This window comes from Chelonoidis abingdonii, chromosome 21 (genome assembly GCF_003597395.2).
Source record: "Chelonoidis abingdonii isolate Lonesome George chromosome 21, CheloAbing_2.0, whole genome shotgun sequence".
Classification (NCBI taxonomy): domain Eukaryota; kingdom Metazoa; phylum Chordata; order Testudines; family Testudinidae; genus Chelonoidis; species Chelonoidis abingdonii.
Genome location: NC_133789.1, coordinates 8,504,998 through 8,570,862, shown reverse-complemented (window position 1 = coordinate 8,570,862; position 65,865 = coordinate 8,504,998). Strand labels below are relative to the sequence as shown.

General features: G+C 41.4%; 1 protein-coding gene across 1 annotated transcript; it reads left to right on the top strand.

Annotated features, from left to right (window-relative positions):
- Window positions 1-9,731: 9,731 nt before the first annotated feature.
- Window positions 9,732-59,783, top strand: CDC27 (cell division cycle 27). The gene is made up of 19 exons (XM_075059698.1): window positions 9,732-9,934; window positions 19,165-19,240; window positions 23,868-24,015; window positions 27,005-27,130; window positions 30,129-30,226; window positions 31,322-31,476; window positions 31,584-31,798; window positions 32,623-32,737; window positions 35,328-35,443; window positions 36,510-36,609; window positions 38,330-38,537; window positions 39,853-40,025; window positions 42,389-42,541; window positions 44,081-44,289; window positions 48,530-48,647; window positions 49,881-50,009; window positions 51,662-51,736; window positions 53,482-53,662; window positions 56,364-59,783. The coding sequence occupies exons 6-19, from the start codon at window positions 31,453-31,455 to the stop codon at window positions 56,444-56,446; spliced, it is 1,899 nt and encodes a 632-aa protein (XP_074915799.1). The 5' UTR covers window positions 9,732-9,934; window positions 19,165-19,240; window positions 23,868-24,015; window positions 27,005-27,130; window positions 30,129-30,226; window positions 31,322-31,452; the 3' UTR covers window positions 56,447-59,783.
- Window positions 59,784-65,865: the final 6,082 nt, after the last annotated feature.

Sequence of the window (65,865 nt, the reverse complement as noted above, 5' to 3'; positions counted from 1 at the left end):
GTGTTTGTTTCCAGCACAGCCATTGTTCCTGGGACACTAGCATGTGATGACTCCCCATGATATTCTGTAAGAGAGTCCCACAGGTCTGTGTTCAGAGGTAACTTGAATGTCTATTTAACTCTCTGCTTCTGGAGATGTCATCTTGGGTGGTAGGAGGGATGTCCCACCTTGGAGCTAGGGGAGTGCAGGAGTAAATGGAGGGGTCTTGTTTCAGAGTAGGGGGAACAGGAGGGGTATCCTGTGAGGAGGGAGTAGAAAGATCCCATCTATAGCTACTGCACAATGACTCCTGTAAACAGATGCTCAAATGTGCTTAGACTCAGAAAATGTTTCTGAAATAGTGACATTGGAGCCCTGTCTGTACTAGGAAAACAGGCATGTTTTTAAATAGGGCAAGTTGTAGTTTTAGCTTGATTTATCTCACCCAGCTAACATGTTAAAATGAAATGTGATCTGCCTACCCTAGGATTTAAAAATGTTAGTGATCATGTTTTAAAAACATACCTTTTCTCCTAGCGTAGACAGGGTCACAATGTCAGTATCCCAGAGCCTTTCCAGACTGATTCATGCACAGTTATTCCAGATTGGATTGGCTCCATTTGCAATTCAAAGGGCTATTCCACCACTAAATGCCACCTGAGACCTGAAGTTCCAATCATGGAGACAGAGCTCTCCTCACAATCCTAGAATTGTCCCTCCATAGCAGTGAAATCTAGTGCAGTGGCTCTCAACCAGGGGCATGCATACCCCTGGGGGTACGCAGAGGTCTTCCAAGGGGTCCATCAACTCATCTAGATATTTGTCTAGTTTTACAACAGGCTACATAAAAAGTATTAACGAAGTCAGTACAAACTAAAATTTTATACAGACAAAATGAGAAAGTCAGCAATTTTCCAGTACTAGTGTGCTGTGACACTTTTGTATTTTATGTCAGATTTTGTAATCAAGTAGTTTTTAAGTGAGGTATCAGGGGGTAGCCATTTTAGTCTGTATCCACAAAAACAACAAGGAGTCCGGTGGTACCTTAAAGACTAACAGATTTATTTGGGCATAAGCTTTCATGGGTAAAAAATCCTTGCTATTTGGATTATGCAGACTTGGCTGTGAGTGATCCATCATTGCCCTTGAAAGTCAAAGAAGGTGGTAGATCTCTTCTATCAAGGCAAAGTGAAGTTTCAAAGGAACTTAGTAACTTCCTAATCAATAGAAATAGAATAACTAACACAAGTGGAAATACATTATACCAGAAGACTTCACAGCCAGTAATAGAGGAAGAAGGAAGTCTTCCTAAGTAGTGGGTTTTTTACCCACAAAAGCATCAGAAGAAGTGGGTTTTTTTACCCTTGAAAGCTTATGTCCAAATAAATCTGTTAGTCTTTAACAGGGGCGGCTCTAGACATTTTGCCGTCCCAAGTAGGGCGGCATGCCACGGGGGTCGCTCTGCCGGTCGCCAGGAGGGCAGCAGGAGGCTCCAGTGGATCTCCCACAGGCATGCCTGCGGAGGGTCCTCTGGTTCACTGCTTTGGTGCGCCTGCGGCAGGTCCACCAGAGCCACCTGCCGCCATCTCAGCGACCGGCAAAGTGCCCCGCGCAGCATGCCACCCCAAGCACACGCTTGGCATGCTGGAGCCTGGAGCCACCTCTGGTCTTCAAGGTGCCACCAGACTCCTTGTTGTTTTTAAGGGAGGTGAAACTTTGGGTATGCAAGACAAATCAGACTCTTTAAACGGGTACAGTAGTCTGGGAAGGTTGAGAACCACTGGTCTAGGGGTGTGGCGGTGTAAAAGGAAACCATTCTGTCATAGGAAAACAGCATATTTTTAGAAGAGTATATTGCAAAATATGGAATACAACCGAAGAAATCAAATGTGTTGCATTATTGATCAATAACTGTCTCTGAGTAAGGGCTGACAGAACACAAATGTATTGAATATGTTAATTTCAGTTTGGAATATTGAATTCATACACTGTATGCAGATTGCATACATTTTTCAGATTTGGAAAGAAAGGGTTTCTGTATAAAAGAACATTTCCCAGCCCAAAGCAAGAAGGAAAATATTTTACAAAATACAAAGGGGCGGTGGGTGTTTGAAAGAAGCAATGACAAACATCCTTCAAATTAAAGAGCATCTAAGTCAAGCCTGTCAGACTGAGAAGCCCTGAAAAAGGAAACTAGTGAAAAATGACTCATTGAAGACTAAAATAACATAGTGAGAAAAACGAATGTTCTTTCTCTATAGCTTTGAAAGTTAAAAAAAAAATAATCTCATTTCAAGTTTTATTTTTCTGGGAACTGAATGCTGACGTTAGCATGTGGCTATGGTATTCTAGCTCCAGGACAACCGTGTCCCGGAAGTGGAGTGACGGATGTGTGATACATTTCCAGACCTGATGATCCTTTTTCTTCTGCCTCTCCCTTGGATTGTGCCTCGACATTCACTGCAAGGACAGATGGGTCTCGGGGGAGAGAGTTGCTGTGCTTGCTTAGATTTGCTTATTCCTTCTGTAGTCTCCAGAAGTTCTCCAGCAAATCCTCAAACATTCTCTCACACAGCCTTCCCCGTTCGTTCTCCCATGTGCATTTGTGGGCAGGCTGGTTACAAGGATAGAAGCTGTTGGGAAAGAATTTCACTCATGCTCTGTTTAAAGTTTGATGTGGCTCCACCCCCTGCTTGGGGTGGTACAAAGAGAGGCCCATCCACATAACTACTCTCAGCTCACCTGGCACTGGCAGGGGCCCACTGTAGGCAGGCTAGGGGCTTCCCTCTCCCCAAACCATTATGTCCCGTAGTCAGGCAGGCTGGGGTTCATCCCAGAGAAAGAAGAACTCAGCCTTCACCCACCTGTGTAGGGGATTTGGAGTGAGAGCTGTGATCAGGCATACACACCTATTTAAATCCAGCTTTGCCAAGTACGCGCAGAGTGAAATTAACAAGACTGGCTGGGTCAGTGCTGCTATTCAGGACACTGGGCAGTGGTGAAACTGTCAAGAATCATTTAGTTTCACTCTGCTGATGCATCTTGGGAAAGCTCTGACAGCAGGGAACTGGATTAGGAGCCTGGACCTTGTTCCTGGCCCTCTATAGAATAGTAGATATGGCAACCACATGCTAACCCCCTTCTGCCTGTTCCTATACCCTGAAAGGGAGGAGAATCTCTTCTCTTTCCGCTCTCCCCCGTTTTGCCAGCCATCTTCAGGATTCATAGTTTTCTTCCTTTGCTGTTGAATGGACTGAGAGTAATTTAATTGCCACCTGCAAGAAACAAAAATGAAGATGAATGACCTGTCAGACCAAGCTGAAAGAGGCAGCTTCAGTTTAAAAGCAGGGGCTCACTGTGAACTAATTCGAATGAGCAGAATGAGGAGACTGCCTGATAATGTTAGGGGTGGCCATTGGCTGTCATGGTTGTATTTACATTTCTCCTGGGATGGGTAATTGTCAGGGTAGCAGCTGAGTGGGTGGGAGTATCTGGAGGAAGCTGGGCAGTTGGGGAGATTCTGAAGGGGAAGCTGAGGACGCTGGAGGTGCTGGGATAGCTAGGAAGGATGGGTTTCCTGGGAGGCTGGATAATGTCCCTTGAGCTCTGGAGCAGAACCTAGCCAGGACTGTGTTTCCTATAGGAGACAGCCATCCATTCAACATCATTCCCTTCTAATGTCTGTTCAGCAGCCTATATGAATTAAGTTGGTAGCTACCTAGCTACCTTTCCATATGCCAAGCATCACCATGATAGAGCTGATGAATAATTCATAATGAACAATCGATTTGACTAATTTCACTTCTGTTCGCAAAATACACAGAGAAGATGGCAATATTCTCAATGTCATTCCTTATTCAACAGCACTTCTTGCAAGTTTCCTTTGCTCCCGGGCTAGCTACTTGGAATTAAAGCTGAGTTGCTTAGATGTGATTGGCTATGGAAGTCACCTGGCACGTGTCTGATCGCTGATTGAATAAGTGTTGCTTTTGTCCTCAGGTGTCTGGTGCAAATGCTTGTAAAAAGCAAGTTTAAAATGAGATTCTTGTGAGCACAAGATTAGAATTTGCTCTTTTGTCTGCTGTGGTATCTGAGTGCCTCACGTTAATGTATTTATCCTCACTGTGAGGCAGGGCAGTGCTATTATCCCCATTTTACAGATTGGATGCTGAGGCACAGAGAGGTTAAGTGACTTGCCCAAGGTCACATGTGAAGACTGTGGCACAGCAAGGAATTAAACACAGGTCTCCCAAGTCCTAGGTTGGGCCCTAGCCATAGGCGGCAACTTTCCCTGGCACCAGTGGGTGCTCGCGTCCCCCCGCCCCGACTCCACCCTTTCCCTGCCCCTGCCCTGCCCCCATTCCAACCGCTTCCCCAAAGTCTCCACCCCAACGCTGCCCCCTCCCTGACCCATTGAACCCCTTTCCCCAAATCCCTGCCCTGGGCCCGCCTCTTCCCCAAACGCGCTGCTGGGAGCTGGGCGAAAAAGCGGGCATGCGGCACACTCAGGGGAGGAAGCAGAGGTGAGCTGGGGTAGGGGGGCAGGGTGGGGAGCTGCCTGTGAGTGCTGAGCACCCACCAATTTTTTCCCGTGGGTGCTCCAACCCCAGAGCACCCCCGGAGTCAGCACCTATGGCCCTAGCCACTGCCTTAGCCTTCCTTACTGTGAGCCTCCAAGCCAGTACAACCTGAGAGCAAATTCAAAAGGGGTGCAGACATGGCCAAAGCAAATTTGTTTAAAAAATTTAAATGTTCATTTGTGGGAAAATTCTCAGGAATTTGCCCAGCTCTAGTGAATGTCAGGCCAGAAGGCCCTGCTGGCTGTGATGTCCGACTCCTGCACTGAGAAACTCAGAGGCTTCTCTATCAACCTTTTCTGTGAAGTAAACTTTGAAACTCAGTCTACTCTAGGGACTGAAATCACACTGCAGAGAAAGAAATAGACACCGGGCAGAAAGAGAGCGAGATAAAGATGACAGCAATGGAGAGAGTAAGAGTGAGGTACGGGAGAGAAATAATTATTACAAACTCCAGGCTTTCAAAACCACTCAGGATTATGGAGGGTCACCATTAGACTCATGGGGCTCTATTCTGTTTCTGCGAGACACATAACTATCATTGACTTAGGACATAGGGGCTGCTACTGATTAATCTTCACCTGGTTGGTCTTTGGGAAGGTCCTGATGGGCAAAACAGCATTGCAAAGTGAGACTATCGTGATAATGTCAATTGCCAACTGTTTGTGCAGCTGCCCCCAGTCCCAGGTCCCTGTAACTCCATTCCACCACCTGTCCCCGCGACTGCTGATGCTGAGGCTCCCAGAGGATGGGTGGTCTTAAGGCCAGGAACATTTATAGAAAGGATCTGTCAACATCGGCCGGCGTCCCTCATGCAGAATTGCACTTCACAGCTGGAGGAGGCTATAAAAATCATCACTGCATCTTAGTGAGTCCCAGGACAATAGCTGATGCTGTGCCCTTTTATAGCTTGGCTGCTCTGCTCACGTCCTGAGGGCTCTGAGGAGAGGTAAAAATAGGTTCCCATTCTAAGGAGAGCCTGTTGCGGTATCTCTTTCTGTCCGAGATAAGAGAGCATTTCATACCAAAGATGGTTTGGATGTTAGGAGACTCAGAACCATTCCCTATGGAATGGAAGAGGCAGATGGAGCTGGCTTTCGTTTTGAGGAGTCACGTGCACTTGGTGCAGGGATAAGACTGAGATGAAGCTGGAGGAATTAACCCACATTCTGCTTCTTAAGACACCTCTCTTCTCTCACACTTAGCAGCAGAGGACAAAGGTTTCTTGGGTCTTCAGATGCTTCCCTGTATCACACAGTTTGAAGCAATGCCCAGTTGTTCAGTGGTCTGTGTGCAATGAGTTGAAGAGTCTCATTCCATCTGCCAGTAAAAAGGTGTCCACTATACAAACACCACTGTTATATTGGGCATCTTCTTGGCAGGTGCAGCAGAGAGCGCAAGGCTTGAAAAGACTGTACCATCCCTAAGCCTTTATATGCATACCAGCCAGGATTCTCAAAGCAAGCACCTATAGATTTAGTCAAATGATTGCAAATTTGCAAAATCACATATATGTAAATAAATTTGCATAAATTGCTTCCAGCTGGAGAGAGAGACAAAAGAAAGAGAGACACAGAAAGATGAAAGGATGGAAAGTGGGAGGGAGAGGGAGAAAAGAGGGGGGAAAAGTGCCTCAGCATTTAATTCCCTTCCCCCTGCCTTTCCTCTCAGCATCAGCATTTCAAACTTTCCCTCCTGCACTGCCCTTGCATTGCCCACCACCAAGGCACTGCAGAGTAATTCCTCCCTATTCCATGGCACCACCACACACACTCCCCAAAGGAATTTCAATGAGAGTTGAAGGTCTCAGAACTTTGCAGGATGGTTCCCCAGAAAGACAACTTTTGTGATGATTATTATGAGTCACATGACACTTGGTATTTCTCTTAAAGTCTCAGCTTTCAGAATCAGATTATTATCCTAGAAGCTCAGCTTTCTTTGAAAAGGTAAGTTTCTAGCCTTCACGGTTGCAAAGACAAGCTTGAAAATAAGAACCTGAAATGCTTCATCCCTAGAAGACAAATAAAAATGACCTTAAAATTATTAATTTTTAAATCGCATTATTTTAAGCCAATCTCATGAGTTTGGGGTTTGGCAAAACTGGGACCCTGTAAATGTAAAATCAGTATCATAATTTGATGCAGTCAGATTTACAGTGTGGGCTCCCTGGTAAATGAAATGTGTTCTGTTGTATTTAATATTTAATCAATAGAAGGGGTGTCAAGCGATTAAAAAATTAATCACAATTAATCACTTGATAAAAAATTAATTGGGGTTAACTGCACAATTAATCACACTGTTAAACAATAATAGAATACCATTTTTTAAAATATTTATGGATATTTTCTATATTTTCAAATATCTTGATTTTGATTACAACACAGAATACAAAGTGTACGGTGTTCACTTTATATTTATTTTTTATTTCAAATATTTGCACTGTAAAAAAACAAAAGAAATAGTATTTTTCAATTCACCTAATAGAAATACTGTAGTGCAATCTCTTTATCATGAAAGTTGAACTTACACATTTAGCATTATGTACAAAAAAGCTGCATTCAAAAATAAAACAATGTAAAACTTTAGAGCCTGCACGTCCACTCAGTCCTACTTCTTGTTCAGCCAATCGCTCAGACAAACAAGTTTGTTTACATTTTCAGGAGATAATGCTGCCCACTTCTTGTTTACAATGTCACCTGAAAGAGAGAACAGGCATTCGCATGGCACTGTTGTAGCCAGTGAGGCTAAGATATTTACATGCCAGAAGCACTAAAGATTCATATATTCCTTCATGCTTCAACCACCATTCCAGAGGACATGCGTCCATGCTGATGATGGGTTCTGCTCGATAATGATCCAAAGCAGTGCAGACCGAAACATGTTCATTTTCATCATATGATCAAATACCACGAGCAGAAGGTTGATTTTCTTTTTTGGTGTTTTGGGTTTTGTAGTTTCTGCATCGGAGTGTTGCTTTTTTAAGACTTCTGAAAGCATGCTCTATACCTCGCCCCCTCAGATTTTGGAAGGCATTTCAGATTCTTAAACCTTGGGTCAAATGCTGTACCTATCTTTAAAAATCTCACAAATAAAAATCACAAATAAGAAGTGGACAGTATTAGCTTCTGTCAATGTAAAAAAACTTGTTTCTCTTGGAGATTTCTGAACAAGAAATAGGATTGAGCAGATTTGTAGGCTCTGAAGTTTTTACATTGTTTTGTTTTTCAGTGCAGTTATGTAACCAAAAAAATCGACATTTGTAAGTTGTGCTTTCATGATAAAGAGATTGCACTACAGTATTTGCTGTTGTCAGACCTCACCCATGTGGTGCTCTGCTCTATTCAATGTTACACTTGTCTGCAGTGAATTGAAAAACACTATTTCTTTCGTTTATCATTGTTACAGTGCAAATATTTGTAATCAAAATAATAATAAAGTGAGCACTGTGCACTTTGTATTCTGTGTTGTGTTGTAATCAATATATTTGAAAATGTAGAAAAACATCCACAAATATTTAGTAAATTTCAATTGGTATTCTATTGCTTAATAGTGCTATTAAAACTACAATTAATTGTGATTAATTTTTTTAATTGTGATTCCTTTTTTGAGTTAATTGTGTGAGTCAACTGCGATTAATCTACAGCCCTAATCTATAGGCTAAGGGAACAGGTAAAGCTAAATGAGACCACATATTGGAGAAAGAAAAACTAAGATGAACCTGTTTTTCAAATGAATGAACAGTGTCCTCGCATTTTCTCACTGCTGAGTGCTTGCATTTACAACAGTAATAAAATATTCTTTTATTGCAATTCTCTTTGTCTGTAACAGAAAAAGAATCCGCCTCTGAACTAAAGAGACATTCCTGCCATGCAAGAACCTGAACTTTTTAGCACTTCAACACTGACAGCTTCCCTCCCCCTTCCTAAAGGCTTGTCTACATGGGGAAATTATTCCAGGTTAAGGTAGGTGTGAATCTATTCTGGTCCACACTGGGAATTATTCCAGAACAGCTATAGTAGGATAGTTATTCTGGAATAACCATGCTTTTCAATTTCCCCGTGTAGACAAGTTTGCAGTAATAGCAGAAGCTCCTCACTCTGCTGGGCTGTGCCTATGCTGCTGAAAGAGCAAGCTTTTCAGTTCTGGGGCCTGCCAGCTCGAGGGCAGGACCAGGGGGAATGAGACATTTTCAGACTCGAGAGCATTCAGTAATGGACCAGGTTCCAATGGCCACCAGAGGCCGCTGCTGCTGCATAGAAAAAGGTCATGCTGCTACCTACATTCCTTAGAAAGAAAAAGAGGGAAGGAGAGGAGGAAGAGGTGGAGGAAGCAGAGGAGGAGGGGAGGAAGAGGGGGAGGGTAAAGAGAGAAGAAGGGAGGAAGAAGAGGAAAGGAGAGGAGAAGGGAGGAGGAAGAGGGGGAGGGGAAGAAGAGGAGGAGGAGAGTGAAGAACGTGAGGGGAAGGAGAGGAGGAAGAGGAAGGAGAGGAGGAGGAGAGGGAGAGGAGAAGAAGGAAGAAGAGGAGGAAGAGGGGGAGGGGAAGGGGAGAGTGAATGGGAAAGAGAGGAAGGAGAAGGAAGGGGGAAGGAGAGGAGAAGGAAGGAGAAACAGAGGAGGAGAGTGAAAGGGAAAGAGAGGAAGGAAAGGGGGAGGAGAAGGGAGGAGGAAGAGGGGGAGAAGGAGGAAGAGGAGGAGGAGGAGAGTGAAGAGTGGGAGGGGAAGGAGAGGAGGAGAGGGAAGGAGAGGAGAAAGAGGGGGAGGGGAAGGAGAGGAGGAGGAAGAAGAAGAGGGGAAGGAGAGGAGAAAGAGGGGGAGGGGAGGAGGAAGAAGAGAAGGGGAGAGTGAAAGGGAAAGAGAGGAAGGAAAGGGGAAGCAGAGGAAGAGGAAGGGAAGCAGAGGAGGAGAGATCGGGCCGGGAGAGGCAAACCGGCAGGGATGGGCAGAGAAGCCCCAGCCACCCGAGGCCCTGGCTGTCTTCACAGCTCTGCCTGTGCCGCAGGGAGCGCTCGGGTCTCGCTCGGCTATCTCCGTCAGCTCGGGCCCCAAGGCGGCTACTCGGGTGTTTCCTATCCGTTGGGCTCTCTGAATCTCCGCTCAGGCGGCTCCGCCCTCGGGTATTATCCGCTCCCTTCGACTTATTTCCCGCCTCCCTCGGTGTCCTCCGTCCCGCTCGGCGGGAACTCGGCGCCTGGCGGCGCCCTTCCCTCTTCCTTCTCCTCCTGTCCTGCCCCGGTAAACGTCGTGTGAGTTTAATGAGCAGGGCCGGCCGAGCCGCCCGCCGCGGGACCCGGCGACACGGAGTAAGGCGAGCCTGGGCCGCCCGCTGCGGGCGCTGGGTGGACAGGATGACGGTGTGACGCGGAACCCGTCCCCGCCAGGTAACCTGCCGCAGCCAGCCTGATCCAGCCGCAGCAGCCTCGGACCGGCCTAGCGGGCTCCGGTCTTCTCCGCGGGCACGGCCCGGGGCAGGGGGCTGACCCCCCCGCGCCAGGCCGGGCCACCTCCGCAGCGGCTGCCGGCCCGGCTCGTGTTTCCCCCGGGCGGTGCCCCCAGCCCGCTCGGAGGGACCCGCAGCGCCCGCCGGAGGTGGGACCCCCGGGGCCCCTCCTGGAAGGCAGGAGCCCGGTGGGGCCCTCGCCCCCTGCGGCGGGGGCCACCTGCCCCGACCCCTGCCCTAGAGTGGGACCCTATCGCCTCCCCCCCGCGATTCGAGACCATCCCGTCCCCTGAGATGGGCCCCTACTGATCCAGGTAGACCCCTCCCCTCGGTGTCCACACCCTGCCCAGAGAGCCCCCCCGACACTCCCCACTTCCAGGGCAGGCTCCCCTCAGATCTCGAGAGACACCCCCTTCTCTATCTGCTTCCCTTCCAGGGGGACCCACCGCTGCCAGTGACTGGTCCCCATCCCAGGGGACTCTCCTTCTCCCATCGCAGCCCTGTTATTGTTACTGTTTGTATTGCCCGTGTGAGCCCTAAGCGGGAATCGGGACCCTCCCGCTGTGCTAGGTGCTGTACATACGCAGGACAAAAAGATAATCCCTGCCCCAACAGATTTACAATCTAAGCGTAAGATGATAGACAACAGATGGATACAGACAGATGGGCAGGGGGTGCACAAGGAAACAGGGAGTTGGTATTGGCCAGCATAATAGTGACTAGTCCACTTCCAAGAGGGACCTCTCCCTTCTCCACTGTTCTGCCCTGACCCCTTATGAAACCCCTTGATTCCTCCTTTCCTGTTTCAGCCATCCTCCACATCTGATGTTTTACTATTTAAATGTTCTCCATTCTGTGAATTACACACAGATGAAGAACATTTCTTGTCCCAAGGAACTTGCAGTCTAAAAGAGATGGGATGCCTCAGAGACCCAGAGGAGGGAATAATTTAGATTTAAAAAAAACAAAAAAATTTAACTCAGTTTTTCCAGTATATTTTCTCTTCTTATCTTAGTCTATCTTTCCAGATGTGATGCCCTCTCAGAAGTTATCCATCCTTCACTCTTTACCATATCTAACTTGCCTTAGCCATCCTTTTAATGTTCCCTCCCACTTCAATCTTTCCCATGTTATCTTCTCCCCTTTCCCTTCCACCAGACCTCTAAATAAATCAGGATATAGGGTTTAAAAGGTCTTGAATAGCTGCTTGTAGAACATGTTTTTTTCCCGGTAATTTATAAACCTCTTCCAGCTCCCACACTGGGAAGATGCTTAACATACTGTACAGTTATTGATAATAACAATATTGAGCACAGCGAAAGTATCAGTAATTAATTTTATTTCCTTTTCTCACAAAAAGGAAAAAAGATATAGCTGTTTGTGGGAGACAACACCTACTCCATTGACTTGGTCTAAACAAGGTGGTAGCAATGGTGGTGCTATTCTTGTAGAAAAGGAGTTTGTGTTCTTTACACCAAATTCTTTAGGTCTGCTCTGAACAGCTCTAGACAATGTGCTAAAAACACTTCTAGCCACCTGGACCTCTTTTTCCAGTAATACTCTCCCCATTGCTGCCATCTCTGGAGCTCGACAGGTGGTAGCAACAGTTGGGAATTCTAGCAAAAACTGACTAGTGTAGGCTTCTGTGTGGAAAGGAAGCAAACACCCACTGACATAGTGGATGACAGCAAACAAGATCTAACGTTTTTACAAGTGCGTGTAATCAGCATCTTTTCTGCTGTCCTAATTATGGCTAACCAGGTGGAAAACATTTGCTATCCTGAAATTTCCATGGCAGAGATGTGGAGTATTTTATCTGAGGTATATTATTTGGTTTGTAAAATGGACAGAGACTTTTAATGCCATCTTCTCTAACTTGGGAGAGCTGTTGATGCCAGTCTGCTTTTGTTATCAGACAAACCTGCTTGGATTCTGTGTACTTCATCAAGTACCAGATTTCTTCTTTTTTGCTATCCAAAGAGGCTGATACGGTAGTGCAACATCAATCCACAGTCATTATGTCTACACTTGTACATGTCGGACTCATGATTTGCCACTATCTCAGCCCTACTGGTGGCAGCAATGACAGAGACTGTATTATAGGCTCAGTTTAAGTGTTGGATGACAAGGTTGGAAAAACATGAATTCTGATTAGTTACAGCCTCCACCGTTGCTACCACCGGCTGAGTTGCACTGGTGTGAATTGCAGATCCTAATTGTGCTATTTTCAGTGCAGCCTTTGTTTAGGTTCCTAGTTACTCTGTCCTCCATTGGTGATCTCACAGAAGTCTACTTTGGTCATCTGTAGTCACAGTTCTTAAAAGTAAACAGCAATGGTGGAGTGATTCTGACAGTTGTAATAAATGCAGTAAAACCACAGAATTATGGTGCATTCTGACACTAATGTAATAAGCCTATGACATTCAGACTCTTTTTTGCAGTTCAGATTTAAATGACGCTGTTGGATTATGTGTTCGTTGCTTGGCTGGACTCCTGGTACTTTTTCTTTCCCCAGTTATCCCATTCTTCTTGCATGTGTTCTGTAAGAGTAGGCATCATTTCTGACTCATCAACAATACAAGCGACTAGTGTATGTGTAAAAACAGATTTTTTTTCATGTACCTTTGTACAGCACATGTTGATGGTCATTCAAGAGATCTTTCACTCCCCCTAATCTATCCCTTCCTTACCTTGAAAAAGCAAATGATTATATTTTTTTTTTTATTTGAAAAACTGGTACTTTTACAATCCTCACAGCGCTTTGTAGTGGTTTCATTTTTATATGTAGCATTTTAAAAACAAATGCCTGCCTTGAAGAGCTTCCAGTTTGAGGGCCTGATCTTGACATTCTACTTGCAATGAGTAAAGGTGGCAGAATCTTGTCCTAAATAGACAAGTTACCATTTCATACCCCCAAATGATGTCAGTTAAAACTTCCAAATTTCAATTCTAAATTAAGCTATGTATTCCATGTGGTGTTGTATAACACAGGTGCATTTTAATTTTCGTCTCTAAAAACCTTTAGTTTCAGCAATGCAGCCCTTAAGTTTGCTTGGATGCTTCAGTTCCTTGTGTTTTCATCAGATTGAATAGCTGGTATTGACTGCCATGACCAGATTTAATGATGGATACTTTCCAAGGCCATGTTCATATTGTACTCCTGGGGGAATTCTGTGTCACTGCACTTGCGCAGAATTCATGGCCTCTGCAGATTTCTTTGCTTACTCGCAGAAAAATGACTTCAGACAGGGAAGGAAAGGGAAGCTGCAAGAGCAGTCATGCGCCCGCTACCTGACTGTGCAGACTGGTTGGTTTGGGCACCCAGAACAACCGGTAGAGACATAAATCATCAGGGTATTTCTGAAGAAATAGGCATGGGGCAGACTCTGTTCATTCAGGCAGAGGAGAATGTAGCAGCCTGCCTGCTTAGTGAATTGTTCCCATTGTTCATAGTGAATTCCCCCATGAGTATAAAACAGGTGTAAAAATTGTAAGGCTCCTTTCCATTCTCAGAGTGGTTTAAAGGACAGTATGGACTTATAAATGCTTGTGGTACCTTAGTGATTAGAACTGGTCTAAATTTTTGGACTGAAAAAATTTCCTATCAAAATGTGTTCCATGAACTGTTTTCTACTAACTTTATTGGAGATGGTCAATAGCCAGTATAAATTGTGGTTTGAGTCCGCAGCCCTCATTTGCCCTTCAGTTGCCTATGATGTAACATTGAGCATATGGCTGCATATATTTGTTGACTAATACTTAAAGTCAATACTAGCTACATTACTATTAGACGGGGGGGTTGGTGATTTCCTCCAATGTTCCCCACTCCCATTCTCCGTCCATTGAATTGTAGTTTAAATAAATTACCAAAATAATTGAAACTAGCTGGATTATATTGCTTTATTTTGACAAAAAATGCAGAATTCTGCAGAATTTTAAAATACTGTGCACAGAATTTTTAAATATTTGGGTGCAGAATTCCCCTAGGAGCAATATTGTGACTGATAACATGATAGGAACAACCATGTACAGTTATCGTTAGCAAAGGTTCCCTGGCCAGTAAGGCTGCTTCCCTACCTCCAAGAACCATGCTATGAAACCATGGTTTTCATTTAATTTTAGACTGATTTTCAGACTGGGGGTAGTCTATAATGGCCTTTCTTAAAAGGAAAAAAAATCCTTGTCTACACTGGTCATGGAATCAGCAATGTGGACAGGTTCTTCTTGTTGAAATGAGTACAGTGCTTTTGACATAGCCTTTAAGGTGGGTGGGGAACCTACGTCTTGCAGGCTGGATCTGGCCTGCTGCTTCATTTCATCTGATCCGCAGCAAGTCTCCACACCATCAGCTGGAAGCCCCAATCCTCAGCATCCCTCTGCAGAGTTGCAGCCAAAAGCGCTGGCTTGCTTCGCTGTGGGGGGAACCTAGGGTTGCCAGGCCATTAAAAGTCCAGTTGGTTCCCGGAAGCAATGATCAGAGAATCTCCGCACGCTGCCCCCAGCGCTGGCTCCACAGCTTCCAATGGCCAGGAACCACAGCCAATGGGAGCTGTGGGGGCGGTGCCTGCAGATGCAGGTAGCGCACATCATGCAGAGCCCCCTGGCCCCTTTGCCTAGATATTTGGTTTAGCTGTTGTGCAACATCCAGATGCTGAATAAGCTTTTCTGGGTGGAAAGGTAGGCTTGGCATGAGAAGGCTTCATATACTTTCCCCTGGATGAAAAAGCATTTGTCTTTTCCTTAAAGAAACTTTCTCACTGCACAGCAGCTGATATGATAGTTTTGGAGTTATTCTCTGAGATTTGTAACAGTTGTGAGTAAGAAGAGAGAAGAATGTGAACAAGCTCTTGGGCTCTGTCTACCCCAGCAGTTCTCAAACTGGGTCGGAACCCCAAAGTGTGTCACAACCTTGTTTTAATGGTGTCACCAGGTTGGCATTAGACTTGCTAGGGCCTGGGGCTGAAGCTGGAGCCCTACCGGCCAGGCCAGAGCCTGAGGGATTCAGGTGTGGGTGGTGGGGCTCAGATTTACAGTGACCTTCCCCAGACTGGGGCTGAAGCGCTTGGCCTTCGGCTTTGGACCCCTGCCTGAGACATTGTGGCTTGGGCTTTGGCCTTGGTCCTCCTACCTAGGGCAGCAGGGCTTGGGTGGGCTCAGGCTTCAGTCCCACTTCTTAGGGTGTGGCTACACTTACAGCCGTACAGTGCTGCCGCGGGAGCGCTCCTGCGGCAGCGCTTTGAAGTGCGAGTGTGGTCGTAGCAGCAGCACTGGGAGAGAGCTCTCCCAGCGCTGCAGGTACTCCACCTCCCCGTGGGGATTAGCCTACAGCGCTGGGAGCCATGCTCATGCTGGCGCTTTGCAGCGCTGTAACTTGCTGCACTCAAGGGTGTGGTTTTTTTCACACCTCTGAGCAAGACAGTTGCAGCACTGTAAAGCGCCAGTGTAGCCAACGCCTTAGAGTCATGCAGTAATTTTTGTTGTCAGAAAGGGGTCACGGTGCAATGAAGTTTGAGAACCCCTGGTCTACTCTATGGGAAAGTGTTACAATAAACTATTGGATGGAACACTTTGAACCTGCAACCCTTGTATCATGCCCTGTGTCCGTGCAGATCCGCTGTCTGAATCATTTAAATGTTGGTTGCAACCACAGTGGTGAGATCTCTACCTCCTGGTCTGGATGAACAGGTGCCACCTAAAAAGGCCTGTCCCCATTGTAGATGAGAAACCACAAACAGTTCAGCTGCACTAGGTCAGCCAGTTCTAAAGCAAATGGAGTAGCTCTTATTGAGTAAATACTTCAAAGCACCTGCTTCCAGCAACGGTTCTGTGCCCTGTGAATTGGTGCTTTGTATCTCTTAAAATGCACTAATACAACCACAATTGTCAGATGTGCTGCAGGGGGAAGCACCAAAATGGTTCTGTGAGGCACTGCTGCAGTTGGGGCATTCTTAATTGTTGCATTAGTCTTGGTTACAACTGCCTTAATATGTTCAATGACCATGTTACAGTTTCCTTGCTTCGTTTCTGCAAGGTGAACTAGCATCACAATTATTGCTCACTCTTGGCAGTCTGAGGCCAAAGACCAGTTAAATTTGTTTTGTAAAACCTACTGTGTTGTAGCATGGTGGTTCTTTTCCTCTCTTACACTAATCTGTAGAGCAACATGTGAGTCACCAATCTGACTGTCATCTATTAATGGATTCAGGCCATAAAACTTGCTGCTGTTTGATTACAGAATGACTGTCATTGTAGAGTATGAGCTCTACTAACACACTCTACAGGCCTGCTGTTCCAATCCTGGGCCTCTAACCAGCAGTGGCGGTTGGCTGAACTGGTTTGTGATATCAATTTTATAATGCAGATGTGACATAACTGTAACACAACCAAAAGTCACTCACTTATGGCCTATGCCAGACTCAGGCAAGGTTATAACTCTCAAACAAGAGCAGGTTACCAGAAGTATACTGACTTAAAACTCTTCTATAATCAGTTATTTAGCATCAAAGGTATGCATGCTATTTTACAAGCCCAAGGTCTAAATAGATATGACCTGTTGTCATTCAGATATAGGTATTTGATTGAATAAAGGAGAAGGCACAACAGATAACAGGAGGAAAATGGAACTCTGGTGCTGCTCTAATTTATGCAAGGGGCCACATCTGCCCCGTGCACAATCTGAAAAGTGCGGAGGTGACTTGAAGGTCTCTGAATTGGGCCTTCTGTGCTGTGCCTCCTGAAAGGTGCAAAACAAAATTTGAACTGGTTCAGGATAAAATTGAAGATGATCGCTTCAGGAAAGCTTTGTGACTAAACTTCTCTTGGATACACAACAATACTATTGTGAACTGGGCTTTTAAACTGAAAAATACTGTACTTGCAGTATATCTATCAAACCAAGAGACTCAGTCAAAAATGGCTTTCAACAATTTTTAAATACCTGTGAGTTTTAACTGTATTGGAGTCATCTACAGGTGAAAGGTTAGTGATCTTGTATAGAAATTTCCTGTATAATAATCTACAGTGTTATTCAAAACTCTGTGTAGGCTGTATATAAATTCCCTATGGTTAATAACATGACACCATAGTGGTGCCTATTAGAGTTGTAGAGTTTAAAGGCAGATGGGACCACCTGATCATTTAGTCTGGCCATTTATATAGCACAGGTCACCAACACCACCCAATACCTGCACACTAAACCCAGCAACAGAAATTAGACCAAACTATTACAATCCAGAGGCGACTCCATTTATGTGCCACAGGCAAAGAAGGTGCACAAGTGCCTGAGGCCCCTGCAATGGCAGGGAAATGATTATGTGATAAATGTCACTTGCCAGGATTATCTAGACCTGCTCCCATACACTACAGAGGAAGGCCAAAAAAAAACAAAAACCCCAGGTCAGATTGGCAGTGACCTTGGGGAGGAAATTACTTCCTGACCCCACACATGATAATCAGTTAGACCCTTAGCTTATGAGCAAGAACCAGCCAGCGAAGCACCTGAGACCAAAAATGTTTTGTGCCACCTTCGCCCTGGCCCTCCCCATCCAGTGGTAGCAATGTCAGCCCTGACTGACGTAGCTATGCCAACAAAGCTCTGAACTGTAGTCCTGGCCTACCTGTTGAGAGGACAGCTAGAGGAGCTTTCCATCTCTGGCACAGTAAATACATCATTTAAGTAGTGGCAGCAACCTGAGTAACACTATTAATGTCACATCTAAACTGCCCTTTGCATGCACATATGATGCTCCGAAATTAGAAGAGAAATCAGTTTTAACTTGGGTAAAACAAAAAATGTTTAGAACTTATTTCCAGGCTGTTCTGGCTTAGTCTCTCTCAACCAGGTTAGTGGAGACATGAAGCACAGACAAAACTGACACTGAGAGTGGCTCAAAACACAAATCTTCAAGAAAATGGCACAGATTTTCCTCCACTAAGTGTTCTAAAATTCCACTAATGTTTATCACCAGGTTAAATAAAAGTGAACTGATATTTCATTTTTAAATAGGAAAATTACTAATCACTTGAGGTATTCTGATCTTTGATATTACTAACTTAAAAAAAAAAAACAACAAAAACCCAAAGAACTAATGGTAATGATAAGGTCTAGGGATGATAACTGTGTGACTGTTCAGCAATAGAAGAACAAACTACTCAGTCTGTGTTCAAATGTATAAGTGCAATCTTTGTGATATGTGCAATTCCCTAGACATCGCACTGCAGTTTGTGCATTCCTATATAGAATCTCAGAGCTCCAATCAATGGAAGTAAGACATTGTTTTTCACACACCACCTAACAATGGATCATGTTCATCTTGGCTCACTGTGGAATGTGTGCAGCTGTACCCTCACAGAAAATGCCACTCTGCTATAATGTGCGGTTGATAGTTAGCAATCATACAGTGTTTGATGTTGCCATTGGCATGATCTCTAAGCTGTCTCAGTGTAGTTTGTGGTAATCAGCTGTTCGTAAAATCCCACAGAATTGCACTGGTTTGTTTATAACTTGATTAATATGTAGTAGGTACAGATTAACTTTCTTTGCTCAATATTTATTAATTTAATATAAGAGCTGCAAACAGAAAAACAAATTTAGATTGCTCAGTGTCACTGTAGGCTCCTGAGTATGTTCTTATCCTTTGCTTTAGATATATAATTTTTGGTAGTAACTTCTTACAGCAATACTCAGTCATATATAGATCACAGTCCCACTTCCACTCACCCATGGAAAAGACTCCACTTGACTTTAGTGAGAGCTGGATCTGGTTCATAAACAGATGTACATTAGAGCAACAGACACTGGGGGTAAGGGGTGTGGGAGGACATGACAGTTGTGTCCCTAATCTTAGAGAAATCTTGTGCCAAGTTAGAACATTAGGCCTCTTTACATGGCTTTAAAAGATAGTGAAGTCTGTACTATGGACCCATCCCTTATATGCATCTTTCTCTCAGGCAGTCATTTTAAAATTATTCTTAAGGTTTTTAATATTGTGTAGCCTTTCAATAGTGAGCATTTACTAGGCAATTTAATTTTGCTGGGCCTTTGGCAATGGATGCTGGTCCTTGGTATTTCCTGCAATTAATATGGATTTTTAAAAAAAGGTTTTCCCTGTGAATTTTGAATCATATGTATCCATTTACACACATCAGAAAATATATTTTTCTCTTCTACAGGCTGCTATATGGCAAGCACTTAATCATTATGCTTATCGAGATGCAGTGTTTCTGGCAGAAAGACTATATGCAGAAGGTACGTGCCTCGCTAATATTGACTTAATGGTTTAAGTTTGCTTAGGATGTTTAGGACTTCTGTTCTTTTTCACTTGGATAATAAAGGTTTATTTCTTTCTATTCTAAAAACTTCCCTGCAATTGAAGAGACGCAGCCAAGATAAAAATCAGATGTTACTTGTAACAATATCAGGTATTACCTAAACTTACTATAAGAGTAGAGAGAAAAACAATTTTTTTTTATCATTTCAATTTGGTATATACCCTGGACTACTCTGGGTTTCACTGTTCTCCCCTGTAGTATATTATTTTACCGTGTTTGTGTGGGTCTTTCATATAGCGATGGGAGCAACTTTTTTTAAAATGTGACTTCAAAAAATCTCTGTTTGGCGGGGTAGATATGGTACATGAAACTACTTTTAATTTAACTAAATATATTTCAGGTTGATGGTGCCCCTTCAGAATGGCTTCTTTGACAAATACTTCTATAGTGACACCAACTTGAACCCTTACTTTTCTTTAATGAAAAAAAAAAAAAGTGACATACCTTCAGGACCTTTGTTTGCCAAGCTTGCTTCTGGCTAAACTGTTTGTATTTACATACCTTTTTTTTTTATTCTTGGATCACTATGCTATTTTTGTCTAGCCCAGATTCAGTTTCCAATTGCAGCTCCTCACCTCTTGCTGGACATAGAGGCTTTCATAATCAATGTTGCTACACAAAGTGCTCAGCAAAAAACAATGAGTGTTCTGGCTTATGCCCTTTCTCTGAGCTCAAACATAACGCTTTTGCTATGTATTTAAACTTCTCTGGATCAAGGAGCTGCTGTCCAAAAAAATTTTTTGAGTCTTGGTCTGCAGCATGGCAGCACAATACCTTGCTACAAACACATGTGCTGGCCTGTATCTTGTTACATAACAAACTATTAAATATTTGAATTTGGCTAACCAGTGTGCGTGATTATTTTATGAGTTAATAATTTTTAAATTGTTTTGATTTATACACACAACTTTTAAAAAATTGCTGAAAGGATTTCAAGTATAATTAGTTTGCCAAGATAACAAGCCGGTTTGCACTAAAACTTTTTGAGTTCTGTAAAAAATGGGACTTGTTTGGGCTTCATTTCTTTCTGGCTTCTACTTAAGTGTTCCTTTCCTTTGCTGAGAACTGGTGCATTTAAAGTAATCATATATGCAAGTTTACATATATAGTTGAAAAGTCAAGTGAGTTAGGAGCCCAAGTCCTGTTAGGTGCTTTTGAAAACTTTATCTACAGACTATATCTTGTCTCTCTCCTCTGTCCACCCATTATTCATCTCCTCGTATACTGTAGTTTATTCAATATATGGCTACATATATTACACACAAATACAATGTTAAAAGAACATTTAAGGTTGCAAAGTCAAGAACTCAAAAGGCAGGAAATCCCAGAGTTAAGGTTGCCTGTATAACTTAATTTAACCCCCTTGTGTGTGTATATTATGAAACAGTCTTTAGTTACATGAATTCACCCTTTTTTCCACATTACCCCTGCCTCATTCAGTGCATAAGATGTAGCTGTCCTGGAATGACTCGGCATTGTGTTGTGAAGGAGGCTGTTGTTTGTCGGACCACTGCTTCATTTGCTGCAGAATTTGGAAGGTCTGTAGTGTGAGGTAGGGGATTGCAGGAAGAGAAAGAATGGCCTCATAGTTAAGGTAGTTGAACTCTGCCCTAGAGAACTAGATTCTATCCCTGCTTCTTCCACAGAGTTCCTGTGAGATGCTGGGCAAGTCATTAAATCAAACTTTTTATAGGTGATCATTAATTTTGTATTCCTTATTTTCTGATATTCTGGGGTCTGATTTGCAGGAGTGCTGAGCACTCCCAGCTGCAGCTGAAGGCAGTAGGAGTTGTGCTTTGAATATATAAAGTGCTGTATAATGCAAAGTACTCTGGAAAAATTGGGTCCTAGACCGCTCACATTGGATACATAAAATTAATGGAAATATGGGACCTTAATTTCTCAGGGCCTCAGTTTCCCCACATAAATTTATAGTACTCTGCAGTGGTGGGAGAGGGAGGATAAGAGTACCTGAGACTCAAGAGGACTTGTGGTATCACTTCACAAGTGTGTCTGACTTGGGCTATAATTCTTTAACCTCTGCTTTTAAATTTAAATTGATTCTATTCAGAACAAACATCCATGGGGGTATGAAACTGAGACTTGTAAAATGGAGTATGAGAAGCTTTGTTATAGGCAATAACCTGATCAGTAACTGTTTAAACCTGTGAAATTGAGCAGTGAAACTTCCTAAGGGTTTGAAATGGTGACTGTATTGAATTGCCTGGAAAGCAGGAATGGGAATGATGTTCTTGGTTTGTAATCTGAAAGACCTGTGCCTAAAATTCTACTTCCTGAAACTTGGGCGGAAAAAAATATTAGCACCTAAAATACGTAGGGCAGGGTGTATACCACACTTGTCGGTTCTAGTTTTGTAAACTACTTGCTCAGCTTAAATGTGAAATTTAATTTTTGCTACCTCCCCTCATGGTCCTGCAGGGCCGCCCGGGGGGGGCAAGTGGGGCAATTTGGCCCAGGCCCCGCAGGGGCCCCCACGAGTGTTTTTTAAGGCCCCTGGAGCGGGGTCCTTCACTTGCTCTGGGGGCCCCGGAAAACTCTCGCGAGGCCCAGGCCCCCAGAGCTTCTTTCACTCTGGGTCTTCAGTGGCGGGTCCCGGAGCGGAAGGACCTCCTACCACCAAAGTGCCCCAAAGACCCACGGCAGGGGGTCCACCCTGGGACCCGCTGCTGAAGTGCCAGGTCTTCTGGGGGAATTCCGTGGCAGGGGCCCCCTGCTGCCGAAGACCCTATGCCCCCTGAATCCTCTGGGTGGCCCTGTGGTCCTGAAAAATGTTCTTTCTGCTCCTCCTATTCTGATGTGCTGAGCAGACATGATGGGTGTAAGAGATGATTCTAACCAGAAGAAAGATATTTAGAAACTGAGTAAAAAGAACGAGGAGTAATTGTGGTACGTTAGAGACTGACCAGTTTATTTGAGCATAAGCTTTTGTGAGCTAAAAGACACTTCATCAGATGCATGCAGTAGAAAATACAGTAGGAAGATAGATATACACAGAGAACATAAAAAAATTGGAGTTGCCATACCAACTCTGAGACTAATCGATTAAGGTGGGCTATTATCAGCAGGAGGAAAAAAGCTTTTGTAGTGATAGTCAGAAACTGAGTGTAGCTCACTGCAGAACATAATGCAACAGAGACACACTCATGTGGATTTCTGTTCCTTCAGTGTAATGCAGTCAAACCTGGTGTGACTCTCTGATCCTGTCCAGATAGCACTCGGCTACACAATCAATCTCCTTATTTAACTTGGTCCATTTGTCTAAGGACAACTCAGATTTCCTGCTCCACTCCCATTCATGCTTCTTTCTCCTCCATGACTTCCTATAAGGCCTTCTCCTTCCTCGCTTCCTACCATTTCATACCTATTTTCTCTTAAACAAAATAATGAATAAATCTTTGTTTTAATCTGTTGCCTAAATTTTCTTTAATATTAAGAACGAAGTTGCATATGCAGATCAAATAAATGGCAGTCTGGCTGTTGCTGCTTTCAATACTTTATGATAACTTTTTTGGATCTTCATAAGATGCATCGTTTCCAGATTATTTTGAGCAGTCTGTCCTTAGTTCAAGTGGTTTACAATGAGGCAGCAGCATCAGCCAACTTGGGGGAGGGAAAGATCCTTCTTGCTAAAGATTTTCTTTTAAAGTCAACATTTTTTGAGTTGATAGCAAGTGAAGTCTTGACATCCTTGAAGTTCTCTCTATTCTAAATGATCCTTCTGAAAATGGTCAGTCCTAGTCCCCGTCCGTATTACAAATACATGTGTCTTTGGATCCTCTCTTTGTAGTCCCAATTTTTGCAAAGTGTAAATACTTTGTGACAGAAATGAAAATATAATTTAATTAAGACTCTTTCCACACAACCACCGAAACTATACTAAAATGAGTTTAAAAGTGGCTGTTGTGAGCTCAGTCTGACTTACTGAAGGGTGGATGTGTAATCCTTACCCAAAGAGTAGTACCACCAAGTCAAATTTTTCAAAAGCACCTAAGTCCCATTGAAATCCACCCAGCTACCTAATCTTTTCTCCACCTCATAATAGGAAAAATTGTGCACCTTGTTTCAAGATGTATCTAGATATGGATGGCAAAATATTATTAGTAAGTACTTTTGTGATGAAGTTACCTTCCTGATTCTTGACTTGCTATGTTCAAGAAGCTGTCGCAATAATTCTGTTTCATTAGAAATGACTGTTTCACTTTATTTCTTCAAGTACATTTGTTAAGAAAGATAGTGAATCATTTGTTAGATGTGGGGCCAAAATGGTTGGTGTTCATTCACTGCAGTAGATGGGGCAGCCATGATTGCTACAAGATCTTGAGTGGCTGAAATCTCTTATGCTGTGGCTAGTAAAGGAAATACACTTGTTTACTTTAATCTGTCCTGTTTTTTCCCCTCACAGCAGGAAGCACATTATTTGTGCATCCTGTTGCCAGCAGTCCTATGGAGCTCGACCACTTGTACAAAAATATTAAATGATCAAAGAATAACAGCTTTTTTGTTTTGTTGGTTTGTTTGTTTAGTACACTCAGAGGAAGCCCTGTTTTTGCTGGCAACATGTTACTACCGCTCAGGAAAGGCATATAAAGCATACAGGCTCCTAAAGGGACATAGCTGTACCACCCCACAATGTAAATATCTGCTGGCAAAGTGTTGTGTCGACCTCAGCAAGTAAGTCATCAATTTATATTGTATTGCAGTATTTTGGTAGGTTTTTTAGGAAACTGTGTTGCATAAACTAGTAATTAACTGGTCTTTCATCTCTCAGGATTATCACAAGTGGAATTAATTTTCCTTTCAAATTTGGACCTAAAGAACAATAGCCCATATTGCAGAAACTGCTAAAAGGTATTGAGTGCTTTACAAAGGAGTTGTGAAACTTGTATAGAAAGTCACTTCTAAAACCAGTTTGGGACTGTGCTCTTCAGTGCGTCCACCTTAGTTTGTTGTAGCTTGTTTCTTAAACTGCTGCTAAAGTGAATCTAGAACTTAAAAAAAAAACAACCCCAACCGTAAAACCCTTAAAACAGTAAATCTGTTACCGTTCACCAAGTTGATGCAGATGGAAGATAGAAACTTTAGTTCACTCAAGCCTTATGCACCCCTTAAGTCTTCAAAATAGACATTAAGTGGGACATAAGTGGTGTATAGGCCTTGAGCTGGCTCTCTGCACAGATGAGTGTAGCCCATTTAGAGTTAATTTTTATAATAAGATGAGAGTAGAGTCTGGTAAGGCTACAGACTTTGTTGGGGAAAAAGTAAATGCCTTCCGTGTCCCCTTTCCCATTCACATCTAGGCAGACCTCTCAAACTACTGAGGCCATATGTGGGACACAACCTATGACAAAGACCCAACGTGGGGGTGGCAGAGAAGAAATAACATTCATGCAGGAATCTCACAGCATTTTAAGTTCCCTTCATTTTAGAGTAAGCAACTGTATAACCTCAGACTCACGACTTTGCATTTCTGATTTAATTTTCAACGATAAAAATAAGGGGATACCAAATTTATGTGGAACATGGGGAACTTTATGACTGAAGTGAGGGGCTGTCAAAGTATGCTTCTAGTTGTTGATTCAGATCTGGTCTAGATCAATGATATTCTATGTTTATCTGTTTGCTGTTCCAGTGAAATGAGTTTTATTGTTGCACTCAAGATCTTTCCTAGCCATATCACAAAATCAGCATTGCAACTGGCATCCTGGATGGTAGTTTCAGCAGAGTGGCTAAAAAACAAGTAGATTCTCACTTATTGTCTGTTCTCCTAGTTATCTTCTGCCGGCTCTTGAGCAGTGTCTCTTATACTGAAAGTTTCTTTTCACATTTGAATTGGATTCCTCTTAAGACTGAAGTCAGCTGTGAAGGGGAAAGAGAATCCCTACAATAATTAGAAGAAAGCTGCCAGGTGCTGCTAACGGGTAGCATAGCAATCTGGGTTCAGCAACAGGAAGGGGTGTTTTTCAAAAGCAGCTTGTTAGAGGCTGTGACAGAAAACTAGAGCATATTACAAGGGTAGAATATTAACATAGATTTCCGAGGGAGCTGTCCTCTGGAAGGTATGACTCTGTAAGAAACTGGACTTATGCTTAAACTTCATGTTTTTAACTTCGGGGTTTTTCATGTCCTATCATGTAATGTGATTTAAAATATTGACCAAGCGATATGGCTTTTTAAAATTAGATCTTCATCCATTCACAAAAGAAAGCCAGACTTAACAGATGCAGCTTGTACTAGATCCTGCAGACCATAGGAAAAAGTGACTTCCAAGACTGAGAGCCCTTCATAAAAATGTTCTGCCTTCTGTGCCCTCCCCAAGCTTGACCCTGGGGACTGGATGGACAGCAAGAATATCTCAGCTGAACGCAGTTACGACAATGGGTCCTAGGAAACAAGGCAGTCTTGGATAGAACAAATCCTAATGTCTGTTTTTATGGACGCATAGAGAATTCTCTACTTCTGCTAAATGACAGGCTATAAAGCACATTCTTATCTTCTGTTGTAGTGCAATCAGTAGGCTGACTTGATACATTTGTTTCCTGGGTTGTACCATACTGTATATTTTTCAAGGGACGGAGCTCATCTCTTGGGATCCCACCCACATTGTGTAACCAAGGTGCATGAAAGATATTTCGTGGAGGGGTCTGGGGAAAACTCTTGCCCATCAGCAATGGGCAAGAAAATATGGGGGGAAAATCAATGATAATTGCTCTTTTGTTTTTATTTAAGACTTTGGCTTTGTTCAGTATAGTGCCACTGTAACATTTCTTGATATGATACCTGCTGTAGTAAAGTGGTACATCTGGTTGCCAAATATTCTGTTGAAATAGAAATCAGTTTAACGCCCTTCTTGGAAGGGACCAGTGTGAGCTGATTTTATCTGTTTCTCCCATGGCAGTCACAGCTGTATAAAGTTATATTCTGGTATAGCTTATTCTCGTAAAGGAAGTGGAATAAGCATCTTAATAACATAGCTGCCTTCACACTAGGGGGATTGTATTACTTAAACTGTACTGGTTTAGGTAAAACAGTACAATCGTTGGTGTGCAGACAAGCTCAAAGGGATACTGTCAAGTCTGACCAGCCCCCTCTCTCCCTGACATGCAAAAAACAAAAAAAAGTACTGTCCCTTCCTTCCAATAAAATATTAGCGTTGCGGTGATGTTAAAATCCCTGCTTGTGGACTGCACAAACCAATCCATGGTAGATTGTACTGTTACGTCTACATGCAGTACACTGTGCCAGGTATTTAATTCCACCTGCCTGTTCTGTCCTTGTAAGTAAGCAAGGCATCAAAATTCCAAGTCTGTTGGACAGCCCGATGTTAAATTACAAGAATGGAGCTACCAGAGACCAGACATGGTACACTGTAGCTAGGAGACCAAGCCAAATCCACTTGTTTTCCTTGACACCCTTTAAAGATATCTGACTTTCAGGGAGTAAGTATTTTGCACTTAAACTGTTGGTGTCTCTGTAAAGCAGAGGGTGCAATACTCTACATTTTTAGACTCCTCCCTGACAAGAAGAGTGCCCAATTTGGAACTTATTAGTATTGACAGCATATCTTGTGTTTGTTTATGGTATAGAAATATTGGACCACTACCGTTGTTGTTAGCCTTATAAACCCTTTAAGCCTCTCTTTTGTTTTTGTTTTTTTAATAAGGGTGGCAGAAGGGGAGCAGATCTTATCTGGTGGAGTGTTAAATAAGCAGAAAAGCCATGATGATGTTGTTACGGAGTTTGGTGATTCTGCATGCTTCACCCTCTCGTTACTGGGACATGTATACTGGTAAGGTTTCTTTTTTTATATGATGGTTATTGTATAATGGATTTTGATTTGGCTGAGGCAGTTCTTAGCCATGAAAATATTTCTGGCACAACCCCCCAGGTCACAACTGCTCTCAGGTTACGCATCCCCAACAATCCTGCAATCTGATCTACATGAGCAGATACCTGTGGAGCCCCTTTGTGACTGCAAATGTAAGTGTTCACTCAGAGTGCAGATTGCAGGATCAAGACCCAAATGATGATGCTAATCTATAGAGGAAGGCTGATACCTCCCTCATGTGGTTTGCCAATTGCATGAAAATACACATTAACGTTTCTTGGAATGTGTGTGGGTTTATTTTATCTTTGTTTTGGATTTTTTTGTGGATGGTGAATAAATTGGCAATACAGGAACCTGTTTTGAGATTGATTTATTTTTGGTACTCATTCTCCCCAAAATATGTGGCCTATTGGCTGGAGAAATATTAGCCTTCTTTGGAGGAAGTTTTCAGGTGGCCACCTGTTGATCAATATATCGCTACTGCCCACCCTCCACAAGTATTTCTGTATTGAATTGCTGTCTTCTCTGGAGGCTCTCTTCCAAAAATTTCATCCAATTAACTTTTAATGATTTTTTTTCAGGAGAACTACGCATATTAAATTTGATTATACAATAATGCTTCGCTCTCCTATAGTGTGCATCATCCATAGGCACAAAGGAGGATTTCAATAAATTTATTAAAATAAGAGAAATAGTAAAAAACAAAAAACCCCAACCTTTGTATTTAGCAAGTCTTTACACAGTAGAAAGCCATTGCAAATGTTAACCGGATACTTGTTTCACAGAGGACCATAAAACTACTGGATACCTCACAGGTGCATTGGGAGGGTTAGTATTTGTAAAGTGTTTTGAGAGCCTCTGATGAAAGGCATTAAAGAAGGGTAAAATATTCTAAACATAGTTTGACAGGTTGCCCTCCTTCAAGATGCCACCTGATGTACTGAGATGCCAATAAGTCCGTGTGGGTCCCCTTTACCCTGTCTTGCTGAGCTAGGCTCTTAAGGCAGGGCCACACCCACCTGCAGAAAGAGATAGACACTGAGATAAACTGAGTCTTCCCAGAGCTAAAGGGACTTGCCCCAGCACTAAGGTGCCCACCTCCCTTGGAGTGCAGACCCAAAGATACATTGTCTTCCGCTTTATAGAAAAGTCTGCACAGTGCAAGCTCATAAAAGTATGCCCTCTTCCTCAATGAAGAGAGATGCACAACTTCTTAGAAATTGCACTAATTGGGTTTAATAATAAAACAAATTTATTAAGTACAAAAGGCAGATTTTAAGTGATTATAAGGGAGAGCAAACAGAACAAAGCAGTTTACTAAGCAAATAAAATAAAAAACAAAACTAAGCTTGATTCACTAAAGAAATTGGCTACAAATAGTAATTTCTCACCCTAAATGTTGTTTCAGGCAGATTGCAGAGGTTCTTGAAAGCCAGCTGCACTGGCCTGAAGCTTGAAACTTCAGGTATTATTACTCACAGGCTAGATATCCTTCCAGCCTGGGCTCAACTCTTCTCCCCCCAGTTCAGTTCTTCTTTCCAGTGTTTCCCAGTGTCTCTCTGGGTGGGGAGGCAGAGGAGAACCACAATGTCACTCCCCTGCCTTGTATAGCTTTTGTGTATGGCAGGAACAGTTTGTCTTCCAGTGGAAAAACACTGGGGTCCGGTGCCAGGTGACTCAGTCACATGTGTCTGCAGGGTTGTAGCAGCTATTACTCGCAGGCTGTTTGGAGCATCCACAGGAGGACTAAGCGCTTTCACAGTCCATTGTCTCTGCTGATGGACCATCAGCCCTGTCTGACTTTTTCACTGTTGTAACTGAAGGGCTAGTTGTGGGTGTCACCCAGAGTAGGCACATTTGAAATACAGATACATGGTCAATATTCCTAGCTTCAGATACAAAAATGATACATGCATACAAATCGGATAAACACATTCAGTAGATCATAACTGTTTCAGTGATACCTCACATGACCCCTCTTGCATAAAACATGTCTTAATCGTGGCATATTCATATCATAACAATATTTCTATGAAGAATGTGGGGTGCAATGTCACACATGGTACAGATGTTTAAAAACAAAATCTTTGCTAAATACATTAGGCATATTTTGAACGTTCTTTGTGGGGGAGAGTGGAAGACCCTCTGCTACCATAGAATGTTGATAGCCCTACATACCAAACACCTTGTTATTTCTTTGCTTAATTACAGTTAATAGCATTGCTGCTATTAACTGAGCACACTTAAATGTTAATTTCAGGCTTTGTTAGTATTGAACCTCTTCTCTTTTTGGTGTCTGCATTATTTGAAGCTTAATATAACCTGGATTGTCAGCCTGGTGCTTTCCCTAAGAGAAACCAACAAAAAATGAATAAATCCAAAAACCGTATTCCATTTAATCGTTTTAATAGTCAAGCATAGCATCAGTAGTTACTAAAAAAAAGAAAAGAAAGACCTCAAAATAAGTTACTTTTTATAGCCATGTTCCTTCCCCCACACCCCCAGAATTATTATCCAGCACAAAGTTACATTGAGCTGGACACCAGTATGCTGAATACAAATAATCATTTCGCAACCTGAACTGGCTCAGAGGCTAGCAAACAGTTTGTTTGTTTGCTGTTTGCCAGGAAGTAGAGAACAGTCATTACAGCAAGATGTCGGTCTTCTACAAGCAATCAAGCTGTACTTTCGTCAACTCTTAAAGCCTGTGATGGTTTTTGAGAATTCATTATGAATTAAAATGAGTAAACTTAAAACTTTTTCTAAATATTTCAGATGGAAAAATATTGAATAGCTTTTAAATTAACTGACTGTTTCTGTAGTCCGCAAAATGAGGATATAACAGTAGCTCCAAAGAGCTTCTTGTTTCCTTCTCCCTTCACTTCTTTTTTGAAAGTTTATGTGTAACTTAAATGCTGTTTTAACTTTCCTTCAACTGTTTCTTTTAATTCTCTTACAGCAAAACAGACCGGCTTGCCAAAGGATCTGAATGTTACCAAAAGAGCCTTAGTTTAAATCCTTTTCTCTGGTCCCCTTTTGAATCGCTGTGTGAAATAGGTAGGTCTGCAGAACTCAATGTGAAGAGATGTGCTTTAAAAAAATAATTTGCCCTCTGGAGTTGGTATTTTCTCATGCAAATAGTTAACTGAAAAACTTCTTAAAATTTCTTTTGATAGTTCCACAAGAGCAATCCACATCTAAATATGTGGTATTTCTGTTTAATTTTGGAGCTGCTCCTCATTTCCTGACTGTCTGGCTTTTGAGACTTCTAAAAATGAGCTTTTGTGGGGAGGCGGGGGAAGGGAGGAAAGAGAGAGGACCAAATATATCTTCCTTTGAAGAGGAAAAATTGTGCTACAGTTCTACCTCTGATAGCCTCGTTTTTGTAATAAGAACTCCACAGAACTTAAAGAAGAAACTTGCCCACATCTAAAAGCATACACTTTTTTTTTTCTTAACCGTTCTTTTTCATTCAGATTATTCCAAGACACATTTTTGGGTTAATTTCCAACTTTTGTTGTGGATTTCTGATCAACTCAGACAGAATTTTATCTTCTAAGATAATTTTGTAGGGACCAGCTGGTAGATGATTCTGTCCAATTCTCTGAGATAAGTGAACACTGTGTCAATAAGCCTTCCTGCATTCTTGTGTGGATTTCTAGGAACTTTGTGCCTGGGATAAGAACATAAGACTGACCATACTGGGTCAGACCAATGGTCAGTCTAGCCCAGTATCCTGTCTTCTGACAGTGGCTATTGCCAGATGAGTCAGACAGATTGAATAGAACAGGGCAGTTATCAAGTAATCCATCCCCTGTCATCCAGGCCTGACTTTTGGCAGACAGAGACTTAGGGATGCCCAGAGCATTTGGTTGCGTCCCTGACCATCTTGTCCAATAGCCATTGATGGTCCTATCCTCCATTAATTTATCTAATTCTCCTGGGGATTAAATGAAATGGATAGAGGCGGTAGAGTTATGTCTGGAATCCAAAATAACAAAGTCCTTAGTTGTAGTGCTTTTAAAAACAAACGCACAAAAATTTGCTCACTTTTCTTAAGATACCTAGTGTCCCTTCTATTTTGCTTTTACCCAAGTGCCAAATATATTTGATCATGAATAACACTGGTTAAAACTTTTTTCACTCTTACAGGTGAGAAGCCAGATCCTGACCAAACATTTAAATTAACGTCTTTGCAGAACTTCAGTAGTTGCCTGCCCAACACTTGCACAACATTGGTGTCTAATCACAACATATCCCACAGACAGCCTGAGACTGTCCTTATGGAAACTCCACAAGACACAATTGTAAGTTTCATCCAACCCTCTGACCTTCGAAGCAGTTGTCCCAGTTTGAATGAACAACTTAAGAACTACTTGCAAGTGAATGTTATAAAAGATGTCTTCCATTTCAGGAGTTGAACAGACTCAACCTGGAATCCTCCAATTCAAAATATTCCTCCTTGAACACAGATTCCTCTATGTCTTACATTGACTCGGCTGTAATTTCACCAGATGCTATCCCTCTTGGATCAGGAACTGCCATATTGTCTAAACAGGCTCAAAATAAACCAAAAACTGGTCGGAGTTTACTGGGAGGACCAGCTGCTCTGAGCCCATTGACACCAAGGTAAGACTAAGACTGGGAATTTGAAACCTTGCTTTGTGACCATTTGCATTGCCACTGTTCCGTGTGTCTTTGGGCAAGAACCATGTATTTCTCTCTCTATTGTATGGCACCAAGCAGTACTTGGTATATAATGCTGCTGAGACAAAAGCCAAACCACTTAAAAAAAGGAGCCATTCATGTTTTAGTAGTGGCAGTTTTTCATCCAAAAAAAATCAGACTTTTAGAACAAACTTCAGTAACTAATTAAATAAGCCACCAGCAGTTTGTGACTTTAGAAGAGTGGCGTTTTGATTCTGTGTGTTGCTTGGTACAACTTCTGTGATAGAAAAGTCAGTAATAAAAGGATTGTGAAGTTCTTTTTCAACTGTGAAACCAACAGTTAACAGTAAAAGCTGCATTTTGATTTGAAGGATGGTATCCCCCCTGATAAGTTCACATGTTCTGTCTCATGATCAAGACTCTGCCATTTTCTTCCTTTTAAAAAAAATTAATTAGTATTGCAGCAAAGCCTATTGGCCCCCGCTGAGATCGGAACTCTCTTGTGCTAGCTACTGTAAATTGTGTAAGAGAACTTCCTTGTCCCCAAAAACTTGCAATTTAGATAGACAAGACAGAGAACGGGTAGTGTAAAAGAAGCAATCTTATCCCTAATTTATAGAAGGTAATGGAGGCATAGAGAGACTTGCACAAGGCCTTACATGGGAAATCAGAGGCACAGCTGGAAATGGAACAACAAGATCAAGCTTCCTCTGAAATATTTTTAATATAATACTGCTTTTCAAGGATGCCCTGGTTCTGACATCTCCATTTCATTCTTTTCTCAGTTTTGGAATTTTGCCACTAGAAACCCCTAGCCCTGGAGATGGATCATATTTACAAAACTACACTAATTCATCTTCTGTAATTGATGTGCCATCTACAGGAGCCCCTTCAAAGAAGGTATCTTGCATTCAAGAATGTGTTTGTCATTCTGTCTGAGCTTAAATACAAGGGAATGTAAAATTAAACTCTAGTGCAAGTATATAAGCATCGCAGAGTAGCTCAGTTGCTCTGATAAGTTGGATATATTTTTTTTCCCTTGCAGATTTTTTGTATTTGAAATTACACTTTCTCCATCAGCCAACCAATTATAACATCCTTCTAAGTCATCGAAATGTTCTCACTGACTTTATTGAGAATGAAAAATGTCTATATAAAAATGGGTATATTAAATAACAAATTTGCTTCTACTAAATTCACTTAAATTGTTAGTATTTCAGTTTGGTGTGTTACCAAATACTCTTATCAAGTTCTGAACTTTTTTCTTTTTCTCACTTACTAATTTGTTTCTTTCACTAGATAACTAGAACTGATCAGGAATTTTCCAACAAAATGTTTTTGTCAGAAATGCCAGTTGATCTAAATCAGAACTCTTCACAGAAAAGGGTTGGTTTTGATTAACTTTTTCAGCTAACATTAAAAATGGCCATACTAGGTCAAACCATTGTCTGTCTAGCTCAATATCCTGCCTCTGACAGTGGCCAGTGCCTGGTGCTTCAGAGGGAATGAACAGAACAGGACATTTGAGTGGTCTACTCTCTGTTCTCCTGTCCCAGCTTCTGGCAATCGGAGATTTAGGGACATCCAGAGCATGGGATTGCGTCCCTGATCATCTTGGCTAAAAGCCATTGATGGCCCTGTCCTCCATGAGCTTATCTAATTCTTTTTTGACCCAGTTAAAGTTGCCCTTCAACATCCCATGACAATGAGTTCCACAGGTTGACTTGCATTGTTTGAAATACTTCCTTATATTTGTTTTTAAGCCTGTTGCCTATTAATTTCATCAGGTGACCCTCTGATTCTTGTGTTATGTGAAGGGGTAAATAACATTTCCCTATTCACTTTCTCCACACTTTAGAGACCTCTATTATATTCCCCCTTAGTTCTCTCTCTTTCTAGGATGAACAGTCAGTCTTTATGATCTCTCCTCATATGGAAGCTATTCCATACCCCTAATAATTTTTGTTGCCCTCCTCTGTACCTTTTCTATTTCTAATCTATCTTTTTTTGAGATTGGGCGAGCAGATTTTTGTGCAGTATTCAAGCTCTGGGCGTACTTTGGGTTTATGTAGAAAAGGTTTCAAAACTTTCAAAACAAATTCCGGTCTTCCAGTTGAAAATGACTCCCTCCCCCCCCTCCAAAAAAAAAGATTATAATAATAATTATAAACATCAAAATGAAACACTTTGACCCTAACTAAGTTTTTTTTCAGATTTTTGGTTCGTGAAAATTTGAGATTTTGACTTTCCCATCCTAAATCAGGATGCAAAATTTTTAACATCATGAAAGTTTTTGCAGAATCAGAAAACCATTTCCTGCCCAGATCTTTTGATGATCCTTTTGTTCAGGGTTCCTGTCTTTCTAATGGAGGCAAACCATCATTAGAACATTCTCTGCAATGGGTTTGGACAAATTACTGGTGAATGTTGAGACCTTTTTTGTGATAATACAAAAATATTGTTAATGCTACAAAAAAGAATTTTACTAAATAAGATATAATTGTGATTGTTAATTAAACAAAACAGGAACACTACTGTATTTTATTTTAAAGCGAATTAAACATGGCCTTATATATTAACCAAATTGTAAAACATCAACAAGTTGCAGAGGGCAGTTTGTGTTAACTATAGCTCGAGTGGCTATTTCATATCAAGGTTAAAACTATTATTTATTGGTGCAAATGAGGGCTGAGATCCTAAACGCTTGTCCCATGTGGGTGAAACAGATCTTAAATTTTTTACTTTGAGCCTTTTAAAAAATGTCAGTGTTCCGTGTACCACGGTGCTGTGTGGTAAGGATAAGCATCTTGCTTTAGCTTTACACAGCCACACAGCTTGGGTGTAGGGTGCCTCATACTGCCTAGCCAGTCCCATCCCTTTTGAGAACCAGAGCCTGCAAACGGGACAGAACTATAGTTCTGCTCTCTCACTTGTATTGTCCAGCAGAGCTGACCAGGGACAAGGGAGCAGTGATACGTGCCATAAAATGAACCTTGCAATCACCTACAGCAAGAGAGGAGCATGGGAACAATTCTGACTCTGAGGTGATTGTAGCTTTGCATTGTCTTATGTGCAGGGCTGAGCCTAAAGGCTCAATCAAGTCCACCATGTGTTCACTTGTATATCATCTTTTATTGTATTACTTTTTACGGGTTGTTTTCAAATAGACTCTTTTTTTAAAAAGTATAACAGGAAGTATGTGAATTGAAATTACCACACATGAGGAAGCATGAGAGCGGCAGTTCTCACCTTGGTTCATGAATCAGCCCAGCCTTGCTGAGCTCAGTTGTCTCTCTCCAGCAGATGGAGAGAGAAGTTTCTTTGCTGGCTGATTCTCTAATATAGAATGTTTAATAAAAGAATTCTGCTGGTCTTTACCCCTGACTCACTGTAAATATTATATAGGTATAAGTTAGTTATTTTCTGACATGATGTAGTCAGTGCGTTTAGTGACATAATAACAAACCTGTAGAAATTTTGTGTTATGCAGTCTGTCACCAGGATAAGCCAAGCGGCAACAAAGTCAGTTTTCTCACAGAGTGGAAATAGCCGGGAAGTCACTCCAGTCCTTGTTGCACAAACACAGAGTTCTGGCCCACAGACAAGGTAATAAAAAATTACATACCTCAGTAGCATCTTTTACACCTGGTTTTGCTTCTTGTGTCCTTATCAAATAAGCACAAAATGAATCTGACCTATGGTATGAAGTGTCATTCCTGATTTGGATGAAGAAAGAGATAATGTGAAGTGGGTCTTATTTAAACAAAATCTTACGATAGTAACCAGTATTTTTGCTAAACTAGTAGATTTCTGCAATCCGTTCAACTAGTTCTTGGTGGAATGGCCTAATTGCAATTCGGTACGAAGATCCTGACTTTACACTTCTCTCTACAGGGGGGATTTTTAATTATATTCTGCACTACACCTCAGAGTTCTCATGGCAAGAGTACCTCATTTACACAGAGGCCAAACTATGCTCTACCACATTTGAGAGAATGATTTCAACTTTCTAAGTTCGTTGTAGATTTCTCAATATTTCAGTAATAAATGTTGATAAACAACTTGTTTAAAATGCATTACTTTAACAGTTCAGAAAACTGCCAGATGTGTAATGTGTATTCTCTTCCTTGTGTGCACATGCTTAACTTGCATTTGCATTAAGCAGAATGTGCCTCAAATGGCTGTTCAGTCTTGACTCACAGGAGCATGAAGTTAATTTTGGTATGAGGGCCTTGTTTTCTTACATGGCAGAAGGGTCCCCAGACTGACGTATGGTAAGAGATGGCCAGCTAATGATGGGCAAGACTTTTATCCACCTGGTTATTCTTGGCTGCCAGTTTGGATTTCCCCTTTCTTAGAGCCAAAACTTTCAGCTCTTGTTGCATCGGTAGGACTTACTTGCTATATGTAGGAGAGGATAGCTTGATTTTACTTAGCACAGAAACTTACTGGTTAAGGAAATACCACATAAACTGCTGCAGTGATCGCAAACGGAGGAGGGAGTGGTTAAAATCAAAATTTGAGTTATATAGCAGCACGTAAATCTGCCCCAGGGAGATGGAGGCACCTTCACACCAGTGTACAAGACATATGCTAATTTAATACAAATTAGTAAAAAAAAACAAAAAAAAAGCTTCAAGAATTTTACTTCTAATAAGCTGTTTATTTTTAGTACAACACCTCAGGTACTGAGCCCAACCATTGCTGCTCCACCTAATGCACTGCCTCGAAGAAGTTCTCGCCTATTTACTAGTGATAGCTCTACGACAAAGGTAACGTAGGATGTATACCCTAAATAATGTATCCATTTTGTTATCTTTCTACTTATGCTAACTAATAACCTGATTATTCAGCCACTCAGTACAAAGCTCCCATTGAGTAATGCAGGGTTTCTCAAACAGGGGTCGCCGCTTGTGTAGGGAAAGCCCCTGGCGGGCCGGGCCGGGCCGGTGTGTTTACCTGCCCTGTCCGCAGGTCCGGCCGATCACGGCTCCCACTGGCTGCAGATCGCTGCTCCGGGCCAGTGAGAGCCGCTAGAAGCGGCGCGGGCTAAGGGACTTACTAGCCGCCGCTTCCAGCAGCTCCCATTGGCCCAGAGCAGTGATCCACGGCCAGTGGGAGCCGCAATCGGCCGGACCTGCGGACAGGGCAGGTAAACACGCCGGCCCGGCCCGCCAGGGGCTTTCCCTACACAAGCGGCAACCCCTGTTTGAGAAACCCTGGAGTAATGTGTGGAGCAGCTGAAGAATTGGCCTTGTAATGTGCAGACTTTGTGAAATGCATTTGGCTGCACAACATGAACTTTATAGTACATGACATGATTTGAATTTTTCAGTTAGCATGCATGTCTGTGTGATGTTTTCAAAAGTCTTAACACCTAAGTGTTTGTATCAAGTGAACACTCATCCTGAAGTGTTGCTGGGCTCAAATTAGTGACTGACAAACTTTATAAGTCATCTACATATTTCAGTCTGGAATTGCAAAAATTCAGTTATGATGCTGTGTATTCCTCCTCAAAGTGAGAGAATCCACCAAAGTAATTATGTACCTCAACAGCTTCTGCAGTGTGTGATAACGCTTCTGCAGCAGCAAGAAACTAACCAGAAACAAGTGTTCCTAGCTGGTTTCACACTGCTCCCAGCACCTTTGGAAAAAGTGTTCTCACACACAACTGCAATCTGGTAGCTGCTTATCTGCAGAGAAAGGTAGAGGTTTAGATAGATGTCCTACTGGTAGCTGATTTTATAAAAATCACTGTTATATTCAATGATGCTGAGAGCTTTAGTTAGGAATTGAAATATATAGGAAAAGTGAAGTACCAAAACGTTAAGTGAATCAAGGAAGTATCAAAAATTTGTCTTGTGACCTGTCAGTAGTATATCCTTGGGGATTACCTTTCTGTCTTCAGATAATCTCTGAGCCAGTAAACTGGGAAGACAAAGCAGGGTGAGGGGACTTTGCAGTGAAACCCAGAAGAAAATAAAGCTAATATTTACTTTTTCTTTTTCTTTGAATTTCTTGCATCCTTATTTTTGCTGAACCTTTGCTTTCAACAGTAAGCTCCAGAATGAGAGAGACTGCTTGAATATCCCTTCTTTCCTTCCCCTGGCATTCAACCCACAGCCTTTGAAAAAATAGGGATGGCCTAGTTTCCTGATCAATGAAAATGAAATTAGATCTCTGGATGAGAGGTGCAATATCTTCAATACACTTAAGTCAGTCTACTGCTTTCATTCAAGCTACTTTATAAAGATGCAGTGTAAAACCAAATCAATAATCTTGGTGCAACATTATGGCTGAAATTAATTGTATACACTTCATGACTACGTTTAAGACTTTGTATCGCTGTTAACTTGGTTATTTTGTGTGTGTACACATCTGTTAGACACCATTATTTTATTAAAACAGCAAACAGGCATGTCTTTATTCTTTAATTTGCAATCTATTTGCCTGTAGATAAACCCTGGTTTGAAACTTTTTTCCCCCTTATAGGAGAACAGTAAAAAGTTGAAAATGAAGTTCCCACCTAAAATTCCAAACAGAAAGACAAAAAGTAAAACAAATAAGGGAGGAATAACTCAGACAAACATAAACGATAGTTTGGAGATCACCAAACTGGACTCGTCCATCATCTCAGAAGGGAAAATCTCCACTGTCGCACCACAGATCCAGGCTTTCACACTACAGAAAGCAGCAGCAGGTTTGTCTGAAAGCTCTCAGAATGTAATAGAGCCAAATGTTTTCCAGTTATATTTTAAGATTGGATGGAAACTACTGGTCACTGTAAAGTGTGTTCATTCTCTTCCTTGCAGTGCTTTTTAGCCTCTGAGTAACTAAAACTGTCATTTCATAAATATGTAACCATCAAATTTCATTTAAATTAAAGGTATTAAATTGTACTATTGATAACAAGTGGATACATTTAATTGCAAGCAATAGTCCAGAAATACAAAGTTACTGTAGTATCAATCTTTTAAATCTCTCTCTCTAATTTTAACCATTATGAGCCAGATCTACAAGTACATTGTGGCTACTTTATGCCATTCAGAACCAACACAAAGCAGCCAAGGTGTTTTGGCTAGTTTCCATCAGTTTCTCACCTCTATATTCCCCTGCCCACCCAGTCAAATCGATCTGGTGCAACAAGTGGCTTTTAAAAAACAAACAATATAAATGGTCACTTTTGCTGTTCTTGTTTATGTCTTCCTGGAAGAGGGCGGGCCCAGCAGCCTGGCTTCACAGAGGGTCACTGGCTTTCTTAAAGGGAGCTCTGCTTCAGTCACATTGAGACCAGGAGGTGGCAGCCATTTTGGGGAAAAAAAGCAGTTTTTCATTGAATTCTCTGTAACAAAACTTGAAATTTCTCCTTTTTCAATGGCATCTGGACAACAGTTACCAAAAAAAAAATGGCAAAATATAGCTATTAATCACTTAAAAAATATTCTTCAAAATGTTTTCAGTGCATGAGGCTCAATAAGTTTTAACGATATGGGAGACTTAGACACTCAAGTCCATGTTATAAAAATCATTGAGTACAAAAAAATTATCAGATATAGGATGCCAGACTTCTTAAAGGACCCATTTTTAATTCTTAACTTAAAACTAGTTAACTGATTTCCTTGTATATTCTCAGAAAATTCATTTTGTGCTGAGAGTAAGTCCTGTAATTTTAAGGACGATACTCTGTATTCTTCATACGCAAAGCACAGGTTCAACCACTTTAAGTATAAAACTCAGCTCACCCTTAACTATGTAACCAATTTGTAGATAGGTTTATTCTACCTTTTGGCTTGAAAGGAGGTGGCAGATTTGTTGCCTAGTTTTTCAGTGCAGGAGTTGGTGTGTACCCAGCAGGAGTATATAATTCTGTTCTTGGAGTCCCTACATGGTTCTCCTAAGAACAGGGACCTCAGAAGGGTGTCTGTCGTAATGTGTTGTTTCAGAGAACAGCAGCTCCAGGCAAGTAATTCTTTAGTTCTTGTCTCTCTCTTTTATTTATTGTATTTTTCTCCTAGAAGGATTGATGAGCCTTCTTCGTGACATGGGGAAAGGTTATTTAGCCTTGTGTTCGTACAACTGTAAGGAAGCGATAAACATATTAAGCCATTTACCTTCTCACCACTACAACACTGGCTGGGTGCTGTGCCAAATTGGGAGAGCTTACTTTGAGCTTGCAGAATATATGCAGGTAGGCATAGAGCAGATGCATACTTCTGTTTTTTAATTTTTTGTCTTGCATAGCTTTGCACAGAATTTGCTGGCTTCCTGTGAAACCTGAGGAGAGTTTACAGTTGGGATAGCATAGCTGTGTAAGCATCAAGTTTGAAATACCTATCCTGCCTCTAGCAGTTTCAGATTAATCTGGATCACTGCAGCCCTTCTGCTTTCTGAGGTGGCAAAATTGAGTTCTATGCTATTTATTGTGGGTCTGTCTTATGAGATGTTAAAAACCAGCATTCTTTCTAGTCAGCAAAGACATTAAAGATCCTATGACACTTTTAGTCAGAGCAGGGGTTTGCTCCAGTGTCTTGGGCCAAAATCTCCCCTCCTCACCACAGTTGTGTTCCTGGCATTGGTTGAGTGTTGCCCTCCATCCTGGAGGTAACACCATTTCAGCTGTGCTGCATCTATAGTTTGTGAAGGACTTCTTTGGGCTTCACAAACTGACAGGTGCACGTATTATCATAAGATTCTTTAAGTTATGACGGTAACTGACCTCTTGAAAGGTTGTTTTTCCAAACGGTGGAAATGGAAAATCTGTTAGAATTCTCTTGTGGATGGTCTCCAGTCTCTGAAATTGCAGTTGTAATTTTTAAACAGTTAAAATAAATCCTGTTGATTTCCTCATGTGATAGACATTTACATGTAATAGGCATGTAACCTAGCACTTCAGTTAATTGAGTTCTTTTTTCAAAAGCCCAATATCCCTTTTCATTTCCAATATCCTAATCCTTACCTGTTAATGGATCTATAAGAGGTGAATGTAGTAGATTTCTGAAATAAGTTTTTTGTTTTGTAAACTCTGCACTATGTATTATGTTGTTTTAAAGAAAAACAGTTGCTCCTGGACCTTGCTTGCGTCCTGATCATGTCTGCACACTTGGAATGTACAGGCCCTGTTAATATTTCATGAAAGACCGTGCTAAGGACCCCAGCAGTTTCTTAAAGCTTTTTCGTGTTGCTGATTTGAGTACTATTATCTGGAATCTGTGAAAGGAACTTGAGTTGGCATAGTAACATAAAATCAAGAATGAATTTTTGAGTAGACAAAGGCTGTATTTCCTTTGAACACTTTATAGAAAAAAGTAGCCCCATATGGTACTTTACTTCCTAGTGAACCAACCTCACTACTACTGGCACAGACACACCCTTATGCATTGTAGGGAACCTTTCTCAGGCTTTGCTCTTTCATTTACTTAGTAAACAAACACCTGCAACAGCAAAGTGGGTTAAGTCTGGAGAGGCCTTCAGCCATTAAGATGCTCCAGTATCTAGTATAAATGCAGTCCTTGAAGTGTACTGTATTTGGATGGGAAGGTAATGTGGTTAAGACCATCCACCTATGCAGTATAAATCTTGGATAATAGAAATTCATAATGTATTGATCTCATAAGAACGGCCACACTGGGTCAAACCAAAGGTCCATCAAGCCCAGTATCCTGTTCTCTGACAGTGGCCAATGGCAGGTGCCCCAAAGGGAATGAACAGACAGGATATCGAGTGATCTATCCCCTGTCACCCGTTCCCAGCTTCTGGCAAACAGAGACTAGGGACACCATTCCTTTCCATCCTGGCTAATAGCCATTGATGGACCTATCCTCCATGAATCTCTCTAGCTCCCTTTTGAACCCCATAATAATATTGGCCTTCACAACACCCTCTGGCAAGGAGTTCCAGAGATTGACAGTGCGTTGCATGAAAAAATATGTTCATGTGTTTGTTTTAAACCTGTTACCTATTACTTTCGTTTGGTGGCCCCTTGTTCTTGTATTATGAGAAGGAGTAAATAACATTTCCTTATTTACTTTCTCTATACCACTCATGATTTTATAGACTTCTATCATATGCCCCCTTAGTCACTTCTTTTCTGAGCTGAAAAGTCCCAGTCTTATTAATCTCTCCTCATACAGAAGCCGTTCTATACCCCCTAGTAATTTTTGTTGCCCTTTTCTGAACCTTTTCCAATACCAATATATCTTTTTTTGAGATGGGGTGACCCCCTCAGCACGTAGTATTCAAGATGTGGGTGTACCATGGATTTATATATCTCATTTTACCAATGTTACTCCTTTATCTTACTCTTTCCATCCTGGTGTATGAAGATATCGTAAACTGAGTCAGACTGCATATCTCAAGTAAACATACTATGTTTCTCCTTTCATTTGGATAAGAAGCTAGAAATGACACAAGATTTGAAGCTCTCCATGTTCGTTTGTGTTTATAGGTGGTGATAGACTAAGCATCCCCATTGCTTTATAATATCTCTGAAACTTCCTAATATTGCCCTTAGTGCTCTTCCTGAGGGTTTCATTCAGATGGTTTTGGTTTTAGGCGGAGAGGATATTCTCTGAAGTAAGACGGATTGAAAACTACAGAGTTGAAGGCATGGAGATTTACTCTACAACGCTATGGCATCTTCAGAAGGATGTTGCACTTTCAGTCCTATCAAAAGATTTAACAGACATGGATAAAAATTCACCAGAGGTATAATATATTGTAGTGGTGTATGTTGCTGCGTACAGTTATTTCCTTATCAAGATTAAAGATAATTAATGAGTCAGAACAAACTCAGTAAACTCTAGTCTAATTCGAGTATATTTGTGTAATAGAACTGTCTCGTATAAAGGCTATTGAGGATGTCTGTAACCATTATAAAAAAGACATGTCAGCTTGCATGGAACGGGCTGAAATCCATTAACCCATCAGTTGCAACTTTCATTTTGCTTAGCCCCTTTCATCCAGAAAGATTTCCCCATCATTTATTCACCCCGACGCATGGGAGGGGGTGCTCTCTATTAGGTAGAAAAGAGGTGTGCAGGGGTTTTGTTGCCTGCTCTGCTATTATTTTAATGTCTTTCTGTAAGACCCTTTTCCCTGTAGTAATATTTAATTAACTGACCACCTAAAATTTGCTAGATATCATCTAAACATGTAACGCATTACGGTCTTAAATTTGTCGATGAATCAAACAATAGGCTGTCAATAGAGGTGGCAGTTGTGACTATATGGACACATAGTAGTGTAAGGCTGTTACGTGCAAAATGTCCTGTCCATTTTAATGAGAACTGTAACCTATAAACGTGCACAGTTTATGTATTATTAATGTTCTTTTATTTGAATTTATAATTTTTTGTTCTTTACATTTATTAGAGTTCAGAAAAGGTAAGAACCTTTTAACGTGTGCTTTTAGTGTGTTAGAAGACTGGGGTGGAAGGTTATGGAGGATAGCAGGACAGGAGAGGTGCACATAGGCCTGGGGAGAATAAAGGAGGAAAACAAGAACAGAAAATCTATTCGTTGCCAGCAAGCAATTCTTCACATGGAGAATAGTAAATGTCAAGTAAAATGTCCATTAACTGCAGCTAGAGGAGTCTGGAGATCAAAGAGAAATACAGCCTCCAGTAATAGGAGGAGGTGATATTGCTGCTGGGGACTCTTAAGCTCTGATCCCTCAAGTTGTGATGCAGGCTGCTGTATGGGATGGAGTGGGGGTTTCTACTGGAATTGGCTGTCCCAGAGTGGGTTCCCTGTTACTCTGCTGGAGGGAGCGAAGGGGTGATGAATCTTGACTGTAGCTGCCTCCAGCTCGCTGTCATTGCTAGTGCTAGAGCTGAATAGCTGACTGCTTACAAGTTCCATATTGTGTAATCCCTCTAGTATTTAACTGCTGCTGACTTGCCGTGTCTCCTTGGGCTCTTGACCTCTGTATCTCAGTTTTCACTATGTATAAAATGCATCCAGTCCTCTCTCCCTCCAAGGAGTGAGACTTAACTAATATTCTTATAAAAGTGCTTTGAAATCCATAGATGAAAGCTGTTGCATATGTGTATGCATCAGGCTCTAGGTAAACCATTATGTGTTTCATCCTAGCAGTGGCTGGCATGTCTCACTGCTGGGATGAGGCATGCCAATACTCTAAAAACACAGCTCAATAGAAGAATACCAGTTTAAATCAATTATTTATCACCCTTATGTTGTAAAAAGGGGATTTGATAGTGACTTTGCAATGTTGCTGTTTAATAGGCGTGGTGTGCTGCAGGAAACTGTTTCAGCTTGCAACGGGAGCATGACATTGCAATCAAGTTCTTCCAGAGAGCCATTCAAGTTGATCCAAACTATGCGTATGCCTATACTCTCCTGGGGCATGAATTTGTGTTAACTGAAGAACTAGACAAAGCATTAGCCTGTTTTAGAAATGCAATCCGAGTCAATCCTAGACATTATAATGCATGGTAAGTTGTCTGTATTTTTTGTTAATAAAAGCACCAAGGGAAGAAGTGTATTTTATTGTTGACTGCCTTTACATGTTGCACGTGTAGGCACTCTGTTATAACAACTTGGATACTTTTTTATTTCTGCCACTTATCACATGGAAGAGTATCTCTGTCTGATAACAGATATGACCATCACTGTTGCTGGATAGTAATTAGTCTTTTTTGTTTAAAAAAATGCACGTACTGCATTGCCTTATGTTCTCATAGTATCACATATAATGCATTGTCTCACTTCCATTTGGTTAAACATTTTTGTTTCACTGGCACTGCTCCGTTTCTTCAGTGCTGCTGTATGCCAGCTAAGGCGGTGAATATAAATCCTCTTAGTAGCAGATGGGGGACAGGAAAAAACAAAGGTGTTTGGTGAGACTACCCTTACAGAAGGAGGTTGCCCAATCTGCTTACTGTATTCTCATTGATTTTTTGTTCCATGGAAGGAGAAGCAACTTTACTGTTTTTGTTTGTTTTTGTTTTTGTTTTTGTTTGTTTTTGTTTTTATCTCCTTCCTCTAATTCTTGCCTTTGTCAGGATTATCTGATTTTAAAGCAGAATACATTCTTAGTGAAGAGCTTTTTGTTTTTTATCATTTTCCTTCTCTCTCCCTCTCTCTCCCTCCCTCCAGTTGCCTTGTATCCTGCATCATCCAGTTGTCAGTGTTGTTTTCAATCACTGGAAGTCTGAACACAGCTAGCCCCCAATATAGGCAGAATTTTGTCACAAAAGTTTCATGTGATTCCCATCTGCAACTTTTTGTAGAAAAAGCATACTATCTGGGCTAGCATAGAGGATCTTGGGGAAACTAAATTAACAGTCAAGGAATTAGCAATTCTTTGGTTGCTTATTTGTATGTATTCCACTCCTGATGTACGTGAACCAGAGAAGGGACTCTTTTGACTAGAAGTGTCCTTTGGCCCATGCTTAAATCTATCTCCTAAATGCCCTGGCACCTCTCGTTTCCAGAGACACAAAAAGGTGAAGGAAGCCCAATCCTTCTCTCAATTCCTTCTGACTTCCCATGGCTCAGACAGAACTGCAAGCAGTGTCCTTTGCTCTTGTAGACTTGTATAGTTAACTTTTAGAATAGTTCTAGTATAGTTTTGATAGTGAAGTATCTGTTAAGTTTCTTTATAGGTAATGCTTTTTACCTCCCCCCCCCCCCCCTTCCCTATTGCCCAGTACTCAGTTTTCGTGGTAGAACAGAAAGCCTTGCGCTTTGTGAGATGGCTATCCCCTTTAAGGATGGCCACTCAAAATGTTTGTTTTGCTTAAGTGAGCAGCACATTATGAGCAAATATTCAATTTGTTCATTTTCAAAATGAATGAAAGCTAAAGAAGCTTGTGTGAAACTTTTTTCCAGGTAAACAAGATCTGTTCGAATCTGAGCAGTCTTCTTCCAAAAGTGCCCCAGTGACTGTGGGCTCCTACCAGTTTAATACATGCTGCAGCAGTTCTTGCTCTCAGATCTTCATCAGAGAGGGGTAGGGCTCATCACCACTCTTTGAAAAAGCATTAGAATAGGTCACCATCCAAGGGATCTCCTAAGAAAAATGCATAGACAGTGCTGAAGGACGTTAAGGGGTAGCACAAGGCCTGTGTTTGCCCCTCTGGCACCCAAAAAGACCCCAGTGTGCATGTTGGTACCTGCTACTAAACAGCCCCTTGCAGTTGCCCACACTGTTGCCATGGTATCGCCTTCAGGTCTCCTGGCACCAACAGTGGTATTGCTATTGGCTTTATCAGTACCAGTCTCATAGGCACAGTCCTGGCACTGAGGGTATCTAATTTAATGTCAGGGGTACCACCTCACTCTGCACTGAGCTTCATGGTACCAAGGGATTTGGCAGTGTCCAAATGTCCTGAGTCTCTTCTGTTTTTTCTTTAGCCATTAGAATTCTTACATTGGTATTGAGCTCTACTAAACTCTCAGCACTGTGCGTATGTGTGGCCCTGGCAAGAGATGTCCCTAAAGAAATTACAAGGACTCCTGCTTGGTCTACTCCACCTCTAGAGAACAAGTATTTCTTCTCCCCATCAGCCTCAGCAGAATAGGGAGGATTCTCTTAATTACTCTCCAGTCTACCATACCGCTGACAAGGCATCTAGGGCACATGGACGTTAATGTAGGCACAGGGATAATAGGGAGGGACGTTCTTCTTGGACTCCCTAGGCTACTTACACAGTTCTGCCCAGAGTCCTCACTCCTAGCCTTACTGGGCTCTTGGAAGTTCTCAACACATTAGAAAGCCCATCTCCTCTACCGGCTCCAGGGTCAGATCACGTTTCCCTGTAGGATCTACAAGAGTTCAACCCTGTCAGCATCCTCTAGTCCCTCCTGCTCCAGCACTGCAACTGCAGGCCTTTGAGGAGCAATGTCGCTCTGCCAACCTAACTCCAGCTGCCATTTCTTCACTCTCACCTGATACAGCTATAGTTCTAGCTGTGCCAACACAGCAATATGATAAGACCTTTCAGGATCTCCTTAGAAGAAAAGCTAGCTGAAACATTAGAGATTATGATAGAGATCATACACAAAAAATCTAACAAATTATTAGACTTCTTATGTACTTCGTTAGAGGAGACATTAACATAACCAGTTAATGAAGATCTGTTTGTCACCTTAGCTGTGCGAGTTCTGACAGCATATCTCCAACACCATAGAAAGTAGATAGGAGGTACCCAGTTCTCTTGTCAGGGTTCAAATATTTTTATAGTTGGCCTACTCCTGAGTCACTTGTCACCCCCACCCAGGAACATATAATACAACAATCAGATGTGTTCCTTATTCCATGGTCTGTTGGACTGATGTATGCTTGCTCACCAATCCCTCTGACTTTGAGGGTGTTGAGAGAGTTCAGACAAAAAGCTGCATCTGTGATACTAATGGCATCCGCTTGGCCCAGACAGTTACAGTACCAAGATATGATGAAGCTCTCTCTTGTATAGCCTCCATTAACATCGCCTCCAAGACCAGCTTCACAGTATCTCACATCCTGGAGGATGGCTAGCTAACCAACATGGAGTAATCTTGTTCTAAAGATGTCCAGAGCATTTTGATTCACAGTAGAAGGGACTCCATAGGACTCACAAGGCCAAGTGGAAAAGATTCATTATTTGAGTGGAGCATCATTTCCCTTTAGAGTCTGATGTTACCAGGATTTTTGAATGATCTCCTCTCCTTAAAGAGATCAGGATTCTCTTAGCTTTAAGAGTACACCTAGCGGCCATATCTGCTCGCTCACTCACTGTATTCTCACACGCTGTGGAAAAGAGCCTCCTTAATGGCAGTTGCTTCACCTTGCCAGGTAAGTGAATTACAGGCTCTCATGGCAGACCCACCAGGGTCCCACTTAGGCCTCCTAGCATCAGTTTCCTCCTTGAGTCACCAAGAGTGGAATTCATGTAGGCAGGCACTCAAAGGGAGTGGGTGGGAGGCTATTTATCTTAAAGTAACTGTGGTTCTTTGAAATGTGTGGTCTACAGGACCTGCCTTCCTTGGCTTCTGCTACAAAGTCTTATTGCCTGAATTCTGTATTGGTGAAGAAACAGAGAGCTGATTGGCCTAGTCCCACCCTCTGATGCCCTTGGGTGTAAGGGCGTGAGGGCACTTCATGTGCAGGCCAGTGGATACTGCTGGCCAAAAGATTCCACTTTCCAGTACATAGTTATTGCTTCTCTCTTTGCAGCTCTGTACACACTTTAACTTCAGATCAGTGGGCAGGGTGAACTGGTGCCAAAACTCAATTGTGAATTAGTAGATACTATAGCAAGTTTGTGAATGGAGGGGTTATTCTCTGAGCTAACATAGTCACTAATGCCTGGGACATTAAAGGTATGGTTGGCATAAACTGTCTATTGACGTCCATGGAGTTGCTCCCACTTACACAAACAGTGAATTGGCCTATTCTCTTTAGGAGAAGATAGTCTTAATTCTACAGTAGAATTACATGACTCAAATGCCAAAATTTGAAACAATATGTTGGGTGCTGCTATGGTTACAATGTAAGTTTACCCAATCTCCTTTAGCGGAAAGGCTTATATGGCTATATCTGAATCACAAGAACTTCATTGTTTTCCATTGATCTAATCTGTCAAATTAATGTGCCAAAGATCATTTTCTTCTGCCAGCACATACTTAATAATAAAAGTTGGTTTGTGATAAATCAAATTTTTATCTGACAATCTTGTTTTGTCCTTGCAGGTATGGGTTGGGAATGATTTATTACAAACAGGAGAAATTCAGCCTAGCAGAAATGCATTTCCAGAAAGCACTCGATATCAATCCTCAGAGCTCAGTCTTACTCTGTCACATCGGAGTAGTAAGTAGATTGCATTTACGGTAGTTCTATCCTTGTTCTGTTTTAATCTGCTTTTCATTGTGAGTGCTCACAATAGAAAAAGCATATTATGGACCAAACTTGAAGCAAAGGCCCTGCTCTTCTTCCACTTGTGTGCAAAATTGCATTCGCACACACATTTCTGGTTTTTGCAGCTACATACACCTGTATTTGTCCTGGAACAGTGCTATCATCTCTGCCTCCATAAATGTTTTAAAATTTACACCCTCAAAACTGGACAGTTGTGCTCATGTGGGTGATAGCATTTGTGTTCACACTTGAGCAGTTTTTGCTCTTTCACAGTGTGGGCACATGCACAAGTAGCGTAGGGATCTGAAAATCAGTCCTCACATGAGAAAGTTTTAAGGAATTGAGTATTCACAGAGAAAAAACTGGTAACTAGCTCATTGGTCCTCAACTGCTAGTACAAACCCTGGAACTGGCACTTGGGGCTCCCCCACTCTACCTTTTAATGAAGTTCTGTTTGGGGCCTCGGGGCTTCCTTGCTCCTCCTCATCTCCTGAACATCTATATATGTGATGACCCTTAATTCTAAGAGTAGGGATTTCTAAGCAACTTGTGTCAATTACTAGCACAGTTAAATAGGAAGCAATCGGCACAGTTGATATGGCCAAGATCTTACTGTGATTTAAACTGGTATAAGAGGCCTGAAAAGACTGAGCCATTGTTTTAGGTCTGTCCGTTTGCCTGTGCAGGATTTATACAACTAGAGCAAATGCTCTGTTCTAATATAGAAAGCTGTTTTTAATACGTTAATGATTGTTTGAGTGATGTGGGGCAGACCAGTATCATGGCGGTTGGTTATGTGGTCATCTGCTGACACTTTTCTCACTTGCAGTATGGTAACAAAGTACATAAAAGCCCTTGGTTAAGCTTTTCCTGCCCCTGATTTTGCTATGTTGATGGGTTTTCATTGCCTTTATGTTCTAGGGCTGGGGTATTGAACTAGTTTGGTAGTAATGGCTAAACTACCATTCTGCTAGAGTCTGTGGGCTCGGAGTAAGAAACTTACTAGAGAGAGGTAAATTGTGCAGTCTTATCTGACTCCAGAATGAGCCTCTCTGTTTGACTATTGCATTTTAAAGGCACTGCACTTTGTCAAATGTATTTTTTTAGTAGTCTGCTCGGATCCTGCCTTCCCCTCATTTCTTTGAAAAAGAAAGTCTTATTAACATCATCTCTGTTCTGTTGTAGGTCCAGCATGCACTGAAAAAATCTGAAAAGGCTTTGGATACTCTAAACAAAGCCATTAACATTGATCCGAAGAACCCACTATGCAAATTCCATAGAGCTTCTGTATTATTTGCAAATGAAAAATATAAGGTAAGACATGGATGCTAGAAACTGAAGTCCTCTAAATTCCTTAGGGTCTGCAGCTGTCTGAATGATGAATTAAAAGTTAATCAAATCTTGATTCTTATTACTTCATAATGGAAACTATGCTTGGCTCCAAGAATATATCTCTGTCTGATCACACTGGCTATGACTGTTTGAAAGACCTGCCTCTTTTGCCAGTGTAATACTGCAGCAGTTGTTGTCATCCTGGCATTAATGTGAATAGCTCTTTTTATTTGAAAGGAAGCCTTCTGGTATCATGAGAGCTACTTAACTCCAGTTAACCAAGTCCATATTTGGTAACCACTTCAGCACTGTATTAGGAGGTCTGTCCTTTATAACAGGTGTTTCTTGAGGGATAATCTTTGTCGGGTGTGTTAAAATCCTTCTGCTTTCAATTTAGGGGTAGAGGTTGGTTTTTTGAAGGTGATCTCTGACTAATTTAAAAAAACAGGAGTATTCGAGTCGTGGCACTTTAGAGACTAACAAATTTATCTGAGCATAAGCTTTCTTGCGCTATAGCCCACTTCATCGGATGCATAGAATGGAACATATAGTAAGGAGATAGATAGATAGATATACATACAGAGAACATGAAAAAGTGGGAGTTGCCCTACCCCACTCTAAGAGGCTAATTAAGATGAGCTATTATCATCCCACCTTTTCATGTTCTCTGTATGTGTATATATCTAAAATAGCAAATGTATCTTTTCTGCATCCAACTACAGAAATGTTCCAAAAACACTTCTTTCCTAAGGAAGTACATATACAATTACTGACAGTGCCCAGCCTTCTTTAGCCTTAGATTTTACAAGATGGAAATTTAGCTCTGGATTTAAACAGATCAGACCCTTAACTTTTTTTTAATGTAACCAAAATGCCAGGAAATGTAGTCTGAGCTCACCAACTGCACTCTCGTGTGGTAGCAGTCTGACAGTAGCATCTGTTAGCCCATATTCTTCAACAGAACATAGACGCTCCGCACTCATTCCAGCAGAGACCATATCAGTGATCTGCTGTTCAGGTGTCAGTGATTTTGCACTTCTTTGAATTGCCTGATTTTTATTTATGTACTATCTTTTATCCTTGCTGTCACTTTATCGTTACAAGTTATCATTTGCCCGTTGTACAACGGTTTTTAAAAGATTATGATATAAATGACTTGATTGCCTATTAATTTGCTGTTTGCATTTGTGTTCTCATGGTAAGGATGTCAGTGAAGCCCTGGAATTATCTTTTTCAGCACAGATGAACATTTTAAGTGTGAAACTTAGTTTAAAAATGGAAAATCTGAAATTCTTCTATCAAGTAGGAAACTAACTAAAGATACCCAAAACAATCACTCCAGTGATTTTAAAACCATATCAGATTGGAAGAAAAAATCATTTACATTTTAAAACGTTACTCTTATTCAGCCTGCATTTGCTAGAATATTACATTTGATTGTGCAATGGTTGCTCACAGAGGAAAGTAGCAATCTGAGGTTTCTATATGGTTAACAAGATGGATTCCAGAAAAACTCATGAACTGTTTGTTTTTTAATTAACCAGTTTATTATGATGTAATAAAAGTGGAGTGATGCAGATACTGGCTCACACTTACTGGGAAAACCATTTAACCTTTTTTCCCCCCTCTTTTAGTCTGCTTTACAAGAACTTGAAGAACTGAAACAGATTGTTCCCAAAGAGTCTCTTGTTTACTTCTTAATAGGAAAGGTAAAAACTGAATATAGTTCTATGAAATATAGCTGTGATCATAAGTACCTGTGATTTCCTTTGTTGCAGAGAAACGAGCCTAGGTGCTAGTTTTCTCACTATCATGAAGCTAGTTCCATTTCTGAAAATTCCCGCAGTGACATGTATGCCTCACCACATATAAACTGGCAACTGCATTTGAGATTAGTTCTTGATCAAAATGGATTGTTTGAGCTTGTCCTAGTAGAGCTCTATTTCTGAAAAAATTACTTCTGTTGTTGGAGCCTGAAGCCCAATTTCACCATGCCACCGTCCTTTGTCCCCACCATAACTGCACCACTGTCATTTAACCTTGAAGGACAGTGTATTCTAAGGACTATGGAACTGATTCATATAAAAATGCCTGTATGAAAACAGGTGCATGATTTTCTGTGCATACCTGCTGCACCTCTAAAAGTACAGAAACTTTGGTCAATACAATTGCAGAAATAGTGTGCTGGATAGAATCCTACCTCATCTGGGGATAGAGCCCTATCTCAACTCATGTCGTCATCTTAGACATGCATTTATAGAAACCTGTTGTAATCACATTCTAGTCTGTTATCAGAAATGCTGAACAAGGAACGCCTGCAAAATAGTATAGTGTGTAAAAACACTTACACGGGGCAGGCAGGACTTCTGTTTCATCTAAAGATCCCTATACAACAACTACATGGAACCAGGTTATTCTGAAAGAATGAAGAGTTGAATTCACCTTATTGAGATTTGAACCTCTGGATATTGGGAGTCTAGGGGTTTTCAAATCTAATGCTTAACCCACTGAGCTGCACAGTAACACCGCTAACAAAATTTACCTCATGCAACTTCCCACCCTATTCGTTTATGTTGCTCATTTTGGATCTGCTGTAGTGTTCCTTAATTGGGCCTTAGATGTTTGAGAGAAGTCAATTTCCATCTCCTTTTTAGTACATTTATTTCTAATTAAATGAAAACTCATGTCTTCACGTTTCACAGTGTATTAATATTCAGAATGTTGAACTGAGCTAAATGGATGCAGCTTTCTTTTACACTTGCTGTTAGTTTTGTCTTGCAGAGATTTCCATTTCCTGTGGTTCAGAGCTATATCGTGCACTCCATGCCTTATGTTCTAACTGCAGATAGACTAAAGCATAAAACCTTCCTTCTGAAAGGTGTAATGATGGCAATATAGCATAAAGGGTTGCTGCTTTTGTGTTCCTAGGACAAACCTATTTTAAATTAAAAGAAAGTGGTGCTTGTGAAAGATGACTGGCTAATAGCTCTGGTAATAGAAGTCCTCTCTTGATAAAGAATATACAGCATGGGCAGTAGCAGTGCCACCCCCACAATGTGCCTCAGCCCTGTTCTGCAGAGCCTTAAGAGGATCACCTGAGACTATATCTGGCATGAAAACTAGGAAGTGGACTGAGACACATTCATTTCATGTAGAGCACCAAATAGCCGTTAAATGATGGTGTCTTTTGGTCATTGCCAATCTGGAATGGATTCTATCCAGTCACCAAGAGATGTGACAGGCTCTGTATCAGAGTTCTTTGAGACATTTGGTTCCTTCCTGGACGACAGCTTACAATGCATGCTAATGTCCCATTCATCCAGCAGTCTTTCACATAACAGTAGGAATTACGAATACCACTTAAAAATAACTATTAGCTACAAGCCAGTGTTGGATAAAATGATATCAAGTAGCAGCTTAATGGAAAATGTAGTGTTAATGTTTTTATTTTTAGGTTTATAAAAAATTGGGTCAGACTCACCTGGCCCTTATGAATTTCTCGTGGGCAATGGATTTAGATCCTAAAGGAGCCAACAACCAGATCAAAGAGGCCATTGATAAACGTTACCTTCCAGATGATGAGGAACCGATAACTCAAGAAGAGCAGATCAGCGAATGTTATCCATATGAGTCAGGTTTGTATTTCCAGCTCAAAATCCAAATTAACTGTTTTCTAGTAGAAAGATTTTATATTCCTCAGTAAAGCAGAAGCCCAGACTATAACTGCTTACCTATTTGCACAGCAAGTGGCGACTCCAACAATTCTCTTACTGCTGCTCTAGCTGGGTCTACTTGTAATAAGTACTTCGTGAAAGATTGTTAGATTTCTTAAGAGATTAGATATTAAATATTAGTTTAAGGACTAATCTTTGCAAGACCAGGACCTAATAAACTGTTATAAGATATGACTTATATAAATACTGTTAATACTTTTTACAAGATAATTATACACCCTGCAACCTGAACCTTCTAGTAAAGGGGGATCTAATCCTTCAGGTATCTGAAGGGTGTAACAAGCAAGGAAATAATGGAATTCTTTGTTCAAGAGCTCAGAGCAGCATAAGTGTAATGAGATAACTTAAGCAAAGGAAAACTTGGGTTTGATGTCAAGGGAAAATACACCTAATAGTGAAATGTGTTAGATCTTGGAATTCTCTCTCAAGGAAAGTTGTAGAAGCCCTGTTGTTTGAAACTGTGCAAAATTAAAGCACTAAAAAAATACACCAGAGGGAATGGCCTAAATCTTCCTCATCTAATTTTTTATCCAGAAGTATGGATGGTCATAAATATTGATGAGCTTGACATGAACTAGAAAATGGATGGATAGACTGTTGCAAAAGAACCATTTTGTTTTCTTCATTAGGCAAACATGTTACTATAAACTTAAAATTCTTATAGTCCATTGTAAAATTGTATTGAAAACTTCTTATCAGATGTATTGCTGGTGTGTATCCCATTGATTTCAGTGACCCCTTCCAGTAAAACAATAGCATCTTGCTTTTTAAGATGCTTTTTATTTTCTGAAATGGTAAATGTTTTTTCTCTCTGAACTAATCTAAATGTTCTTATATATAGTTCATCTACACCCAGCAGATGGAGACAGAGCACTTAAACTTTTGAGAGGTGACTGCAGCTTCTGGAAATAAGCACCACAGAAATTTTGTACTAGGATCCTTTTTAAATTTTTTTTTTTTTAAATAGAAGCTTGAATTCACCAGACATTACTTAAAGCCTTCCAAATGTAAACCAGTGCAATCCTCCTGACTCTGCAGACAGACTGAAAAGATACCTCAAAGGTCTAAACTGCCAAGTGACCATTTTAGCATGTGGTGAGCCTATTGTAGAGGCTTTTTAAAACATGTTGGCTAACATATTCTAACACACCTTTAAGTCCCGATCTAGGCAAAGTTTTTAAAGTAAGGTTTAAGAAAGGGACCGTGTCTTACTTCTGGGAAGTGCCCAGCATACTTCTGGGTATTATGCAGGACTGCTATTTCCCTTGGCATCAAAACATTTAGAAATTCCGATAAAAGTGAAGGTACTTTCATAGTCTAAACTGTGCTACCTAAAATTTACCTTTAAGCAATACAGGTAGGCACAATCAAGCTGCTTAGAAAGTGATCATCTTCTCGAGCTATTTATCTTGCTTTACTGCAAATTTTAACAAAGACAGAACTTGTTGAGAACTGCTTCTTACCAGATGAACATTCATTTTGCTTTGCTGATTGCCATGAATATTGGGGGAGGGGGAGCCTAGGAGGGGTTAGATGCATTTCCTTACCATGCTCTGGACTGTGCCTGTGTACAGACTGAATGAGGGCAGAGTAGGTACAGTATTTGCAAATAAACTGATTTTACATTTTTTTTTTAAGTCTCTATAAGCTGGCATTTCTAAATCAGTTCTTGTGCTGTAAACTTCACTCTGTCACTTGCAGCATGGGGGCTCAGAGTATGGCAGTAAAACCTGTTTCCATCCTGTTTTAATTTCACTATCTCTGAACACTTTACCATTGTAAATACTAAGTAGTGCTTAAACATTACAGTTTTGAGATGAGAAGATTGATCCAAGCTATCAGTCTCTGTGGGGCAGGGCAGGTAGGTATATCAATCTGGCCTTCCCCGTTCACTTTGTAATGGGATCAGATCTTATCAGTCTCTCTCCTAGCTCATTGATGGGAGGTGGTTAAGGAGGCTTTAAAATAATGAGGGTGCTTGTTTTTGCAAGATGCACATCATGTTGATTCCCTTATCAGCTCTTTTAGGCCATGGCTACACTGGTGCTTTACAGCGCTGCAACTTTCTCGCTCAGGGGTGTGGAAAAAAACACCCCCCTGAGCACTGCAAGATACAGCACTGTAAAGCATCAGTGTAAACAGTGCCCCAGCATGGCTCCCAGCGCTGCAAGCTAAACCCCATGAGGATGTGGAGTACGTGCAGCGCTGGGAGAGTTCTCTCCCAGTGCTGGCGCTGCGACTACAATCACACTTCAAAGCATTGCTGTGGCAGCGCTCCCGTGGCAGCGCTTTGAAATTTTGAGTGTAGCCATACCCTTATTTAGATCTTGTTAGGCTGGCTTGGGTCACTGGAGGGGAGAGTGGAAAAGAACTGGGTTTTAAAGAGGAGAGAGGTTACGTGGCATATGGGATTAGAAGAGACAATCCAAGGATGGGGGCAGTGTGGGGAAAAGGTTACCTGGGATGGGGGAGTGCAGAACCCTCTATATTTATAAGCTATGATAGAGCCTTGTTGCCACTGTTTTCTAATATGGTGGACTTGCTTATGTAAAATGTGCATGCCTTCTACCAAAAAGCCTAATCCCTTGTTTGTGTTTTAAAGTTGGCACAGATGAATCCCAAGAGAGCAGCATGACGGATGCAGATGACACGCAACTCCATGCAGTTGAAAGTGATGAATTTTAACCTCCAAAAGCCAGTATCTGAGCTTGGGTGTGTGATTGGTACTGTTGTGTTCTCTCCTTCCTTCACGTACTGGGTCTTCACATCACTGAGCCAGCATTGTCATTATTCTCCACTGATACCCTGAGTGCACCACCCATCAGATTTTCAACATACACCGAATTAATGGCAGTGCAATGTTTAGCTGCTACTGAGACTGACTAGTTGGCTCTTATACCTTTATGAAATGACTCTTTGAGGAGGAAAGACATATTTTTTCCAACTCCTCCTTTGTTGGAGAGCTATCATGGAAGAAGGACTTGTGGTTTGCTCTAAGTGAGCCAATAGATGTGGGAATAGAACAAGAAACTGCTTCCTTAGTACTTTCTCCAGAAATGTGTCTCAGTTTGATTCTCTCTTGGTAAGCAGAGTGCTGAACTTCCATTTCCAAGTTCTTCAAAGACAGCGTTAAGTTTAGGATGGGACAGGTTAAAAACTTCTGCATATTATAGTGTAACTTAAATGCCAGGGAATGTAAATGACCTTAAAGCCACAGTGTCTCCAGTGAACAAAATACAGTGCACATGCTCGGGATTCAGAGTGTGTCCAAATATTATAACATATCCGGTGTCCCTACTTAGTGTAAACTTGTTCTTAACCAGAGGAGCACATTGCACCATAGCAGTTATTACAGAACGCTTTAATATTCTAGCCAAGAGTTAATTTGTTCATCTAACTTCCAAAATGTCAATTGTTGTCTACTTAGTACTTCAGCGAAACAAGTCATTAATGTGTTGCCTCTTCTTCAGGTGCCCCTTGGATTCGCTTCTGATGTTCAGAGAATAAAAAGTTTATTGTAAGAGCAAAATAAAGAGAGACGTGTAGATAAAATAGTAATGTTGAAAGGATAAAAGTAATATAAGCCACAGTGACAACTTGTTTCTAAGTAGATAAAGAAGCCAGGAAGACAGTGTAAGCCTTAACACAATCAAAACCTTACAGTAAGATGCATCAAATATTTGTCTAAGACAGTATCCTTTTAAAACTATTTTGTAAAGTATTGTCTGAGCAGGATGCAAAAATGTGCAATTATCTTATTTTTTTTAATCCATTCTTTAAGATTCTTGGAGAAAATTCGCACTCTATCTGTAGGAATTGAGTGCCCTGGAGGCTGTTTCTGTGAGAAGAAAGCGAGGCTATATTAAAGAATCCAAAATTATCTTTCTCTGTAGCACTCTGCAACAAAGATTGGTGCCCTTTATGCAGTGACCGTAAAGAGAGTGTATGATATGATAACAATTTTTTAAAGAGCAAATTATGCACAATAAATTGGGAATGATTCAAATTTCACAGCAACGTATTTGTTGTGATCAGTCTTAAAATTTGTTCTGTTCCTTTCCTTTTAATGTGTATTGTTTTTAGAAGACCTTTAGTTACCATTAGTAGAACTTTAATTTTTTTTTAAATATATTTTTTTTTTTTTAGTTTCCTTGTCCTAGATTAGGTACAAACATCCTATCACGCCTACTGTTTGGTTGTGAGAAGCATTTTTTACCATAAGGAGAAAAAAATTCACAACACCTGCACAAAAAATATTCTCCATTATTCTGAAGTGGGTAGACAAGCAGTGAAAATAGGCTGAACTCCAGTCATAGTGAAAATCTCTAAAACATGGGAGGTGATATTGGATGAAGCTTTGTGCTTTTGTCAATACTGTAAATCTGTTTATTTCTGAAAATGAACTAAATCTCATTATAAATCATGCAAGTGTTTCAGCAGAGTAAAGAGTGCACTAGATGCAAGATTTCTTTGGTGCTAGAAAAGTATTGCAGTTAGGCTCTTGCATGATAAACCTTAAAAGGAAAACACCAGGGTTGAAATTCCCCAATGGAATTGTACTATAATAAAGTATCCTCACCTGCTGTTCACATGTAGTGTTCATGAGGTTACCTATATCTGCATGGTTTTCTTTCGTTTCCCTCCCAGTCTTAAAGCAGCTGTAGCACTCCAAGATTTGCACCTCCATAATAGGTTTTCCACAAGAGTGAGTTACAAAGAAATAACACATCGTACAGTCTGCAGCTACAGTCTGTGTGAATATTAGCTGTACAGTATAATTGGCTACCTTTTGGTAGTTGAAGTTTACATTCTCTAAACAAAAAGCAGGAGTCTCTCTCTCTCTCTCTCTCTCTCTCCCTCCCTCCCCATACCCCATCTACTTGAGAGCTGGAAAATTCTGGTTTTAAGCCCTTAGGCCAGGGGTCTCTGGCATGCCATTCGCCAGGGTGAGCACCCTGATGGGCTGGCCAGTTTATCTGCTGTGTCGGCAGGTTTGGCAGACCACGGCTCCCACTGGCCGCGGTTCGCTGTCCCAGGCCAATCGGGGTGGTGGGAAGCTGCAGCCAGCACATCCCTCGCCCGCACTGCTTGCTGCTGCCCCCATTGGCCTGGGACAGCGAACCACAGCCAATGGGAGCCGCAGTTGGCTGAACCTGTCCATGCGACAGGTAAACAAACTGGCCCGGCCCACCAGGGTACTTACCCTGGCAAGCGGTGTGCCAAAGGTTGCTGACCTCTGACTTAGGCCTTGCTGACCAGGTCTTAGGCCCCAAATTTGACTTAGTTTTATTCCTTGTCTGTTTTCAAAGCGTATATGCTAATTTGGGGATTTTCCTGAAACAAATGCTCCTTTATTTGGAGGCCAGAGATGGAAACTAGCAAATCCCCCATATGAGAAAAAAATATCTTGAATTTCCTTTATAGCTGTTTAATTTTTTAAACAGTTTTGTTCTTTAAATGTTGTAAACTGTTATATTGGAATTCATTTTTAAATACCCAGCAAAGGGCTCTTATCTCAGATAAGATTTTTAAAAGGATGCAAAATCTAAACTGAACATTAGTGCTCAAAATATTAAATTGTTCCCTGCGTTAGATGTACGTCATCACCTACATTTTATTTTTCTCTAGAATTGCAAGTTACGTTTAAACCATGCTGCTATTTTACCTTCTTAAAAACCAACTGCACGAAAACCATTATTTTAATCAATCTACTTATCTGCTCTTTGAGGGGCGAGGGAGGCAAAATGTGAAAGCGCTCTGACACCCAAGCTAGAGCAAATGTGTTCTCTGAAGAATTAGGGGACTGTCATTTATTAATACAAAAACATGCAAAAATGCAAAGTGTGGGTGTGGTGTGTACTATTTGCATTGAAACAATGTAATTTTTGTCTTTTTTCCTTTTTTTTGCTTTTCCTGACTTTTATTTCATATATTGTACAGTCTTAGAAAAAAGTCTTTTCTGTTAATATATTTGCAATTCATTAAAGGATGTGGAAATCCAAATAAACTACTTTTAAAAGCAGTTTTATAATCAGGTGCTTGATGTATGGATCCCTCCCTACACCTACCCTCCCAGAGAAGCGGATGAGTTGCTCACTGAGGGCCCAGTCCTACAAGCACACTCTCCTTATTGAGTTCAGTGGGATTTCTCACGTGGGAAGTGTTTTCAGGGTTGAGGCCTAACTGTGGCTGCTTTTGTCTGCTGCTGGTTGACCAACTAGGCTGAAATAAAGGAAACTGAGTTTTTCTTCTTGACGGATTTGGCACTCTGTGACAGCCTCTTTAAGCACAAAACCCATACAAGCGGCATTGTGAGTTCTGCACAAATGCAGGCACACTCCTCAGCTCTGACCCAGAAGGATCAACTGCGGGATGTTGATCATCTTGTCCATTCAGTCCTTGACCTGTCTGAAGAGTTACGTGGCATTTGTGTGCATGTGTTTGTTGGGGGGGTTGGTTTGTTTTAATGGAAACTATCTGCAAGTACTTGGCAGTGGAACTTTCAGAACAGTGAATGTACTTGTTTACTGAGATTTAAACAATCTATACTAATCAGATCTATTGGGTAATGGACACTACTAGGTGCCTTCATGACAGGAGACAAGATCAAGAGAAACCTTTGGCTCTTGACACACCACCGTGTGCTGCTTACAGTGCTGGTATATTCTCTGGTAACTAGTTAAAGGGTCACAACAGTGGGGTGAAACTTTGACAATGGCTTCTTCTCCAGCCACAATGTTAACATAGCAATCATCTGGTGTGAGGAAAGAAGAGAAATAATGTATCTATATAGGAGAAAAGGTAGCCCAGACCAAAATAGCAAATAGTCCCCTGATGCCAGGCTTTGAAAGCATGTGAAACCCACATGGAGAAGGGGGAAGTGACTACCCTAAGAGCTGTCAAATGTACAAAGAAAATCCTGAAATATTTCTCATCTTTCCATTTTGGTAACCTGAGGTTTGTTACAACTTGTGACATCTTCAGACAAGTCCTCTTTTTTTTTTAAAATTGGCTGTGTTCCTTTAATTTGTGGCAACTTTACATTGTATAGGAGGTTTTCTTTTACCTCTGCTCTGATGCAAAATACAAATGAAAATGTAAAGGCTCCAAGCCTCCCTCTCCTTTGTTTTCCCACCTGATACGCTAGACCAGTCTGTGGTTGATAGGGAACAAATTCTGTACTCTGCTCCCATGGACACTATTACATACTGACTTTGGCACAAGACTATTCAAACCTGCAAAAGTATTGTTTAGTGTTTGCAGACAAAATATGTTTAAATACTGCATTGTAGTTACCAGCCTTATAATACAAGCAAGGATTTTGTTGCCAGAGGAGTATTTGGATCTGAAGCAGACTACATATTGAGCAGCACTGGGAAAAGTCCTCGCTGAAATTAAATGAACACCAGTATTGAACTTTTGTAGCAAAAAAAGCAAGATTTTTGCATTCCATATTCACTTGTAATAACTTAAGAATTGCATACTGGATCTAACAACGATCCATACATCAAAAGTGGCCAGTAACAAATGCTTCAAAGGAAGGTGCAAATATATACTATGATGAACACTTATGTTCCTATCTGAGAAGTTTTGTTTTTAACCCCAGGTGGATAATGGCTGAGATATTTGCTATCCATGTCAACGTCCAATCCTATTTTAAATCCCACTGAGCTCTTAGACTCTCTCCTGTGACAGAGAGTTCCACAGGTGCACCAACTTTTTATTAATATTTTTGAATTTTAGTGTGATATATTTTTTCCCTTCTAATTCCCTTTAGTTTGTTTAATTTGCAAGTTTGTCAAATTTCAGAACTTAAAGGAAAACTGAAAACACGTAATTGTTCCTTGCTTCTGTTGCTTATGACTGTCTAGTAAAAATTAATTTGAATGGGGTTTTTAACCATTTGTGTAAGCTATCTTACTTGTATCTCATCCTGAACAATAAAACTAGAGTGGTTAACTTCACTTCCTTTTTCTCAAATATTTTGGTGTTTGCTGCCTGGAATAACCTTTCAGTAATTTTCACTGATACCCACAAAACTTTAAAAATATTATTTGTATTAAAATACCCTTTTCAACAAAAACCATAACAAACGTGGGAACCTAACATGTGTTGCCAATGACCTTCTAGTTTAAAACACAAAAATCCTTTATGAAACACACCATATCAACCTTGTCTGCTACTCTGGATTTTCTCTTCACATCAGCCACCACTCAAATGTGCCTGAGGACTGTCGCACCCTTTGTGTGCATCAAACACATTCAGTAGAAAAGAATCAAGCGACTTATTTTAACATAGCTTTACTGGAAAGGCAGTTGAGACAGCTTCACTGGAGGATTTTATATTGAAACAAAGGAGCTTTATCTATCACTACTGATACCTTTGACTGTTGGCTCCATTTCCTGCTCTGTTAATGTCTGAACTAAGATGGAGCTTAAAATTAGATACAATTGTATAAGAAAAGTCAGCTGTAAAACAAAGCTAACACTTCCCTTGTGACAAGGTGGGTAAAGTAATATCTCTTATTGGATCAACTTCTGTTGGTATGAGAAGCTTTTGAGTGGCACAGAGCTCTTGACTATCCTGGGACCAACATGGCTGCAACTATACTGCATAAAACTTTTCCTTGTATACATCTGACCCAAGCAAAGTTTCCAGCCCATACTATTGAGCACAGCCAGGCTATCTTCACTATTCCGCTTACGAGGGTCTTGCCACAAAGTCACTTCTGACTTGCAGTAGCTGCATCCAACTATTTCACAGAGACCTTGCATTTCGCTGCCTGCTCTGCCAAACCATGCCTACTGAGACTTTAAAAGAAAGAGCCAATAAGCATTTTGGGACAGGGACTAGCTCTTTGTTCTGTGTATGTACAGCACAATAGGGTCCTGCTCCACGAGTGGGGCTCTTAAGTACTACCCTACACCAATAACAACAGTTGCTATAGTTTACAGTCAGAAGTAGATCCCCACTACAGGTAAGTATTGTAAATCATGGGATTTGCTTCAAGACACAGCCATGAAATGAAAAGGATTAGAAAATAAAAACAGAAGGGGCCTTTTTTTTTTTTTTAGTGTTGGTCTAAATTTCAAAGCCATGATCCTGCACCCTTCTCTACAATGAAAGTAGGATTGGACCTTAAGAATTATAACTGCACTCACTTGTCCTCCCCCATACCCCACAGAATAAATAAATACCCCTCTTTCATTTGTTTCTGTTGTCTCTAATCTCCCTATTTCTTTACTAACATATACTTGAACCTCAAGGCTCATGCATCTGAACGCCTTCCACCATCTCAGATTTATCAGTCCTGTATAAGGAACTGTGCTATAGTAGAGACAAGAAGTGGGTGGGGAGCTGTTCATTCTAGCCCAGGGTCACTTGCTGGGTGACCTTGGGCAAGCACAATTTGTGTGTTTTAGTTTCCTCAAAGCTGTCATCCCCAGTGTTAGCAATTTGCATATTCCCTAGGGCAGATTATCAAGTTTTTATTCATTGTGTGTAAAGTGCTTTAAGAGTTTCCACCGGAAACTTATGAAGAAAGCAAACTATTCATCCCACTGGATTATTAAAATGGAATAATTCACTTTCTAACTCTTAGACCAATCACAGAAATATTGTGCAATCTGGGACTTTGGTGTATGCATTGTTTGATATCAATGAGATTACAAATATCATCAGATGACTGGTAATCTGCACAGCCTTTACAAAGAGATTGTACCTGGTTCTACCTCTTGATTTATTGCTGCTCCTGAGAATAATTTCTGATACTGCATTGTCTTCTCACCTACTGCCATTTTGCTGAAGTGAATCCCCTCCAAGTGAGAGATGCTTTAAGGGATAATGTTACACAGGATGTCAGAGTCTTGCCTCTGTGCTGTTCAAACTATACTTTTGTATTATGGTAGTACCTGGAAGTTCTAAATGAGATTGAGACCCCTTTGTGATCAGTACTATGCAAACCCCTACCGAGAGACCATCTCTGCCCTGAAGAGCTTACAGACAAAGAGGGGGTGAGAGAACAGGCACAAGAGAGGTGAAGTGACTCGGCTGTGGTCATCCAGCAGAGCTGTGAATAGACCATGTTGCCTCACCAAAGCACTAGACAGGGGATGGGATGGGAAGATGGAACTAGAATGTCTTGTGCCAGTTGAGATCAGGTGATTCTGGAATGTCCTGTGGCAGTTAGCCTGGGTGGTGGGAGAAGGACTGAGGCTTATGCAGCTGTACATAAGGAGGAGAGATGGAAGGCTATGAGCCTTACTCATGGATCAGGATCCCATTGTGCCAGGTGCTGTACAAACAGAACAAAGAGACAGTCCCTGCCCCCAAAGAGTTTACAATGTAAGTATTTCTAAATCTATCATTCCTGTGTATTTTCCCCCCAGTGAGTTCATTCTTGTCTGAGACAGTGCTGTTGAGAGGTACAGTACATGGCGTCTGCCAGGTTTGGCCTTGTGGGGGGTGATCAGGGTGGCCACCCTGGCAGCCAGCTTTTGGGTGAGTGGTGTGTGTGGGTGTCATATTGCTTTGCCACCCTGAGTGGGAAAACACCTGGGAGGCCCAGGCTTCAGAGGGTGACAGTCAGAGCACTTGTGATATCTATGTAGGGTGGTGAGTCACTCTGTTGGCCATGAATATCCAAATAGATTATCTCAAGTCTCCTGTCATTAGCTGGCAGGATCAGGTCACTGAGACACCTGGTGGATAATGAACAATGCATCCAATGACAGGAGGCAAGTGCCTATATTGGGGCCTGGGTAATGCTGTGATTTCTAACAGGGGCAGGCAGCTGAGAGTATCTTCCTTGTCAGTATGCTGCAGTTCCTATACTTCAGGAACTCCGAGTGAGACCAGGGATATAAAGTTAAAACCACACCATTAGGTACAATGACAAAAACGGTCCTACAGACTCTCAGCATGCAGACCCCGCATGTGTCTGCTGCACCAGCAGCCTCTTCCACTGGGAGGCCTTTTTGTGATTACACGTGATTAATCTTAAAGAGACAGTACAAAATATTACTACATGCATCACCTTCATTTTATTCCCATTGAGAATTGGCATCACTTTGACAGCAGAAATCAATGTCACTGGATTACAAAAATCATAATATACAGTACACTCAGTGTTGGAGACAATCCAAGTGGAGATAACACTTGGTAAACTGCAGGAATTCCAGAGAATAATCTTGCTGACATCTGAGTCTATGGCTACGCTGTAATGGGCAGGGCCGGCTTTAGGAAGTGGCGTGGGGCCCAATTTGAACAGTTTCGATGGGGCCCCAGCAGGGATGACTAAAAAAAAAAAAACATAAAAAAACTTGTGGGGGTTGTATTCACCGGGTGGTGCTCTGAGTCTTCGGTGGTGGGTCCTTGACTCGCTCCAGGTCTTCAGCAGCACTGAAGGACCCACCTCCAAAGTGCCACCAAAGACCCAGAGAAAGCAAAGGACCCGCTGCCCAAGTGCCGCCAAAGACCTGGAGTGAGCGAAGGACCTGCTGCCAAAGTGCCGCTGAAGACCCAAAGTGCCACCAGGTGAGTAAAAATTAAAAAGGCGCCTCTAGCCAGGGAAGGGATTCTCACTGGGCACGGGGCCCTCTTAGGCACGGGGCCTGATTCGGGGGAATTGGTGGAATAGGCCTAAAGCCGGCCCTGGTCATGGGTGCCCAAAACTTGTATGGGGCTTCTCCAGCCTGCAGGGCTGGCTTCTACACTTGAGCATGCGTGTGCTTATCAAATAATGCAGAAAGGAAAGCGATACAAAAATATCAGGATGGCAAAGTTTAGATGCTAGCTATGAGAGTCCACAGTTATGTTCAATGATGGAGAATGGGATAAGTTACACAGAGACTGAGAACCTGTTCCTTTCTCTGGCTCTTCAAGCAGCCAGGAGGCATTGGAAGGGATGGAATGTTAGGGTCAGAAAGTTCTGTGGCAGTTGGGACCAGCAAGTTCCATGGCCGTTGGGAGCAGATGGGCGACAAAGTTTCCATGGCCGTTGGGAGAAGACAGGTGGCGAAGGGTCCGTGGCCGTTGGGACCAGCAGGTTCTATGGCCGTTGGGAGCAGAAAGGCGGCGAAGGTTCCATGGCAGTTGGGACCAAC

Bases quoted from the DNA above. Each gene is read 5' to 3' on its own strand.
- CDC27 (XM_075059698.1), top strand. From the start codon at position 31,453: ATGGAAACTCCACAAGACACAATT. The intron at 32,738-35,327 runs GTATCTTGCATT...TGTGTTATGCAG, and splicing joins CAGGAGCCCCTTCAAAGAAG to TCTGTCACCAGGATAAGCCA. The intron at 51,737-53,481 runs GTAAAAACTGAA...TTTTATTTTTAG, and splicing joins TTTACTTCTTAATAGGAAAG to GTTTATAAAAAATTGGGTCA.